This window comes from Neomonachus schauinslandi, chromosome 9 (genome assembly GCF_002201575.2).
Source record: "Neomonachus schauinslandi chromosome 9, ASM220157v2, whole genome shotgun sequence".
NCBI classification, from domain to species: domain Eukaryota; kingdom Metazoa; phylum Chordata; class Mammalia; order Carnivora; family Phocidae; genus Neomonachus; species Neomonachus schauinslandi.
The window spans coordinates 2,496,535-2,567,676 of record NC_058411.1 but is presented as its reverse complement, the minus strand read 5'-3'; the positions used below and the strand labels follow the sequence as shown (position 1 = coordinate 2,567,676).

At 45.3% G+C, this 71,142-nt stretch overlaps 1 protein-coding gene across 2 annotated transcripts; it reads left to right on the top strand.

The window, feature by feature from the left end:
- The first annotated feature begins 18,778 nt into the window (after positions 1-18,778).
- TRAF3 (TNF receptor associated factor 3) lies at positions 18,779-70,222 on the top strand. Of its 2 annotated transcripts, none has more exons than XM_044918072.1 (11): positions 18,779-18,869; positions 41,296-41,557; positions 43,613-43,664; positions 46,614-46,718; positions 47,567-47,727; positions 53,878-53,965; positions 56,698-56,772; positions 58,404-58,496; positions 62,498-62,638; positions 67,457-67,631; positions 68,537-70,222. In XM_044918072.1, the coding sequence occupies exons 2-11, from the start codon at positions 41,313-41,315 to the stop codon at positions 69,106-69,108; spliced, it is 1,707 nt and encodes a 568-aa protein (XP_044774007.1). In that variant the 5' UTR covers positions 18,779-18,869; positions 41,296-41,312; the 3' UTR covers positions 69,109-70,222. The 2 variants fall into 2 exon arrangements, with proteins under 2 accessions (XP_044774007.1, XP_044774006.1); XM_044918071.1 differs by having other exon boundaries at positions 47,567-47,731; positions 53,882-53,965.
- The last annotated feature ends 920 nt before the right edge of the window (positions 70,223-71,142 follow it).

Here is a 71,142-nt window from a genome sequence, read left to right as displayed (position 1 = left end):
TGGAATGAAAGTCATGGTTCATTCCCAGTAGCTTTTCAGTAGGGGCTTCAAAGCTTGTGTGAAGTGGCAGATGTGCAGGATTCTCACAGAGAGTACTTGAGCATAAAAGGTGGTGTGTATCATGCACATTTCATTAATTTCAGCATTCTTACCCAGCACAATAAATTGTCAAAACCATCCTCCAGTAAAAACCACAAACCAGTCAGCCTTTAGGAAACAGGTTGGAAATCTAGGAATGCCACCCCCCACTGAGGTATTTGCAACATTTTTTTTAAAGATCCTTATAAAATCTTTGTGATTCAAAAGGCATCTTTCCTGTGCCAGGGGAGTCTCTCTCCAGCGCTCTTGCTTCTGAGGTTTGTAGCTTTCAGAAAGACTGCAATGCAGCGGTCACCAAAGTCTCTGTTAATATGGAAACAACTGGTGGTGAGGTCTTTTGCTCCCTTTCCTACCACGGACTGTGGCCTGCAGTATGAAGGAGGAGGTAATGAAGGCCATATTCCCCTGGACTTAGCTGTTTAGGGACAGAGCGGGAGTGATTTTTGAGAACGTTGTGGCAGCCCAGGCATGTCCTGCAGCAGCTCTGTGAAGTTACTGATGCGGTGGGCTTCCTGGGATGTGAGATTCAAGATGCCTTTCCAGCTTGCACATGGTAATTCTGTCTTCTTCTCTGTGTTCAGATGGTGGATGATGAGAAGGTAAGGACTTTAGAAATCATGCATAATATGTATTTTAAATGTTAATGAATATCCCTATTGAAGGTGAAGAATTATAATTGAGTTGATCTTTTCTGAACCAAAGAAATAAAACTTTGATTTCTTATTAAAGGACAGTTTGAATGTTTGAACAGTCTTCTTATTTAGTGTTGACAAATGCCATCTAAATAAATTATTAAAGATGTTCTTTAAAGAGATCTGCTTGTTCTTTGACTTACTGAACATGGTTGAGTTCCAGAGATGTAGTCACGGATAGAATGGATTTGCTTTAACTTAAGCAATGACAGTGTCATTAATCTGGCATGGAACATTTTGTTTCACAAAATCTCAACCATATGGCAGTGGATGAGGAAATCTAAGTTCCTTAGTTCTTATTTGCCTTCAGATGAGCGTTTTCAGATGTGCGGAGCTCTGCTTATCCTGGGGCGAGTTGGAGACTACCTCCAGCTCTCCTCTTTGTTGATCTAAGAGGGAGGCTGAGAGTCAGAACTCAGGTTTATTTATTTGTCTATGAATTGGCCCCCAAACTGTATTAAATGCACTATGGGTGGTAATTTATATGTCCGATGCCAAGAAATACACTGTCAGGGTTACCATGGCAACTGCGTGCATTCTGAAAAGCTTATGAATGGGCACTGAACCTTCTGGTGTTTTAAGTGAGATGTTCCAGCTGAGAGCCTGCATTCATGATTAGTGTAAATAAATTCTGCTTTCTGTGTGTATCACATCCTTTTTCTTCGTTTACCACTTGTCTGTTCAGCTCAGTTCTTTCTCTGCTAACATCTGCCATGGTCTCTTGATGGTTTTCAGCTTCAGGCTGGGGAGCGAGCCTGGGTGTGCCGTGTCCCGACACCTCAGTCTGTGGGTGGTATAGAATGGGCTGGCACGTCTGTGCCTCCAGAGGGCTGGAAATCCTCGACAGCCCCAGAGCATAGCTGCAACCCCATGTGCTGGTGTGGTTCTGGCAGAGCCTTCTGTCTGTCTGGAGAGCTTCTCTCCAGTAACACAGCCCAGGGCTCTGAGAGAGCTGACTTCTAGGGAGGCCGCCCTGCCTAATTTCTATTTCTAGGATATCATGACGATTGGTTTTGGAGAGGGAGGCCCAGGTTAGAAAGACCTGCGTTCAAAATGCCAAACTTGACGAAGGCCTGTTCTCTTCATTACCAGAGGATTGTTTGCTGTTGGTTAGAAATCTGTGTCGCATAGTTTCTTTGAAAACTAGTTCCTCTTGTGCATTTAAACCATATTGATGCCTTGATTGCATGGCACTAGAATATCTGTTAGCAAATATTTTGCAAAAGGCAGCTGCACAGCTTGCCTAGGAAGTCCAAGGCAGCCCTGGGGATGGCCGTGGCTGCTGAGGCAGTCCCTCCCAGGAGGGGGCCCTGTCAGGCTCGGGGAGGACATTCACACTCGTGTGGAGTTCATGCTCTGTATTAAGGGTCATTCAGATCATATAGCTTAGATTTTAAACCTGAAAGTAAAGTCCGCTTTTCAGACTCCCATCAGCGGGCATTTTGTGGTAGCTCACCTGCAGGCCTTTGTTAAGAATCTTCATCTCATTCAGTCCCTGTATTTTACAGATGAGGAAACTGAGGCCCAAAGAAGGTGTGGTTAAGGTCCCACAGCAGGTCAGAACCAGATCTAGGGTTAGAAACCTGGCTCCTGGATTTCTTTCTTTCTTTTTTTTTTTTTTAAGATTTTATTTATTTGACAGAGATACAGGAAGAGCAGGAACACAAGCAGGGGGAGTGGGAGAGGGAGAAGCAGGCTTCCCGCTGAGCAGGGAGCCCCATGCGGGGCTCGATCCCAGGACCCTGGGACCATGACCTGAGCTGAAGGCAGACGCTTAACATCTGAGCCACCCAGGCGCCCCCTGGCTCCTGGCTTTCTGTTTTCCTAAAGATCGCTTTCCTGACAGAAGAGTTTTGTTCTCAGTAACTGTTTTTTGCTTTTCTTTTTATCAAAAAAAGGCCTACGTAATAACAGGAATAGAACTCTCTAATATATAAAAGTTCCTACTTTCCCTTTCTTCTTTATTCCGTCATTTACCCAGCTTCTATTCAGTGTGCCGGAGACTCGAGGGGCACATCCTCTGCCCCCCAGGCCTCATGCTGTGATGAGAGGTCATGCCCTGAGCACAAGAGCACTCAGCCTGTGTGTGGAGATGAGTCGTGGCTCTGCAGCTGCATTCTGCCTGTCTGTGGTATTCTGCAGAGAGGCTGGGTGCCCAGTGGTCTCGGTGGGGTGAACTGAATCATTAGCTATTAAATCAAGGTCGCAATGCTGTGTTCACTAAGGCAAAACAACATAGTAATATTAGGTGCAGCTTACACATTACACCTTACTTATTATAAATAATAAGAGGTTCAGCTTGTAAGGCTGCTTGTACTGAGGTTACAGGCAGCTAGGGCGTTCCAGGACTTGATTCCTGTACCCACCCCCCCACCCCCCCAACACTGAGCTTTGTTGAGGGTAGGAGGCACATTTCTCACTGTGGGATCTCAGGCTCAGTACATAACAGAAACCCATTAAGTGTCTGGATAACTTTGGAGCCCCTGAAAACTGGTAGGGCTGTTACAGATTTGGGGATGGTGGGCAAAGATGACAGAAGGAATAAGGCCAGGTGCGGGTCCAGCAGCATCTGGATCCTGTTGCTTAGGTGGCACGTGGTAAAATACGGGACAGTCTGAGACGGCAAGAACGCGATTGAAAATGCAGTCCTTAGAGGTTTCCGTTTGGTGATGTATAAAGCGCTCAGGACACGTGTGTTGTTACCCTCAGGTGAGAGAGAATTAAATGACCTCTCCCATAGAGAGCTGGATCAAAAGAGTCTTAGATGTAACCTTTCAGGTGGAGAAAGATTTCTGCTTTCAGATCTTAGGGGATACTGATTTTTCTTGATAGGTGAGGAATCCTGTAACCCAGATGCCCTGCCTAAGAGCCTGCCTTCATCAGGTCTCTAGAGAAAGTGCCCTACAGACAGCCTGGTGTTGCATTCCCCAGGCAGTTGAGATGCAGTAGAACCTAGGGGGAAGGCCAGCACACTCTTTGACTGCACACCGCCATTTAAGTCCAGATGCAGGCGCACACGTTAATTTATGGTAAATGAATCAGGTACTGCTATTAGAAGCCTGTGATACACTAAAAATAAATTCAACAGTATAATTTAAAATTGTTCTTTAGTGGGCGCCTGGGTGGCTCAGTCGTTAAGCGTCTGACTTCGGCTCAGGTCATGATCTCAGGGTCCTGGGATCGAGCCCCGCGTCGGGCTCCCTGCTTGGCGGGAAGCCTGTTTCTCCCTCTCCCACTCCACCTGCTTGTGTTCCCTCTCTCGCTATCTCTCTGTCAAATAAATAAATAAAATCTTTAAAATAAAATAAAATAGTTCTTTAGCTTAGAAGAATAAAAACATTATTAACATCAATTAAGAACAGTATCTTGACTTGTCAAAAAGGACATTCAATTAAAAATGACAACTTTTTCTTTCTTTTATTATGTTAATCACCATACATTACACCATTAGTGTTTTTTTAAAATTTTTTATTGTTATGTTAATCCCCATACAACATTACACCATTAGTTTTTGATGTGGTGTTCCATGATTCATTGTTTGCGTATAACACACAGTGCTCCATTCAGTACATGCCCTCTTTTTTTTTTTTTAAAGATTTTATTTACTTATTTGACAGAGAGAGACACAGCGAGAGAGGGAACACAAGCAGGGGGAGTGGGAGAGGGAGAAGCAGGCTTCCCGCCGAGCAGGGAGCCCGATGTGTGGGGCTCGATCCCAGGACCCCGGGACCATGACCTGAGCCAAAGGCAGACGCTTAACCATCTGAGCCACCCAGGTGCCCCCAATACATGCCCTCTTTAATACCCATCACCAGGCTAACCCATCCCCCCACCCCCTCCCCTCTAGAACCCTTAAAAATGACAAATTTTCACACTTAGAGAAGCCCTGCATATGTTACAAAATGGCATTTCTGAGGAGACTGGGTGGCTCAGTCGGTTGGGCGTCTGCCTTTGACTCAGGTCATGATCCCAGGGTCCTGGGATCGAGTCCCGCATCGGGTTCCTTGCTCAGCATGGAGCCTGCTTCTCCCTCTGCCTCTGCCCTTCCACTTGCTTGTGCTCTCTCTCTCTTTCTCAAATAAATAAGTAAAATATTTTTTTAAAATGGCATTTCTCAGGCAGGTTCATTAATTAGGATTATTTTGCAAGGGTCTTCAGACCCTCAGGTTGGAGTAAGCACCCCTTTTATGTGCAGCTTGTGCTCAGCCATAAGACATCTATGTAATCGGGTGACTTGTATTTTCTGAGTCACTCCCCTGTTGCACTGAGACTGTCTCTCTAGTAGCAGGTGGAGTTGAGACAGTCTGCAAAGACAGGGTCAGGGTGGAGCTCAGGTCTGCCGTCTACTCTGTGTTCTGGACTGTTGACCATCCAAACTGTGAAATGTTAAAACCTCCATACAGAGTCTTGTTCAGTCCTTCCTCATAGCCCCAGCCCCGTGTCACCGAAACCCAGCCCCAGGGCTCGGAGGGCAGTGTCAGAGCCCAGGTGGATGCGCTCCTGGCCAGCATTGCCTTCTTCCTCCAACCCCAGCCTGGAGTCTTGTTGCCCAGACTTTTTCTCAGCTTAGAGCCTTAACTCCCAGGCCACAGTTCCTAGCATATCGTTTCCCTTTTTATTCTGCCTGGGATTTCGAAAATGTCTAATAGTGCTGGGTGGTTTTATTCATCATTATGAGTGGTATTGTTTATTACAACTTGCAGCTACAACTCTGGTAAAACAAATTCATTTCCTGCGTTCAGATTGTGCTCATCTAAAAATTCTGTTTATAACATTTATTCAGAAGAAGGCTTCTATTATGAGTTGTTGAGAAACAGCTCTGTACCCCCTTTAATAAAGCTATTTTTGAAATGTAATTTAATGCCTGCAAGTAAATTGCTTGGAGGTTTAGTTCCTTGCTTGCAAAAGAAGTGTGAGAAAAAAAGTACCTTTTTTTTAACGCATTTTCTGAGCTCTGGCCAGAAACCGTTTCATTCGTTTAGTTCATTCATATTTATTAATCACCAATATTTATCAATATACCATGTGATTATATTTATGTTATATATATACTTATCTCCTTGTGTTTGATATATATTAGTGTGTATGTGTGCATATATGCGTGTATGTGCATTAGTTAATACTAATTAATATCAAGCAGAAGTATAGCAAAAAGATTGGTACCCTCAAATTATAAGGTGATTTTTTTTTCCTGTGTAACCTATAAAGTGAGGTATTGAATTGATACTCAGTACTGAGCCACTTCTTACACCCTTGATTTTTCTTATTGTATTTATCTTTGTTTATATTTTTAAAATCTGAGAATTACAGAAATAGTTAATCTCTAGTGATCCTTCAGATTATGGTTTAAATATCCTCTCCCCAGGGAGGCCTTCCCTGTACCCACTTAAATGGGTGTCGCTGGCATGCTCACCACATTCTTCCTTGATAGTTTTCATGTCACACGCATGTGCACACACAGTTACGTGTGCTGTGTCCCCTTCCCCGTAAACGGTCTTCAGGGCCCCTGTCTTTCTTGTCCCCTCCTGTCTGTACTGTGCTGGGCATCCTAGGCGCTGGAGTGTGTGTTGAAGGAGCACAGGACACCAGAGGCCCCTCCAGGGTGGTTGTGATGCTCTCTGTCCTTTACAGGACTGTCTTGGAAGTTTTCAACTATTTTCTTGATTCAACCAAGAAATCTTTTTTCCATTACTAATTTAATATCTTTTCTTTTTTTTTTTTTTAAAGATTTTATTTATTTATTTATTTGACAGAGAGAAAGATAGCGAGAGCAGGAACCACAAGCAGGGGGAGTCGGAGAGGGAGAAGCAGGCCTCCCGCCGAGCAGGGAGCCCGATGTGGGGACTCGATCCCAGGACCCTGGGATCATGACCTGAGCCGAAGGTAGACGCTTAACGACTGAGCCACCCAGGTGCCCCCTTAATATCTTTTCAAATTATTGAATACTTGTGTTTTCCCCTCCACCGAGGAGCCGGAAACAGCCAAGAGTAGAAGACTATTTATGTCCTAAATGGCCCTTTCCTCTTTTGCTCTCCGTGTTCTTTTTCTTATAAGTGAACAAATACATTGTGAGGCTAGCAGACTTTAATGCATCCTTTGAATTCAAGTGTAGAGATTTTTGAGGAAAATGAGGTAGTTTTGAGAAACTAGTAAAACCAGCCCCAGTGCTTTTGATATTTTATTTTATTTTATTTTAGATTTTGTTTATTTATTTGACAGACAGAGACACAGTGAGAGCGGGAACACAAGCAGGGGGAGTGGGAGAGGGAGAAGCAGACTTCCTGCGGAGCAGGGAGCCCGATGCGGGGCTCGATCCCAGGACCCTGGGATCATGACCTGAGCTGAAGGCAGATGTTTAATGACTGAGCCCAGGTGCCCCACTTTTTTTTTTTTTTTTTTTTTTTTTTTAGATTTTATTTATTTATTTATTAGAGAGCGAGCGAGACAGAAACAGCATGAGAGAGGAGAGGGTCAGAGGGAGAAGCAGGTTCCCCGCTGAGCTGGGAGCCCGATGTGGGACTCGATCCCAGGACCCTGGGATCATGACCTGAGCCGAAGGCAGTCGCTTAACCAACTGAGCCACCCAGGCACCCCCAGGTGCCCCACTTTTGATATTTTAATTTATAGGAAGTGCTCTTCCATTTTTCTCAGGACAGTGCCAGACTGGGGAAGGGTGCTGTCATTCAGAATTATTTATTGGGCACTTGTGAGAGTGGAAACAGGGGGACCTGGCAAGGCAAACTTTGGTCCCAACCGCTGGACCATTTGGGACAGCACCAGGGGCTGTGTGTAAGGCGTGGCGTGGCGCTATGGGGCCACAATGTGGCCAGGTGCTCCCTGCCCTCTGGGCACTTCTGGCTAATGAGTCAGTCCTGGAGTTTTTCAGCAGCACTGATCTAACCTACAAATTTAGATTTCTTTTCATATTATTCCAGTAGAAAATTTTATTAATGTGGCCTTTTTTTTTTTAATAAAAAGTGTTGACAGTAGAATATTTTATGTTCAAAATATTGATTAATTTTGGGGGAAACCTAAGAGATTTTATGTTGCATAACAAATCTCTGTTTAAATTCACCAAGTAAATTGCAGTGAATCGTAACTATATTAATTATGCAAAAGCAAACATTGCAGAATAGGGTTTATTTGAAAGACTGATCAGATGAAAATTTCTAGGTGACCTGAAAGATGTCACACTTTTCTACACCCTTGCATCAAAACAGTGTGATCAGTTGGATGTCATGTAGAAAACTTCGTACTGGTGGGTCCAGCAATTTTAGCAAATGGGATCACATTTGATTAGGAAGTCAATTTATTTTAGAGGATTTATGTAGCATGAAAATTATTAGATTCAGGGGCACCTGGGTGGCTCAGTCGTTAGGCGCCTGCCTTTGGCTCAGGTCATGATTCCAGGGTCCTGGGATCGAGCCCCGCATCGGGCTCCCTGCTCCGCGGAAGCCTGCTTCTCCCTCTCCCACTCCCCCTGCTTGTGTTCCCTCTCTCACTGTGTCTCTCTCCGTCAAATAAAATCTTTAAAAAAGAAAAAGAAAATATTAGATTCAAAAAGATCCTAGAAATATTACACTAGACATCTCAAATTTTCAACGTGACTCTATCTGTAACAATATATGTGACATTTCATATTTTAAGACTAAAGTAAGTATGCAGTGGTAATGGGTATTCGACCATGATTTCAGGTGAACAAGACTTCAGAGAAACCTATCATATTGCCAAAAACAAAACCAAACACTGCATTACAGTTCCAGAACATGGTTTTTTTCCACACAAGTGTAATTTTAACTATTACCCAGTAGCATGGGATAGTCGTTTCACTCTTAACTAGCATTTTTCCTCCTTGTTCAACTCCATTTGGATAATGCTTTTCAAAAGTAAGCTCAATAGTTGTAGTCCGTTCTCATATTTAAAGTAGCTAGAAACTAAGCAAATAATTAATTAAGTGATGCGAGAAATTTATTTTAGCCTCGCCAAGATCCCAGTATCTTCCTTGAAGTCAGAAACGGCCTTGGTTCAGCCAGAGGCCCTGTCTTTGGTGCATCTGGTCGTGAATGTCCTGTTAGTCCTAAGGGAATAAATAAACTTCAGGGATGTCAATGCTGACATTCAAACAATAAAAAAAGTGCTTGGTTTTCAAAAGTGACAAATGCATTAGTTAGGCATTATTGATGTTTTGGGAATTTTGAGGCATGTATTTTGCTTCCTCACCCAGGATTTGAATTTACAGGTGTCTGAGCTGTTGAGAACACCATTCACGTCACCGTGGAGGGAGCACTGGTCTTTGAGACCAGGGTTTCAGTCCTGCTGACTCTGACTTTGGGCAGGTTGCTAAGTATCATTATCTTAGTTCCTCAATAGTCCAAGGAGAGATTTGGAGCATTGGGTAATAACCTTTTAAAGATAATTTGAGAGGTGCAAGTGGCAAATTCGATTTTACAGCATAAATCTGTATTAATCCTTACAACATCATGAGTCAGTGAGCATGCCTTTGTTGATGTAGTCACTGTCTGTTACAGATGTTACGAATGTTACTCAAGAGGCAGACCACTCTGTCGCTTGCTGATGTGTAATATTGGGAAATTGCTGAATCTTTCTGTTCCAGTTTCCTCATCTCTGTAATGGAGGGGGCGGTAAAGGAGGATATTTACAGAGTTGTGAAGAATAAATGAGTGATTACAGGAATAATATAATAACTACTAATATATATTGAATGTTTATTGTGTGGTAGATAATTTCTAAGTGCTGAGGATACAAACCTAAGAAAAGCACTTTTCTGTCTTCAGAAAGCTCACAGTCAGGTGGGAGAGAGAGAAGGAAGCAGAGCCAGTGTAGGCTTGTCTTATGATGGGTGTCCTTATAGTATAGATCAGGGCTTGAGGAAGGGAAGGTTCTCGGAAAGATGCATAGAGACGTTTAACGTCGTAGAAAACAGGTGCCTGCCAAGTGTGCCTGGCATCTTGCTAGGTGCTGGGGGTGGAGGGAGGCTACAGATAAAAATTTAGCATGATCTCTGCCCTAAAGTTTCATGACAAACTGTGAGTTGAGTGTAAATGGTAGGTGTCAAAATACTTGACTGGAGTCTTGAGGATGAAGTGTCTAGTAGGACACTGTGACGCAGAGGCAGGGTCTTGGCAGGGGAGGGCAGGCCTGCTGCACCGGGCTGGGTGGGGCAGACTCATACCCAAGGCCAGGTCAGAAGGAGCAGATGGAAGAGGGAATTTGGGGGTGAGGGGATGCTTTATGAACTCGAACAGTGTCTGACTGTTAATTAGTTTCATGAGTTTTGACTGTCTCTTCATAAAAATTACAAATTTTAATTTCATAGTCTTTGTTTCTCCACTAAACTTAATACCATATAAGGGAAAAGCTTTTTTAGGTCATTACATTTGAAAACATTTTCCTGCACTTGTGCTTTTAGAAAATGAAGTAAACGCAGAATACGTAAAAGTTGGCTTATGGTGGAGGTTCTTTATTCTCGCAACCATGACAGTCCTTTTGCTTGTGCTTGCCTAGTGCTTTCCTGCTGCATTTACTAGAGAGGAGCACCAGCAGGGTGGTAATCCTGCAGAATCTGGAATGATAGTTTGTTGCTTGATTTGCTTTGAATTGAACTGATATATTGAGAACCTTGGCACCTACTTTCACCAGTTAGTAAATTGACTTTGTAGCAGTTGCTGCTGATGGCTGTTTTTCATATACCCCATAATATAAATATGTCAACCTGACATTGTATAAATTACAGTATTGTTTTACAGTGATAGTATTTTTGTGTGCATGTATTTAGTAATTATACAAAAGTTTTTATTTTTTTAATTAATTTATTTTTAAAATTTCTTTAAGTAGGCTCCACACCCAACATGGGGCTTGAACTCATAACCCTGAGATTAAGAGCCGCATGCTCTACCAGCTGAGCCAGCCAGGCGCCGCAATTTTAGGAAAGTTTTTATATTCTTGTAGTATTTCCCTGCCTACAAAGTGGGTATGTGTGGGAATATGTACATATAAGACTTTAGTTGCAAATTGGGATACCTGGGTGGCTCAGTCAGTTAAGCATCTGTCTTGGGCTCAGGTCATGGCGAGTCCTTCATCGGGCTTCTCCCTCTGTGTGCTGCTCCCCCTGCTTGTGCACGCTCTCTCGCTGACAAATAAATAAAATATTTTTTAAAAAGACTTTAGGGGCACCTGGCTGGCTCAGTCGGTTAAGCGTCTGCCTTCGGCTCAGGTCACGATCCCAGGGTCCTGGGATCGAGCCCTGCATCGGGGCTCCCTGCTCAGTGGGAAGCCTGCTTCTCCCTCTCCCTCTACTGCTCCGCCTGCTCGTGCTCTCTCGCTCTGTCAAATAAATAAATAAAATCTTAAAAAAAAAAAAAAAAAACTTTCGTTGCAAATAGAAGGAATTTGAGCATAGCATTTCATATTGAAGCATTTTCTGTTTTAAGATATCTCTGAGAAAGAAAACAATTTTCTAGTTCTGATAAATTCTTGTAGTTATATTAGTGGGATGTGCTTAGTAAGAAAGTTACTCGTGAGTCTTGCATTTCTGCCATGACTGAATAACAGGGACCAGACTTACTCTCCACCAGGACCAGGTAAGGCAAGTGAGGCACTTGCCTCAGGTGCAGAATTGAAGGGGGCACCAGAAAGCTCAATAATTGAGATTAATATTTTAGGGGTACCTTGCTGGCACAGTAAGTAGAGCATGTGATTCGATCTCGGGGTTGTAATTTTGAGCCCCATGTTAGGTGTAGAGATTACTTAAAATATTTAAAAACATTTTTTTTTTTACTTATTTAAAGATTTTATTTATTTTAGTGGAAGGAGGGGCAGGGGGAGAGTCCTCAAGCAGACTCCCTGCTGAGTGCAGAGCCCAAAGTGGGGCTCAATCTCATGACCTGAGCCGAATCAAAAATCAGAAGCCCAACTGAGCCACCCAGGTGCCCTCAGAATAAACATTTTAATGCAGTGCTTTGAGAAAATCAAATTTGATACAAATAGATCCATAATGAAAAAAATCAAATATTAAATATAGATAGGATTAGAATTAATGATTTTTCCTTTTGCCTCAGTTCCAATATGGCTCAGTTCAGCACTGTTACTGGTACTATCTTTATTTAAAATTTTAATATTTTTGTTTCTCGTGGATTTTTTTCATTAATTTTGATTTTTATCTGTTACTGAGTGTTTTTTGTTCCTCCCTAAAATTTGTATCTGAGGCAAGTATCTCACTCACCTTACCCTAGTTCCAAACCTGACTGCCATCTTAAACAACTTGAAAACCAGACAAAATATATGAAACAACAGTTCTAGACATTGCTCAGCAGACAGGTTAGGACTGTGTTCCCTGAAATAAATGAGCCCTACGGTTATTCCAGCTTATTCTCTAGATCAGGGTCCCTGAAATTTTTATCTAAAGGGCCAGACAGTAAATATCTCAGGCTTTTCAGACCATATGATCTCTGTCACAACTACGAACTCAACTCTGTGTCTGCTTTCATACCAAGTATGTGAATGAATGGGTATAGATGTATTCCAATAAAACTTTATTTGTTTAAAAAAACTGGTGGTAGGTTAGATTTGGTCCCAGGCCATAGTTTGCCAATCTTGGCCTAGAGACAGTTTCCACACTGCAGGGCAGGGAGAGAGAATCCAGAGCCCACAGGCTTACTGAAGTGACAAACATTCAGTGTTTGGGAGGACAAGGCAGCTAGAATTTGGGTTGGGGGGTAAAGCATAGGAGAGGAAAGGGGCTACTTAGAGAACTCCAGAGATCTGCAAAAGGACCCCCTTGAGATTTTGACTGAATACTGACCAACAAATACAGGAGGAAAAAACCTCAAAGCCAGGAAAAGAACCACCAGAAAGGAGTAGACTGGACAATTTGTGGATATCACACAGGGTTGAGATAGTTTGTGTTCCCACCACCTAGGGTAATAGCAGTTAGGTCCTTTTAAGGCTTGTTTTTAAATCTTCGTTAGGGTGTTTCAGAGCAGCTTTTCCAATTAGGGCATCAGGTAGACTCCCCTCACCTCAGTAGTGGGGCTGGATTAGCTCTAGAAGGGCTGCTGCGGACCTGCCGAACTGGTTCCAAGTAAGTTCCCAGAACAAAGTCCCACCTGTATTTATTTATTTTTAAAGATTTATTTATTTATTTATTTGACAGAGTAAAAGAGTGTGTGTGTGTGTGTGTGCATGGGGGTGGGAGGACAGAGGAAGAAGGAGAGAGAAGCAGACTCCCCACTGAGTGCGGAACCCGATGCCAGGCTTGATCCCAAGACCCTGAGATCATCACCTGAACCAAAATCAAGAGTCACCCACTTAAGTGACTGAGCCACCCAGGTGCCCCAAGTCCCAATTATATTTAAAAGGATATGATAAAATCCAGTTGCCAGCAGCATAAAAAAATTTCAGTGTCCAGCATCTTATAAAAATTACCAGGCATACAAAGAAGCAAGAAAATATGATACTAACCAGGAGAAAAGTCAACCAATAGAAACAGACCCAAAATAACAGATAAGGACCTTAAAATAACTGTTACAAATAAGTTGCACATATCAAAAATGTAGAGAAAAATGAACATAATTAGCAAAATGAAAAATACAAAAAAAAGGCTGAAATAAAAGTTCGAGATGAAAAATAAAATATCTGAAATGAAAAATGCAATAGAGAGATGAACATCAGTTTGGCATTACAGAAGAATGGCTCAGTGAACTTCAAGACGATCCAAAATACAGCAAAAAGAATAGAGAAGACTGGGGCACCTGGGTGGCTCAGTTGGTTAACCGTCTGCTTCAGCTCAGGTCATGATCCCAGGGTCCTGAGATTGGGCTTCGCGTCGGGCTCCCTGCTCAGCGGGGAGCCTGCTTCTCCCTCTTCCTCTACCTGCTACTCTGCCTACTTGTGCTCTCTATCTCTCTGTCAGATAAATAAGTAAATAATCTTTAAAAAACAAATAAAAAGAAAAGACTGAAGAGAGAATAACAATATTTAGGAACCTGTGAGACAAAATAAGCTGTTCTCAGATACGTGTAACTAGACTTCCAAAAGAGGAGGGAATGCAAACAGCATTTGAAGAAATAATGGCTGAAAAACAAAATCCAAATTTGATGAAAACTACAAACCACAGAGCTCAAAAACCCCAAATAGAATAAACAAAGAAAACCATACCAATGTACTGCATAATGATATTGCTGAAAAACCAGTGCTAAAGAGGAAAAAAAAAAGGCAAGAAGAAAAGACATTACAGAGGAACAAGACAGAAATGACAGCTGACATCTGGTCCTAGCCTGTGCTAGCCAGAAGACAACACAGTGACATGTTTAAAGCACCGAAAGAAAAACCTGTTAGTTTAGAATTCTGTACCCAGAGAAAATATCTTTCAGAAATAAAAGTGAAATCACAATTTCTAGGCCAAGAAAAGCTGACAATTTATTGCCAGCAGACCTGCACTACACAGAATTTTTATTTTTTAATTTTTAATTTTTTTTATTTTTTTATTTTTTTTTTAAGATTTTATTTATTTGAGAGAGAGAGAATGAGAGACAGAGAGCATGAGAGGGAGGAGGGTCAGAGGGAGAAGCAGACTCCCTGCCGAGCAGGGAGCCCGATGCGGGACTTGATCCCGGGACTCCAGGATCATGACCTGAGCCGAAGGCAGTCGCTCAACCAACTGAGCCACCCAGGCGCCCCTACACAGAATTTTTAAAGGAAGTTCAGGTAGAAGCAAATGACACCAGATGGAAATTTTTTCAGAGAGGAGTGAAAAGAACCAGAAATGGTCAATAGGTGGATAAATATTCTCACTTTTAATTGCTTTTTTAAAAAAACTGGCTATTTAAGGCAAAAATAACAGTATATGATGGGCCTTATAATACTTGTAGAGGTAAATAAATGAAAACAGTAGTACAAAGGATGGGAGGGGAGAAATGGAAATATGGTATCACTATACTTAAAGTGGCATAATAGTATTTGCAGGTAAATTGTGATAAGTTAAAGATAACCATCATATCCAGAAAAATCTGTCATCGGCGAAAGAAGGAAACATTAATGCCAATAACAGGATGTAAAATAGGGTACCACTACAGGCCCTACAGACATTGAAAGGGTAGTAAGAGTAAAATTGCAAATAATTTTATGCCAATAGATTTGATAACTTAAATAAAATGAAAACATTCCTCGACAAACACAAACTATCAAAGCTCACTCAAAGAAATATATAACTTTCATTACTCTATGTTTATAAAAGAAATTGAATTGGTAATGAAAATCCTTGGGGCGCCTGGGTGGCTCAGTCAGTTAAGCTTCTGCCTTCGGCTTGGGTCATGATCTCAGTGTCCTGGGATCGAGCCCCGCATTGGGTTCCCTGCTCAGCTGGGAGTCTGCTTCTCCCTCTCTCTCTCTGTCCACCCCTCCCACCTGCTCATGCTCTCTCTCGTGCTCTCTCAAATAAATAAAATCCTAAAAAAAAAAATCCTTGCCTCAAAGAAAACTCCAGACCCAAATGACTTCACTGGTAAATTGTATTAAACACTTAAATAAGAAGGAATACTAATCTGACAAAAACTTTTCTAGAAAATAGAAGAGGAGGGAATATTTCCTATCTCATTCTGTGAACCAGCACTGCCTTGAAAGCAAGACTAGACAAAAACATTACAATAAAGGAAAACCACCAAGTACATTTGTCTTACACACAGGTCTTCCATGCATTATAGCAAATAGAATCCATAGAGAAACATATAGGGGCGCCTGGGTGGCTCAGTCATTAAGTGTCTGCCTTTGGCTCAGGTCATGGTCCCAGGGTCCTGGGATCAAGCCCCGCATCAGGCTCCCTGCTCGGCGGGAAGCCTGCTGCTCCCTCTCCCACTCCCCCTGCTTGTGTTCCCTCTCTCGCTCTGTGTCTCTGTCAAATAAATTAAAAAAAAGAAAGAAAGAAAGAAACACATAAAAAGGATATTACGTAATGATCAAGTGAGGTTTATCTCAGGAATGAAAAATTGGTTTAACACTGGAAAATCAATCCATGTAATCCACCGTCTTAATAGATCAAACAGAAAAATGAGAAGCAAAGAGATGGAAATGCAGGAAGCACAAAGGGAAGGCAGGAGACACAGGAAGTAGTGATTGGGTTCTGAGAGGAGAGGGGCAGTGCAGAAGCAGTGTTTGAAAAGATAATGGCTGAAATTTTTCTGGAAAGTTAAAAGAAGCCAAACTGCAGTGTTAAGATGTTCAACAAATGGCTTGACAAGATATCCTAAGTAAAAAATCCACACCCAAACACAGGGCAGTGAAGCACATGACTATCTACAAAGGGACAGCGGGCAGCTTCTCAACACCAGCAATGAGAGCCACACAGCACTGGGAGTGATACCTTCAGTACGAGAAAGGAAAGGATTCTCTCTCTAACCAAAATGATTGAATGTTACATAAAACGTTAATGGTGACAAAAATTTGTGCACATGTGTAAATACACAACAGTAGGACATAAACTGGAAATACGAATGGAGATAATATTTTAAAGTCTTTGCTATCTGGGAGAAGGGTAAAGATACAGTGGCCTTTGAGAAGAACCTGCACATTGTAATTTCTAAAGTTACCATTAAAAGAATAAAAACAGAACCTCTAGCTTCTAGATTACTGGGAAGCGGGGATTAGAATGATAACAATCCTGAAGGAGGCAGATAACCCCTGGTAAAATAGTAGAAATAAATCTACATATTCGGAATGGCTTCCAATGTAAATAGAGTAAATTTTCCGTTTAAAAGGCAAAGATACCAAGGTTTTTTTAAAATAAGATTTAAAAAAAAAATTCCAAGTGTATACTGTTTACAAGAGATTCATCTAAAAGGATTCAGAAATGTTGAAAGTAAAATGATGGCAAAAATAAACTATGCAAACACCAAGAGCAAGATTGTGTAATGTTAGACAAAATATATTTTAAGGCAAAAAGCAGGACTAGAGTGCCATTTCACATAACATGGTGGGCAACTCTAGGCCCTATAACAAAATAAATAGATTATAAACAAGTTCATTTCTTGCTCACACAAAGTTCAGGATAGGTAGTCCTAGTTGGCAGGCTGCTTTCCACATGTTCGAGTTCTTTGGGAAAGAGAATCTCTTGTAGTCCCCGAGGAGGAAGAAAAGACTTCATTAATTTTGACTTGTATGTTCACAGGGGAAAACCAGCTCTGACCAGGGAATAGGATGCTCTCACTGGCCAGGCCTGACTGATACACGGCCGCCTGTGCCTGGGGGTTAGAGTCAGTGTCTCTGGAAGCTGGTGGACTGAGACTGGGGAGTTCATTAAATCTGGTGAGAAATCGTAGCACAGTAACCATTAGAAAAATGAACAGGTGCTTGCTGCAGAATTGCAGCAGGGGTGCCTGGGTGGCTGAGTTGGTTAAGCGTCTGACTCTTTTTTTTTTTTTTTTAAGATTTTATTTATTTATTTGACAGAGAGAGACACACACAGCAAGAGAGGGAACACAAGCAGGGGGAGTGGGAGAGGGAGAAGCAGGCTTCCCACGGAGCAGGGAGCCCGATGCGGGGCTCGATTCCAGGACCCTGGGATCATGACCTGAGCCGAAGGCAGACGCTTAATGACTGAGCCACCCAGGCGCCCCAAGCGTCTGACTCTTGACCTCAGCTCGGGTGTTGATTCAGGGCCCTGAGTTCAGGCCCTGTTTTGGGCTCCACACGGGCTTGGAGCCTACTTTTAAAAAAATTGCATTGCAGCAATTGTCAGATGTAAAATTCTTACAGATGTAAGAAATGTAAAAAATTCTTTTTTTTTTTTTTTTAAAGATAGAGACCGAGAGAGTGGGGCACAGAGGGAGAGGGAGAGTGAGAATCTTGAGCAGGCTCCATGCCCAGCACATAGCTCAAAGCAGAGCTCCATCTCAGGGTCATAACCTGAACCAAAATCAAGCATCAGATGCTTAATGGACTGAGCCACCCAGGCACCCCTATTCAAAATAATTGTAAAATTCTTTGTAACAAAGAATTCTTAGGATACCACTACACAGCCATTCAGTTAGCAAGAATTAAAAAGCCTGACAAATCTTATTGAAGAAGTTGAGCACCAGGAACTCTCTTACATGCTTCTGGTGGGAGTATAATTGTAACAACTGATCTGGGAAATAGTCTGGCTTTTATGTAGCAAGGGTGAATTGATACCCAGTAACCAGAAGTCCCATTTCTGGGTCTGCACGGGAGAAATACATGCTCATGTGCTTGAGGTAGCTGCACCAGGAAGATCTACTATCAGTAGTGTGTGTTTGCTCCAAAGCAGGAATTACCGAGGGGACAGGGGAATGGATAAGTAAATTATGGTATATTTACACAGTGAAATACTACACAGCAATGAAAATAAATGGCAGGTACAGCAGCAGAGGCGGAGTAAAAAAAAAAAAAAAGCAAGATGAAAGAATACATACAATATAATTCTGTGTATATAAAATTCAGATTTTGGCAAAAGGAAGCTATAAGTGCTGCATGCCTAGATGGTACATCTAAAAAGTAAAGTGATAACCGTAAAGGCTAGGGTAGTTGCTGCTCACAGGGGGAGGAAGGGGTTTGGGGTGGGAAAGAGGCACCCAGAGTTTTCGGGGTTTCAGCAGTGTTATCTTCCTTCCTTGGCCTGGATGGTAGTTGGACTAGTGTTTGTGTACCGAACGTACGTGTTGCCTTTGCTTTTTATGTGTGCAATACTTAAGATAAAAGTTATTTTAAAATTAAAGTAGTCTGAACATATTCAGACTTTGTAATTTGTGTCCCACTAAAAAAATGTGGAATATCCAAAGCACATGTTTCTGTAGAGTGGTTAAAATGTTTTCTTTAAACTTCTTTCTTGATCATTTTTTTTAATTTACATTTTTGGATTTCTGTTTTTAAAATCTGGAAAAATGTTCCCGGTGGAGTTGACCAAGTATTATTCTTACTCCCCAGGTAAGAGACTCCACTACATTCTTTGAAGAAGGATAAGATTGGCACTGCTTTGCTTCTTTCTTTACCGAAGTCTCTTCCTCCCGGACTGAGCTTTGCTGTATCTTCCTTACAGCATATGACACACGGGTATGTCACTGGAAAATTTTAATTTGTATAGATTTCTTTTTGCAGCTGGAACTAGTTTGCTTTTCATAAAAACAAAGTGATTAAAACACATCTTGAACTTACTCATTTTTGGCTTTAGCAGTTGCACTCTGTGACAGATGTATTTGAGTATCTTCCACACACATGGCACCATATTTGGTGTGTGTCTAACTTATTTTTATTTCTCATTTTTTTAAACCAGCATTACACTTGGAGAATAGGTGACATTACACCTGATGGCCCACTAATGATGAATGTGTTTGAAACCCAGGGCAGGGGAGAGGTTTCTGCCTCCTAGGCCTGCCCTCCAAAAGCCCAAGGCCCGCCCTTCCCAGCAGGACACCCACTGCCATGAAGTTGCCAGTGGCCCAGGCTGGAGGCCTACTCAGCTCAGGATTGCATCTTTTGATGCTTGGACTGTTTGCTCTGTAACCATGGTTCTCTAGGAGTTTGAAAGGAAACAAAATACCCTGTGTTTTAGTCTCTAATTTGTGATTTGAGTGGCACTTTATACTTGAAATTAAGAACTCTTTAATATGTTAGAACAGTAAAATAAATATAAAATGGGTTTGAAATATTTGCATCCAAAGTGAGATTTAATATATAGCTATTTTTGATAAATTGTTAAGTATCAAGAAAACTGCTATTTAAAAATCATTCATAATCACAGGACTACTCAGTTTTTCTCAGCTGTCTTGAGTTTTTTAGTTTGTGTCGAGCAGGGTTCAAACAGTGGCAGCTAGCGGATGCGGCCCTTCAGTCTGTTCCATCACTCGACAACCCCTCCCTGTCCCTTTTCCTCTGTGCGTTTTCTTGGTTGCTTGTTTGTAGTCAGAGGTTTCCCTGTGTTGACTTTTGCCCTTTCCACTGAGCGCGTTCTTCTGCCCGCTGCATCTGCTGTGACGTGGTGGGTAGATCCAGCGGCTTGCCCGCGGCCCGGCGCGGCCTTGGAGGGCAGGCCCTGCAGAGGCGGTGCTGTGTGCCCTCAGCAGGTCTTCCAGGCTCGGGCCAGTCTGGCCTCAGTCACTGGAAGTCATGAAGTGATGGTGTTACACGCTTCGTCATCTACTTTGCCTGGAGTAACTGAAATACTTCGACAGATAGAAACTTCCCCTCCTTAAGTATTTGGTTGCCCTAAAGGGCAGTTCAAATAGAAAAGGGAGGATCAGTGCTGGTTCTTTCTCTTTATCAGATCTCAAAACAGTGCGATGGTTCTCCGGCCACTCCCAAAGTGACCAGTGACTGTTTTAAGTAGTGTGACAAACTCATGAAATTAGTCCTCTGTGGTATGTTTAAATCCCTCGCAATTAGGATTCTTATAGATGCTAACATTGAGCCACTATGGCCAGCGGAGCCTCGTTGAGTGGGCTCCTTTGTCCTTTGATGGGCCCCACACTCTTCCTTCCCTTGCTTTCTGTGCTGGTAACATGTTTCAGATTCCTTCTAAACGTCTTTGCCACAGACCTGGCATTGCCTCTTTCTCTGAGCAGCTCTGGTTCCCTTTTGTAGAAAATCTTGAGACCACACTCTGGGCACTGGGGAGACTCACTGCTACCGGGCTGTAATTGTTTCCAGGCCTTTTGGACAGACAGCCTAGCAAATATGCTTTTTAAGTGAAAATATCATGAGTTCATACTGTTGTTTGTTTCAAATTTAGTATTATTTGGTTTTTACTTCTTTGTGTTTATATTGATATATCTTTTCTCTAATGCTGAAAACCTTGGTTTCTAACAACATTAGCATCATTACTTGTTTTATCCTATAAAATCTATGTGATACTTTAGAATAACAATACCAATATATTACCAACAGTATGATTCCTGAAAACAGTTTAGGGTTTCCTGCAGGTTTTTTTGTCTTTAGAGTATACATCCCTAGGGATATTTTGCCAAATTAAGCTTTAAAGTCACTGAGCCAGCCCCTTAGTGTGCCAGCAAGTTGTTTACATAGTCATATCCGTTTTTTTATTTGAATTTGAAGGAATAGCTTCTTTTAAAATTTTGTTGTAAGTTTATAAAACATTTTCATTTTTCCAAATCAAAATAAAATATTTTCAGAAATCAGGCTTTTGTTCCTAATCTTTATACCCTGTTTCTTCCTTCCTTCATAGGTAACAGATCTATTTTTAATGTATGTATGTGCACACAGCCCTCTTTCTTAGAAATTGGTAGCATACAATACAGCTTTTCTCCATCTTGTTTTTGTTTTTTAAACTTAAACAGCATGTTGTGAGGCCCACACTGTAGTATACATGGATCCTCCTCATCCTTTTTTGTGTAGCTGTGTAGTATTCCATCATGCTGGATGTATTACAGAAAACTTATTTTTCAAAATATGTTGGCTTTAGTCCGTATGTGTTTCTCCTGTGTGTGAATGTCATCAGTTTTGCTCTTTAATCAGTTGCTGATTTCTTAGTAATTTGGGGACCTTATAAGCCCATTGCTTGTCTGTGCCTGGTTTTCCTTATGTATAAAATGTAAGGTTTGGACTAGAAGCTCAAGATGGGTTATTTTAGCTGAAAGACTGCAGATAAGTAAACTGAATCTGAGAGCATCTCCCTAGCAACAGAATGTACACCGTGGGGTGCCTGGCTGGCTCAGTTGGTGGAGCATGCGACACTTGATCTCGAGCCCCATAGTGCGTGTGGAGATAACTTAAAAAAATAAAATAAAATCTTCAAAAAAAATGTACACCCTATATCCACAGAGGTGGTGGTGACAGGGAGTTAGATCAGGCGTGCTGAAACCAACAGGTCTTAAGAGGTCAGTAAATGGTTGTCAGAATCAGGGAGGCTAGGACGGTTCTGCTGGGGCGGCTGGCTCAGTGCTGGTGGTGCTTCCTGAGGTGGGAGCAGGTTGTTGTGGCGGAGGCAGAGATGTGTCAACTAGGGATGGGAAGCACCGAGAACGGCAAATTGCATGTTGGCTGCATTAAATACGAGGGACCTGTGTAGCAGGACAGACTGAGCGAGGTGGTCTGGGAGCTCGGGAAGGGTGGTGCTGCGGTGCTCAGAGGAGAAGCTCATGGGTACAGGTCTGCCGGATGAGGTCTTGGGAGGGGGTGCGATTGGCCAGCGTGAGTGTGCGGAGGAGAGAAGAGTGTCCGCACCAGCACCCGAACAGCCCCTGCCTTTAGACCACAGTCAGAAAGAGGGGAGTCTGCTGGAGAGATTTGGGGAGGGAGGCATTGACATAAGAGCCAGTGCTTTGTGGAATCTCATGCTTTATTCTAAAAGTCGATTTAAATATTGTAATCCAGTCCTTCATGTGGCCACGCGATATGTTTTTCACTCATATTTTCAAGTAAAGTTGATGCTCCAGGGAAATGAACCTTATCACACGTGTGCAGCTGCTTCTGCCTCCTGTCCAGGCTCAGCCTCAGGGCCACGTCCACCTGGATGTGAGTCTTTGTGGCTTGCCGAATGCCCTGGGCCTCAGCCTGTCTCCCTCCCAGACGGTAAGACTCTGGCCCTGGGCCAGGAGAGGCGCAGCTTCTTTGCACAGCCAGGGTTGAAGGAGTGCTTTACAAAGAATCCCTAAATCAAGGAATATTGGCAGTGCTGGGCCTCACATAGCTGTTGTTTTTCTAAAGGATTTAAGACCAAGTTTTATACTGGGGTTTAATCTGGTTCTTCTCCAGCTGTGAGCCTGTGGCCAGCCGTCTGTCCTGTCCTCATCGCCCCTCCCCCCCCAGTCTCTTTCTCTCTCTCAAGTGGGGCTTTTCATACATGATTATGATCTGCCTGTTTGTTTGGAGAAGAATGGGTCTCCTCTCTTCTTTACTTTGTCAGTGCGTCATCCATAGGCCCTCTCTCCTAGCCGAGCATTTGGCATCAGGTATCGTGAAAAGAGCCTGTGCTGAAATGTTTGCATAAACACGTATTGCCAGAAAACTTTTTTTTTATCAACAGAGCACACCTGTCTGTTTATGGTTTTCTCTCATCTTTTATTGGCATTACTTAAATGATATTTTTAATTCCCCTGCTGGGCTTGATGTCGAGCTCATTTTCCTACATCCATGTTATGTTTAGTACTTTCTTGCTGGCAGGAGCCATTTTCTTTGTTTATCTGATGCTTCCCTTTTTTGGTTTTCCCCGGGCTTTCCAGTTCTTGGAACACCCTTTTGTCAGCAGATGTGTTTTGGTTTCCAATTTCCAATCTCCAAGTAAGATGTAGCTCAACTTAAATCACAAGTAGGGAAGATAAATCGTTAGAGTAATGAAGGCGCAGAGGAATCCAGTCCAGCTCTTTGCTGTATCCCTAAGTACGGATATGCCTCAGCTGAGAGAGGGGGGCTTCCTGCGGAGCTGACTAGAAACCAAAATTTTGTGAATTTTCTCAAATAGAAGTTTTTGCATTTGGGTAAAAATATGGCCTCAGAATGTAATAAATTCATGCCTAAACATGTAGCAAAAGTAAATAATGTAATAATAGAGTAGTAATTCTACTCAGAGGACACGGCAGAGTGGGAGTTCTAGAACTACGAAGGTCAGGCCCTGGGCAGGCCCTGGTCCTTGGGGCAGCCCCGGCCACCACCTCCAAGGCTGCTGCTTCTTCCCGGTGGTTTCTGCTCTTGGCTTCTCTTTTCCCCAGAGTGCACAGACCCCCGGAGTCATTTCTCAGTCACATCCCTTCCCTACCTTATAGTTTCCACTGTGCTCTCTTTGCTTCGTGTATCTATTGTTTCTGTTCGGCAGAACATTTCTCTTTCTCTTTTTTTTTTTAAGATTTTATTTATTCATTTGAGACACAGAGAGAGAGAGGGAGAGAGCATGAGCAGGGGGAGAGGCAGAGGGAGAGGGAGAAGCAGGTTCCCCACTGAAACAGGAGCCTGACGCGGGGCTCGATGCCAGGACCCCCGGGATGCTGACCTGAGCCGAAGGCAGACGCTTAACCATCTGAGCCCCCCAGGCGCCCCAGGAGAACATTTTTCTTGATGTGTGTGGAAGCAAACATCTTCTTCCCACACTTGATGCTGAACAGGTGAGGTGTTGGCAGAAGCTTCAGGTTCTCATCACTTGCGTGGCCCGGCGCTCTGACCGGAGGCACGTGTGTCCACTCTGGGTGTGGTAACCCCCAGGCTGCTTGCCCAGACTGGCCTGTCAGATATTAATCCACTTGTGCCCAAGAGTCGCCTTTCCTCTACCACCTCTTTAATATATCGGATTGAGTGTGCATTAGTTTTCTTCAACACAGTTATTGTAAATATTATAGGATTTAATTAACCTATAATTGTCGCATCTAAACTTTAGAAATTAAGGCAGAATTTAACTGTTTTTATACCCATGTATAAGCAAGTGAAATAAAATATGTATATTTAAATCAAGAAACCTAGTCAGAGGTTTTCACGATCACATATTTTGGAAAGTTCCAAAGATGTGACTTTTCTAACGTTGCTACTTCTCGTGCTTAGCCTACATGTGGAGCACACGATGGGATTTTTGGCCTCTCTATAGCTTGGTGTGGATGTCCAGATGCAGTTGCAGGTTAGAAATTGCCATCACAGATGGAAAAGTTTAGCATTTTCAGTAAATATGTTTGCAGGAACTTTCTTTTTACAGTGGTTTTTAGTTTGGGGGCCTTTGAACACGCTATCAGCTTTTGAACTATACTTACACTAGATAGTGTTATTCCGATCTGGCCAGCTCCAGTGGATACCCATTTACCATGTGCGTGGGCACTCAGCAGGGTATGTGTTGATGTTGGCACTCGTCCCTTGGCCACTTACTTTTCTCTATTTGATTTATTTTTATTTTTTTAAAAGATTTTATTTATTTATTTGACAGAGAGAGACACAGCGAGAGAGGGAACACAAGCAGGGGGAGTGGGAGAGGGAGAAGCAGGCTTCCCCCGGAGCAGGGAGCCCGATGTGGGGCTCGATCCCAGGACCCCGGGATCATGACCTGAGCCAAAGGCAGATGCTTAATGACTGAGCCACCCAGGCGCCCCTCTCTATTTGATTTAAAACATTATTACCTCGAGTTTTTCAGTGCCTTCTAGTATCTTTTCCCCTCTCAACTTTTAAGATTTATTTTATTTTAAAGAGAGAAAGAGAGGGCACACAAGCAGGGGTAGGGGCAGAGGGAGAGAGAGAATCTCAAGCAGACTCCGCACGAAGTGCAGAGTCAAACACGGCCCTCGATCCCAGGACCCTGAGATCATGACCTGAGCCAAAATCAAGAGTCAGATGCTTAACTGACTGAGCCACCCAGGCACTCCTCAACTTTTAATTTTTTTATTAAAATACAATAATATGAAATTCTTTGGATCTAAATATGGACAGAATTTTATTACATCAGGTTCACATATGCTAGCCATTTTTTTATGTTGTTACTGCCATTATTATTTTTCTCCTTGGGGTTGTTGAAGAGTGGTTTTTATATTATACTACGTTACATTTTTTTTTTTTACGTTACATTTTTTAATAAGAAAAAATTTATCATTTAAAGTATAGTTCAGGGGCGCCTGGGTGGCTCAGTCGTTAAGCATCTGCCTTTGGCTCAGGTCATGATCCCGGGGTCCTGGGATCGAGCCCCACATCAGGCTCCCTGCTTGGCAGGAAGCCTGCTTCTCCCTCTCCCACTCCCGTTGCTTATGTTCCCTCTCTCACTGTGTCTCTCTCTGTCAAAGAAATCAATAAAATCTTCAAAAATAATATAGTTCAATGGTTTTGAGTATATTCACAATATTTTAAAATATCAGCACTAATTCCAGAATATTTTCATTCATCCCAAAAAGAAACTCTGTAACCATTAAAAGTTACTGTCCATTATTTTCCCTTTGCCCCAGCCACTGGTAACCACTAATCTCCCTTCTGACTCTGGATTTGCCTATTCTGAATATTTCATATAAACGAGATCATATAGTATGTGGCCTTTTGTTTCTGACTTCTCTTATTTAGCACAGTGTTTTTAGGGTTCATTCACGTTGTAGCACGTCTCAGTATTTCATTCCTTTTTATGGTGCAATAATAGTATATTGTGTGGATGGACCACATTTTGTTTATCTGGTCATCTCTTTCTGGGGCCCCTTGGGCTATTCTTTTTGTTTATTATGAATGTTGCTGCTTTGAGCATATGTGTACAAGTCTTTGTGTAAACATGTGTTTTCGATTCTCTTGGGTATATACCTAGGAGTAGAATTTCTGGGTCAAATGGTAACTGTTTAACTTTTTGAGGAACTGACAAACTTTGCCACAGTGCAGGCACCATGTTGCATTCCCTCCAGCAGGTGTATGAAGGTTCCAGTTTCTTTTATGTCCTCACCAACACTTGGAATTTTCCATTTTCTTTTTTTTTTTTTTAATTTATTCATTTGAGACACAGAGATAGAGAGAGAGAGAGCATGAACAGGTAGAGAGGGAAAGGGAGAAGCAGGCTCCCCGCTGAGCCGGGAGCCCGATGCGGGACTCGACCCCAGGACCCTGGGATCATGACCTGAGCCGAAGGCAGACGCTTAACCATCTGAGCCACCCAGGCGCCCTGAAATTTTCCATTTTCTTTTATTATAGCCATCCTAGTGGCCAGTTTCTTTTATGTCCTCACCAACACTTGGAATTTTCCATTTTCTTCTATTATAGCCATCCTAGTGGCTGTGAAGTAATATCTCATGATGGTCAGCTTTTTTTAAACATTAATGTTTTTAATTGACATAAAATTCACACAACATAAACTTAGCCATTTTAAAGTAAACCATTCATGCCATTTAGTACATTCACAGTGTTGTATAACCACAACCTATGTGTGGTTCCAAAACATTTTCATTACCCCAAAAGGAAACACCATACCCATTAAGCAGTTAGTCCTCATTGCTCTTCCCCTCAACCCCTGGCAATGACCAGTCTGCTATGTGTCTCTAGGGATTCACCTATTCTGTGTATTCTTAGAAATGGATCACGTGGGCGCCTGGGTGGCTCAGTTGGTTGGGCGACTGCCTTCGGCTCAGGTCATGATCCTGGAGTCCCTGGATCGAGTCCTGCATCGGGCTCCCTGCTCGGCAGGGAGTCTGCTTCTCCCTCTGACCCTCCCCCCTCTCATGTGCTCTCTCTCTCATTCTTTTTCTCAAATAAATAAATAAAATCTTTAAAAAAAAAAAAAAGAAACGGATCACGCTGTATGTGATCTTTTGTTTCTGGTATCTTCCATTGAACATAACGTTTTCCAGGTTCATCCATGTTACAGCCTGCACTATTGCTTCATTTCGTTTTATGGCTGAATAATAATCTATTGGAGATCCCACCTTTTGTTTATCCATTCATCTGTTGATGGACATTTTGGTTGTTTGCGCCTTCTGGGTATTGTGAAGAGTGCTGCTGTGAGCATGTGTGTACATATGTCTGAGTACCTGTTTTCAGTTCTTTTGGGTTTGTACCTAAGAGCGGAATCACTGGGTCATATGGGAATTCTATGTCTAACTGTTTGAGGAACCACCAGGTTGTTTTCCACGGCAGCTGAACCATCTTATGTTTCCACCAGCAGTGTATGAAGGTTCCAATTTCTCCCATCCTCATCAATGCTAGTTATTTTACCTTTTTAGAAGAATTACAGCCATCCTGGTTGGTATGAAGTGGTAACTCATCGTGGTTCTTACTTGTATTTCCCTAGTGACTAATGATGTTGAACATCTTTTCGTGTGCTTGTGGGCATTTCTGTATCTTCCTTGGAGAAATGTTTATTCATATATTTTGCCCATTTTTAAATTGGGTTGTTTGTCTTTTTGTTGTTGAGTTGTAAGGGCTCTTTATGTATTTAGGATAGTAGACCCTTATCAGATATGTGGTTAGCGGGTATGTTCTCCCATTTTGTGTCTTTTCACATTCTTTTTTTTTTTTTTTTAAGATTTTATTCATTTATTTGAGAGAGAGAGAGCACCTGTCATGAGTGGGGGGGTTGCAGAGGGGGAAGCAGACTCCCTGCTGAGCAGGGAGCCTGATGCCTGCTTGATCCCAGCACCCAGAGACCATGACCTGAGCCAAAGGCAGCCGCTTAACCTCTTGAGCCACCCAGGCGCCCTGTCTTTTCATATTCTTGGTAACACCCTTCTATGTACAGAGGTTTTCAAATTTGGTGAAGTCCAGTTTATCTATTTTTTGTTTTGTTGCTTGTGCTTTTGGTGTCATATCTAAGAATTCTTTGCCAAATCCAGGGTTATGAATATTTGCCCCAGTGTTTTCTTCTAGAGTTTTTTATGTTACCTCTTACATTTTAGTTGGTAATCTCATTTGATCCTAGTTTGTATATAGAGAGTGATGTAAGGGTCCAGGTTCATCCTTCATCCTGTGGTTACCCAGTTGTCCCAGAGACTGGTTTTGGTATCCTTATCAGAAATCATTTAGCCATAGCTATATGGGTTTATTTCTGGACTCTCAGTTGTATTTCATTGGTCTGTATGTCTGTCCTTATGCTGGTATATTACACTGTTACAATTACTGTAGTTTTGTAGTAGGTTTTGAAGTAGTAAGTTTGAGAAGTGTGAGTCTTCCAACTTCATTTTTGTTTTTCTTTTTTTTTTTTTAAGATTTTATTTATTTATTAGAGAGAGCACATGAGAGGGGGGAGGGTCAGAGGAAGAAGCAGGCTCCTCGCTGAGCAGGGAGCCCGATGCGGGACTCGATCCCGGGACTCCAGGATCATGACCTGAGCCGAAGGCAGACGCTTCACCGACTGAGCCACCCAGACGCCCCTCTTTGGTGTTTTTTAAACATCTGTTATTGTTACTTATTTCTAATTTAATTCTTTTGTGGTCAAAGAACATACTTAGTATAACTTCTTCTTTTGTTTTTCCTGGTAGTCTTTCCATCCTTTAAAATTTATGGAGACTTGTTTAATGGCCCAGCATGTAGTTTATCTTGGTGAATGTACCGTGTGCACCAGGACGTGTGTGCTAAATTTGGGTATGGTGTTCTAAAAATGTCAGTTAGGTCAACTGTTGTTCAGATCTAAGTCCTTACTGGTTTACTGATTCGTTTTGTCCTATTGTTCTTTTTTTTTTTAAAGATTTATTTATTTATTTATTTGAGAGAGAGAGACTGAGAGAGAGAGCACATGAGAGGGGGGAGGGTCAGAGGGAGAAGCAGACTCCCCGCTGAGCAGGGAGCCTGATGTGGGACTCGATCCTGGGACTCCAGGATCATGACCTGAGCCGAAGGCAGTCGCTTAACCGACTGAGCCACCCAGGCGCCCCTGTTTTGTTTTTAATCTTATTATTGGAAAAATAAGGGAGGTCCCTGTGGTTTGCCTTAGATTTGGGATATTAACAAAGGGGAGAGTGGTTTGTGTTGATATTAGCAAAGGGGAGAGAGGTTGGTGATTTAGGTAGGGATCAGATTGTGAGAGGTCTCTATGACATGCTAGGCCTTAGGATTTTTTTTTTTAATTTTATTTATTTATTTGACAGAGAGATAGCACAAGTAGGCAGAGTGGCAGGCAGAGGGAGAGGAAGAAGCAGGCTCTCCGCTGAGCAGGGAGTCGGACGTGGGGCTCGATCCCAGGACCCCAGGATCATGACCTGAGCCGAAGGCCGTCGCTCAACCAACTGAGCCACCCAGGCGCCCCATTTTTGTTTTTCAATGTTGTCTTGGCTCTTTGCAGTCCCTTGCAATTCCATATGAATTTGAGGCTCAGATTTTTCGTTTCTGTCGAAGAAAGGCCATTAGAGCTTTGATAGGGATTGCATTGCATCTGTGGATCACTTTGGGTAGAGTATTAGGGTTCTCCAGAGAAACAGAACCCATGTGTGCGTGCACACGTGTGCATGCACATGCTTGTTTAGAAAGACATATTTATTATAAGGAGTTGGCTCTCACTGTTAAGGAGGCAAGCAAGTCCCAAGATCTGCAGGTAAGTTGGCAAGCTGGAGAACCAGGAGAGCCAATGGCCTAGTTCCAGCCTGAATCTGAAGACCTGAAGCAATAAGAGCCAATGGTATAGTTCCTGTCTAAAGGCCAGCAGGCTCAAAATCCAGAAGAGCTGATATTTCAGTTCAAATCCAAAGGTAAGAAAAAAGCCAATGTCTAAAGTTTGAAGGCAGATAGAAAGAATCCTCCTTACTTGGAGGTGAGTCAGCCTTTTTGTTCTATTCAGGCCTTTGATTGGATGATGCCCATCCATATTGGGGAGGACAGTGTGCTTTACTCAGTTTACCAATTTTAATGTTAATCTCATCCAGCGCTCTTACAGAAACACCTAGAAATAGTGTTTGACCAAATATCTAGGCACCCTATGGTCCATTCACGTTAACACATAAATTAACCAACAAGTAGTATTGCCGTTATAACAATATTTACTCTGCTAATCCATGTACATAGACTCGTTTTGGAGCTAACAAATGTCTTGCTGCTTAATTGTGTCTTCTTTAATCTCAGCAGTTGTTTTGTAGTTTTCAGTGAACAAATCTTTTACCTCCTTGGTTAAATTTATTCCTAGGTATTTTATTCTTTTGAATGCTATTGTAAATGGAATTGCTTTTTTAATATACTTTTTAGATTGTTTATTACTGTTGTATAGAAACACAACTGATGTTCCTGTCTTAATCCTGTACCCCACAACTTTGATGAATTTCTTTATTAGCTCTAGTTGTTTTTCTTGTGAATTCTTTGGGATTTTCTATATGTAGGACCATGTCATCTGCAAATAGAAATAATTTTACTTCCTTCTTTCTTATTTGGGTGCTTTTTACTTCTTTTTCTTGCTCTGGCTAGAGCTTCCAGTATAATGTTGAATAGCAGTGGTGAAAGCATACATCCTTCCCTTTCTAGCTGTTCTTAGGGTGAGAGCTCTCAGTCTTTTGCCATGAAGTGTGAGTTTTTCATAGATATCCTTTATCTTGTTGAGGTAGTTCCCTTTTATTCCTAGTTCTCTGAGGGTCTTTATAATGAAAGGGTGTTAGATTTTGTCAGCTATTTTTTTTCTACATCAATTGAGATTATTGTGTGGTTTTTTTTCTCCCTTGTTCTAGTAATGTGGTACATTACATTGATTGATTTTCTTACACTGAACCACTCTTGCCTTCCTGGGATAAATCCCACTAGGTCATGGTATATAATACCTTTAATATGCTGTTGGATTCAGTTTTCTATTTTTTTTTGTTGAGAGTCTCCTTCATTTTTGAAGAATAGTTTTTGCTAGATACAGGATTCTTAGTTAATTTTTTTCATTCAGTCCTTTGAACATGTCACGCCATTGTCTTCTGTCCTCTATGACTTCTGATGAGATGTCAGCTGTTACTCTTTTTTTTTTTTTTTTTAAGATTTTATTTATTTATTTGACAGAGACACAGCGAGAGAGGGAACACAAGCAGGGGGAGTGGGAGAGGGAGAAGCAGGCTTCCCGCCAAGCAGGGAGCCTTACGTGGGCCTCAATCCCAGGACCCTGGGATCATGACCTGGGCTGAAGGCAGACGCTTAACAACTGAGCCACCCAGGTGCCCAGCTGTTACTCTTATTAAGGAAATCCTTGTATGTATGGAATAGCTTCTCTCTCGCTGCTTTCAGAATTTTCTCTTTGTTTTTCCACAGTTTGATTATAATGTATATTAGTGTGGATTTCTTTGAGTTTAGCCTATATGGTGTTGAGCTTCTTGGATGTGCAGATTAATATTTTTCATCAACTATGGGAAGTATTTGTCCACTATTTCTTCAGATATTCTTTCCAACCCTTTCTCTCCCTCCTGTCCTTTGTGGAACTCCCCTAATATATATGTTGGTGTGATGATGATGCCCCACAGGTCTTTGAGGCTCTGTTCATTTTTCTTTGTTGTATTTTCCCTTCTGTAACTTACACTGGATAAACTCAGTTGACTCATCTTTAGGTTCTCCAATTCTTTCTTCTGCCTGCTAAGTTCTGCTCTTTAGCCTCTATTGTATTTCATTCCAGTTATTGTGCTTTCCAACTCCAGAGTTTCTATTTTGTACCTTTAAAAAATTTCTCTTTATTGATATTCTGTTTTGTGAGCCTTTGTTCTGATGGTTCCTTTTAGTCTTTGGACATGGCTTCCTTTATCTTTTTGAATACATGTAAAATAGCTGATTTAAAGTGTTTATAAGTCCAGTGTCTGGGTTTCCTCCTGGACAGTTTCTATTTTTTGCTTTTTCCCCTGTGTATGGGCCATGCTTCCATGTTTCTTTGCATGCTTTGTAGTTTTTTTTTTTTAATTGGACATTTTTAATATTATAATGTGGCAAATCTGGAAATGAGATTCTCCCTTCTCCCCAGGATTTGTTGTTATAATTGTTGTTTGTGTAATGAATTCTTGAGCTAAGTTTGTAAAGTTTATATTCTTTATCTTGTGGTCACTGAAGTCCCTGTTCGATTAGCGTAGTAGTAAGCTAGTGATTGGACACAGATTTCCTTAAGTGCCTACAACCAAAATGATCTCCCAGTCTTTTCAGATGGAGTCTTTATGAGTGTTGGAGTATGCTTTCAACACTCAGCTGGGCAGTCAACAACTCTTACTTACCATTCACTTTCTCTGTACAGAACCTGAAGGTCAGCCAGAGGCTTAAGGTCTTCTCAGGTCTTTCCTAAGCATGCACACAGCCCTGGGCATTTGTGTGGCCTTCTAGATTCCCAGAAACACATTGGAGCTGTCAGAGCCCTTTTCCCCCAGCTTTTCTTCTCAACATTTTGGTTAATCTATTATTTCCCTCAGTTGTTACTGATTGCTCCAGGCAATGGTGACTAATAGATTTGCCCCTAAATGTTTTCAGTAACCACTCCGCCTACCACCATCACCAGTAGCCACCTCAGCATTGGGAGAATTCTGAGTCTATTAAGGTAAAGCTAAGTGCTTTGAGTTGGTCAAAACAAACCACCGAAATTCTTTGCAAATGAGGTCTGTTCTTCTCCACTACCCCTCCACCTCCTGCCAAATACCTGTCCCAGGATCACAGACTGTTATCCTCCAGGCCACTATCCTGGCACACGGGTTCAGGATTGGGTAAAATGCCACTGAGCTCACTGTTCTTACCAAGATTCAGCTGGTTTCTCATGATTAAGTGTGCCTCTGATTGCTGCAAGCTTTTAGTTAGTTTCCAAGGTCCCAAAGAAGTTGTATCTATCTGATGGATTTTGCCAGGATTTTTTTCCTGCTTTTATTGAAGGATAAACTTCTGGAGTTTCTTACTCAGCCATTTTCACTGATACCACTCATTAGTCTGTTGTGACTAATTGTGACTAACTTTGAGTTTGCCTAATTTAAGTAACTGCACCTGATTTCAGAAAGGATTTAAGATGGCTTAGGGAGGTGAACAAGATAAAAGATAAAATATTTTTCGTATTTGTTTTGTGCCTGTTGGTTAGAGGGCATTCTGGTCAAAACTGTGCCCTCCCATGTTGCTACTGAAAACTTGGTCCTGCAGATTGAAGTTTTGCTTCCTTTGGTGATCTTGAGGTTTCTATCCTCCCTCTTACATAGATTGAAGGGAGCCTGAAGCAGATTCACCTCCGTGGTTTCTCCATCTGCGTGACTTTGTAGATGGTCTCAAGGTGATCACCACATTACTGTCCAACTTTAGGAAAGCTCATGATTGTCAGCCTCTGAGTTGATTATGAAAAATTTGCCTCCAGTGGTGGTTTTTCCAAATCCAAACTTCCTTTTCCTTGGGACAGAATAGGTGAGTATTTGTCTTATTTTAAGACTTAAAGACATCGTTCCTGTTATCCTAGTTGTTTTAGGAAGTGATTAGATGATTCTCGCACTTTAAATCAGAACTGACTTTTCATAGTGACAGTTGATGGCTGGTAGAATCTGGGATGATCAGTACACCTGAGAGTATTCATCTATCCACCTGTCCTGGCACCTGCTGAGGTGTCTAGCTCCTGTTTTCCCTGGGTCAGCTAAGGCCCACATCTGCCATCTCACTGATGCAGAAGGTCATGGGCCTACCCCCAGGGTCCGTTCAGGGTTCATGTCATTTCTGACTTGAACAGCTCTTGTATAGGAAGAATGTTTTCCTTGAGCAGTGTGAGTCTATTTGACATAGTGGCTTATTTGCTAGTTTTATTTGAACATAATATTCTTCTTTTGAAAACGATTTTGTAATAGAGTTGGAGCTGCTTTCTATTTTAGTTTCATATTTGCTTGTTGTTCCTTTTTCATCAGCACCACCTGTAAGATAATCTGAATATTTTTAAAAGGCCAAGATCTGGATAAATTTGACTACATTAAAATTAAGAACTTCTCTTCATTAAAAGACATAAATAAAGTTAAAGCCATCCACAGACTGGGGGGAAGACATATTACAGGTGTACGTTTAACAGTCAGAATATGTAGGTCACCCCCACAAATCAGTATTGTAAAAGATAATAGCCCAATTAAAACATGGCAGAGTGACACAGTCGGGCATTTCACGGAAGGAAAAGCATAAGTGGCCCATGAGCCCATGAATGTATGAAAAGATGCTAAACCTTTTTAATCATCAGAGTAAGAAAACAGAAACCATTGTACTTGCTAGGTTGGCAGAACCTAAGATGTCCGATTCCCAGTGTTGGTGAGGATGTGGATTAAGAGAAACATTTATGCTGCTTTGCTTTGGAGAGCAGTTTGGCCCTAGCTTGTAAATTGGCTGTGCATACAACCTGCAGATCAGCAGTTCCTCTGGACTCTAGATGCAGAGTCCCTGGCAGGGATTGGCAGACTTTTTCTGTAAAAGGCAAGATGGTAAATAATTCTAGGCTTTGTGGACCACATACAGTCTTGTCATATAGTTGCCATTGTTTCATTTGTTTGTTCAACCCTTTAAAAATCTAAAATGCATTCTTGGCTCAAGGAAATAGGCAATAGGTAACCATAACCTAACAAAAATCGGCTACTGGCTAGATTTGACCCACACACTTCAGTTTGCTAAACCCTGATCCCCTGATCTAGAGTACAGACACCCTAGAGAAACTTACACAAGGGCCCCAGAACAGATGTGCCAGAATGTTCAGAGCACACTTTTCATAATAGCAAGGACTGGCAGCTGTGATCAGAAAATGGCTAGGTCACTTGTGGAATATTACGCAGCAGTGAGAATGCATGAAGTAGAACTACTGCACACAGCAAACATGGGTGAAAACTTACAATGCTGATGGCAGAGGGCTACATATGGTGTGACAGCGTTCTATGAAATTAAAAACAGGTGAAAGTATATTTTTTAAGAAGAAAAATATATATGCTAGAATTACAGATGCAAAGTTCAGGCTGACATTTGCTTCTGGAGAGAGGCAGGACGACAGCTGAGGAAGAAGCACACGGGTAGGTGGTGACCGTTAAGCACGTGGTGGATTCTGGGGCTCTTTTTTTGTTGTATTCTTGCCTTTCCTGTGTATTGTACATAATCTTTATTTCGTTTTATTTTTTAAGTAGGCTCTACCCCCCCCAACTTGAGGCTTGAACTCACAACTCTGAGATTAAGAGTCACATGCACTACTGACTGAGTCAGCCAGGCGCCCCCTGCACGTAATCACCTTTTTTATGTGTCGGATATCACCTAATGCATTTTTTTGAAGGAAGGGAGGATACCAGACAGGGAGGTCTTAGAACCCACCCAGCTGTCCTCCCTGAAACAGTACTTTGTTTGCCAGAGGTATGCTGAGTGGCTCACCTGGGAGGTTTGAAAGACATGGCTATAAGCCGCTCTTGGGTGGTAACCACCAGTACAGCCCTTGAAGAGCTGTAAAGAGAACACCCAGAAGGAGGGCCTTCTTTGTTCAAAAACAATAGTGAGGTTGCTGGCACTGAGTGTGTGCTGTTCCTTCCCCATTGAAAAGACCTTGGCACTCGTGTCAGAAATCAGTTGACCATAAACATGAGGGTTTATTTCTGGACTCTCAGTTCTCTTTAATCGATCTGTATGTCTAACGCCAGTACCACAGTGTCCTGAATAATTTGTAGTAAGTTTTAGAGCAAGAAAGTGTGAGTCTTCCAGCTCTGTTCTTTGTTGAGATTGTTTTGTCTATTCTGGGTCCCCTGAATTTCCATCTGACTTTTAGGTTCTCCTTATTAACTTCTGCAAAAAGAACCAGCAAGGACTGTAATAGGGGTTGAGACGCATCTGATCAGTTTGAGTAGTGTGGCCACCTCATCAGGTGTCGAGTCTTCCAACCCATGAACATGGGATGGCTTCCAGTTTATTTACATCTTTGATGTCTTTCAACAGTGTTTTGTAATGTTCAGTATACATATGTTGCCCTCCTTTGGTTATGTGTATTCCTGGATATTTTATTCTTTCTGATGCTACTACAAATGGATTGTTTTCTTAATTTCATTTTTGGATCGCTCATTGCTAGTATATAGAAATACAATTGATTTTTATAGATTGATCTCTTATTCTGCAACTTTGTTGAATAAGTTTATTAGTTCAACTCCTTTTTAGTTGATTCCTTTGTGAGTTGTATATGCAGGATGATGTCATCTGAAAACAAATAGTTTTACTTCTTCCTTTCCAATCTGGATGGCTTTATTTCTTTTTCTTGTCCTATTGCTGAGAAGGGGCTTTTAAAACAAGGCTTGGGGCTAAGTAAGATGGGGAAACAGCCCAATCCTTGTCAGACCTCCTGACCACTGTTGGCGGGAGGACGTGTCTTCTCTGTATGCAGTGCTGCAGAGTCTGCAGATGGATTCAGCATAAAATATTACAGTGACGCCTGATAGTGCTAGGACAGTTAGGGGTAGTATCTGCTTTTCAGGTGAAGAGAAGTGAGGCCCTGAGGATCAATGCTGTGCCCAAGGATCCACCTCAGGGAAGGACACTGGGGCAGCCTTATCACCCAGGCCACTAAGTGCCAGATGTCCTGCCTGGCTGGTTCCTCCCCCGGAACCCCTAACACCAGGTTCCCCGACCGCCTAACAATGCTGTGTCTGCTGCTACTCCTTCTTGTCCTTCTCTGTTGGAATTGAAATGATACCACCAGTCCCAACTCACAAAGCCGCCCCGATCTCCCCAAAACCAATGTGATATCTTTCTCTTTTGAAGATCTGCAGCCCTTTATAACTCCCGTTCTTACATCCTCTGCTTGTTGATCCTGGAGTGCTCACCTCCTCTCCTCATGACTCCCTCAAAGCTCTCTAAGGATGGGGACAGTCTCCTCTATCCCTGTGTCCCTGATATGTGAGGTACAGAGCTGTGTATGTTGTAGGTGCCCAGTTGTATTTGTTGAAATAAAATGTGTTTGGTTTGGCAAACCTTTGCAGAGTCACTCTTGTGGAGAAAGGTGCTCCTGCCCATGTAGAAGGGTGGTGGGCATGCCCCCCACCCCGGCATTCCCAGGCTGAGGGCCGTGATGTTTGCACAACAGTGTAGCCAGCAACACTCTTCAGGAAACACCGTCGAGGCCGAAATAAAGTGGGAAGTGCAGTGAAATGGGGTGTTGTCCTCTAAAATAATATTTGTTTAATAGTTTAGTAAATATTGGAGAAATATGTAATTTACAACCTTTTAGAAGTGTTCAGCAGTGATTACAGTACTGTAAAATGCACATCACCTTTGACCCAGCAGTTCTGTTGCTGTATGGTTGCCTAAATGTGCGAAGATAGGTGTTCAGGAATGTTCACTGCAGATGGTCATAACAGCAAAACATCGGGGCGCCTGGGTGGCTCAGTCAGTTAAGCGTCATGATCTTAGTGTTGTGAGATGGAGCTCTACGTTGGGCTCCAGTGGGGAGTCTGCTTGGGATTCTCCCTCTCCCTCTGCCCCTCTCCCTCCCCGCCCCCCCCATTCGTGCTCTCGCGCACTCTCTCTCTCTCTCTAAAAAAAATAAAATCTTTTTTAAAAAAAATAGCAAAACTTCAGAACCAGCCTAAGTCTCTTAATGGAACTGGTTATATAAATTATGGTAAACCATCCAGTAGAGTGCTATATGCAGCCCTTCAAAATAATAAAGTAGATCTGTATATGCTGATACAGAAAATGGCCAGAATACAGCGTTGGTTTAAAAGGAAGCTGTTGATTAATTTGCATGTGCGACACAGTTTGTGTGGAGGGAGAAAGAAGACACGTTTTCTTTACATGCATTTGCCATTTCTGGATGTCTCTATGCTCTCACAGAATGCCAGAAAGAGAGCATCTGCCTCTGGGTATCTGCAGTCGGGGGATCTGGTCCTTATTCTTTGCACTTTACACCCCCATATTTTAGTTGTTTGTTGTCTTCTCTGAGGGCACATACTATTATAAATGAAAGTCTTTCTGTGCTCCCGCATATGTCCGTCACTGACCACAGCATTGGGCAGATACAGATTTAGTGTTAGAGTCTCATACTTTAGAGTATATGCCGCTATATATAAATGTCACAAATTAACCAAACCCAAATGGAGCCATTTTGAACAGTTATTTTGTAATATTTTTTGTTTAGATTTTAAATTGAAATATAATTCTCGTACTATAGAATTCACCGCTTTAAAATGTCTGGTTCAGCAATGGGTTGTAGTGTATTCACAGAGCTATGAACCCATCCCCATTATCCAGTTCCCGAACACCTCCATCACCTCAGCAGGAAACCCTGCATGCATTAGTACACACGCTCCCCATCCCCCAACCCTGGCAACCATGAATCTGCTTTCTGTCTCTGTAGATCTGCCTGTTCTGGACATTTCATGTTTAGACCATTTTCTTATGCTTCTTTTTCCTCCCTTGTGGATATAAGGTAGAGGAGGTCTGGTGTTTCTCTGGTTCCTGCAGCCCAAGCACTGTAGGGCGTCTTTCCCTCCTTCCCCAAAGGCTCATTCTCCAGCCTGCAGCCTAGATCGGGAATGGGCCATGCGTGGGACGAAATGCAGGGATGCTGGGTAGGATTGTCAGAGGCTCCCAGTGGCCCATTGCAGAGATGCCCACGTTGGCACCCTGCATTACAGGTGAGTCCTGACACACCTGCTGGCCATGGGCTGTCCTCTGCCCTTTAGGACGGGGCTGCTGTGATGTTTTCTTTGATGTGCCTGGGATACCTTTTGCATCTGTTCACTTAAGTAATGTACAAAAACAGAAGATCCCAAACTGTATTCTTTACTTGTTTATACAGAGTATGACATGTTGTAGGTAAATGAACATTTATTATTTATCATTAGTTTGATCCAAAGCTAATTGTCTCTCAGGTTTGAAATAGGAATTACCTTTAAAGAATCAAATATTTCTCTCTTTTTTTGAAGATTCTATTTATTGGAGAGAGGGAGCACGAATGGTGGGGAGGGGCAGAGGGAGAAGCAGACTCCCGGCTGAGTGGGGAGCCCGACATGGGGTTTGATCCTGGGACTCCAGGATTGTGACCTGAGCTGAAGGCAGACCCTTAACTGACCAAGCCACCCAGGCACCCTGAGAATCAAGTATTTCTCCTTAAAAACTGTTTATTGAACACATAGCTTCCTACATACCATGGGCTAAGATACTAAACCAAAGTCATAAGTAGCTTATAATCTAAGGAGTTTTCAAGGCTGGAAGCTCCAAGATCAGATCTAAAAGCTGAAGAGTTTTCTTTTCCTGGAAGAGTCGGTTGTCATAGAAACACGGCTTGGTACTAGTGGCCCAGACCTCACCTTTACCTCTGTTAGCTCAGCTGTGTACTGGGTACCTTCTGCCCATCAGGCACTGTGGTTTGTGAACAAAACTCGTGTCTCCAGGGAGCTTACGTTCTGCCTGAGAAGAGAGACAATTCACACGAGGCACGCAGAGTTAGAGGGTGGGAAGTGCCATGGAAAAAGCACAGCAGGGCAAAGGGGGTCGGGTGAGTGGGGTTGGCCCGGGTGAGCCTCCTTGAGAAGGTGGGGAGGTGCATTCCGGGGGGTGGGGGAACCCAGAGCATCTGCAGAAGCAAGGGCCTGACATGGAGAGTGGGAGAGGGTCACACATTGCCAGAGCTGACATGGCCACTTGGCAGCAGATCGGCTCCTGGTCACCCGTTCTCTCTGACGGGCAAAGTAAGCACCAGGCACCTTCCCGCTTAGCATCTTAATGAAAAGGATTCTGGTCAACAAATTGGTGAGCAAAGGGCTGCTGGCCTTTTGAGGTCATTTTGAAAGCTTTTTTTGTTTTCATAAATGGATTTCACAGGAGGCTCCCACTCTTTGCCACAGCGATGTTCTATTTTATTAAAACCAGCCTGAGTGTGGCTAGAACACCAGTTCATTTATTTTTCAGATGTTAGGCTGCTGGCGTTCTGTACAGCCCTAGTCGTGAAACGTTCATTCTTTCAGCCTCAAAAAGAGGCAGAACAAGGCAGTGCGAGGAACAAGGCTCTAGAGAGTGGACTGTGCACCCAGCAGGCCGTGGCCTGGGCTAAGGGTCTGCCTCCCGTTCCAGCAAACCCGAGGCACGCTGCCAGGCCCCCGTACCAGCTCCCGGCAGCCTTGCACTGACGAGAGAAGGGAAGGGGATGAGGCACAGACACCCGCAGCCTTGTGAGTAGAAGGGATTTGGCCCTTATTTTTATAGTTAGCAGAAATAGATGGATTGAGCAAGAACACAGTGTAGTTTGGAGAGACCTGGTGAGCTTTGCAAAAAATTCCTCTGCAGGTTCACCAGATGTGCTGCCGTGCACTTCAGCTGGAGGCCTGCGCAGGCTGAGATCTCTGTGGCTCGTGTCTAGGGGCTGCTCATTTTGCCTGTCGATGGGAACTTGCAGGTGGGACCCAGCCATGTGTGCACTTGTCACCATGTGCGGTAGGACAGCCTGCCCACATGGACAGGAGACCCGCTCAGTCGTTCAGTCGCGGTGTGCCCTCCACCCGCTCCATCCCCGCACGACAGCGGCTGTAGCTCCTCACCGGGTGCACCCTGAGGCTCTGTGGTGCATGGCGTGGGCTTGTGGTGAGGCGAGGCGGGGCCAGGCCGGCCGCCTGGGCAGAAGCGGGTGACAGTCACAGCGTGCCCAGACTGGAGCCTTGTGGGCACACTCATGGGGTCCGTGGGGGGGGCAAAAGTCGCATGAGGAGTCTGCAGACACCATCCAGCAGTGCCTGCTGTGGTTGGAGTGAATGACGCTGTTCTGGGCACGGGCTCCACAGCGATGCCGTCGCTGTGTGCTCGGCCACCCCTGAGGCACGTCACGGGACTGCCATCGGCAGTGAGGAGAACCAAGAAATAAAACTGGCTGAGAACGACTTGCTTTGGCCAAAATATCAAAATGATGCATAGAATTTTTAGGTTACAGTCAAGTATTACCTGTATTTCCACGACCCTTAATGACACAATCAGTACCTTTTAGAGGTCTTCTGCACAGTAATGGTAACAGTCATGTTTGGCTGACGTCGAAAGGAAAGATGCACGCTTGCTCCTGTCTTGTTCCCATCACGTATTAAAGTCAGGAGGGTTCTTGAGCGTTACTTAAACTGAAAAAACCCCACAGCTCTCAGGCACTTTTCCATCCCCAAACCTGTGTTTCTTCTCCTTGCACGGGAGGACGCGATAGCATTTTACTCATTACTGTTACTTTCTCCCCCCACAGAATTTCCCTTTCCTAAAATGGAGCCAAGTAAAAAGATGGACTCCGCCGGCACCCTGCAGACTAACCCACCGCTAAAGCTGCACCCTGAGCGCGGCGCCGGGACATCCGTCTTCGTCCCTGAACAAGGAGGCTACAAAGAAAGGTTTGTGAAGACCGTGGAGGACAAGTACAAGTGTGAGAAGTGCCGCCTGGTGCTGTGTAACCCGAAGCAGACGGAGTGCGGACACCGGTTCTGCGAGACCTGCATGGCTGCCTTGCTGAGGTAGGCCCCGCTGCCCAGCTTCTCCAGTCTCTCTCCCGCCCGCGCCATCACTTCTCCAAACAGTACGTTCGGAAGGTTAAAAGCTCTGAAGAAACTCAAAGTTCTCTGAGCCTCGCCTGTGAATCATTTAGGGAACCTCAGTAGAACCTCATGCCTGAATTTTCCAGGGTGTCTGTGACTCGCAGCCTGGACTGCCCAGCCCTGTCCCACAGATTCCTGTCTCCTCCCCACCAAGCACCTCCCGAAAGTCACTCCTGCACCTGCCACTTCCCAATGGTGCTCGCCACTCTGGCCCTGTGCCCCCGTGTCCCCTCCCTGTGTTGCTCTAGAGGCTTCCGGTTCCATGGAGAGACACGCCCATTAGCAAGTGACAAAGGAGCCCTGAAGGTGCAGGTGCTCTTGGGGGGCAGAGGCTGAGGAGGACAGGGTCAGCGGGGAGGACTGAGTATGTCCCAGCCTGGGTAGGAATCGAGCGTTTGTGTGCTTACCCAGCAGTCAACAAAGCACGCACGAAGCCTTTGGAAGCCCTTGGCAGCTAAGTATCATTGACAGTTTAGAATCACGGAGGGAGTCTGGGAGGCAGGCTGGAGTTTGACAGCACAAACAACATTGTCCAAGTGAGCATCTTGGTTCATCCCCCAGGTATTTTCTGGGCATGGTGCTGGGCACTGGGGGTTATGGCAGGATGCTCTCAGACTTGGTCCCCAAGGTCAGGGCACAGGGGCCTGGGAGGGCTGCCCACTTCTCCTCCTGATTCACCGCTGAGTGCACGGCCCTTGATAACCACACTGCAGGCAGCCTTCCTCCTTGTCATCCTCCCCCTGGGTACTTCTGGCTGTGGTCTTACCCACTTATCCCAAACAATGAGCTCAGCTTCCCCTGCTTTGTGGCTAAAATGACTCTTGAGTCAAGCTTAGTGATGGCAGAGCAGACTCAGAGCACCAGGTTTTTCTCACCATGCAAACCTGGACAGAGCGCTGGGCCAGGGTAGGGCTGCTGGCTGTGGGGCTCGGGGTGGGGGGCGGTCCCTAGAGCTAGGGATCCAGAGGGCTGTTCCTCTTCTGGTTTCCCTCCTTTTTCTGTCCCTGGCTCTCCTCCTGCTCCATGTTTTTGCAGGTGTCAGGGGATCCCACTCAGATGCTACTCAGCCCTAGGGTCTAAGGATGTAAAAAGATTTGTATGATTAAAGCAATTTAGCAGAGGCTTCATGTTAGTATAGTTTAAATGAAAGCTTTTATTTAAAAACACATTAATTTTGTCTCTCATCATCCCTCAGTTCTCCTGCCTAGCTTCCCAGGCTTTTGGAGCCTCCCCACTGTGCCCAGGGCCCCGGTGTATACATGTCCAGCCCTGCGCCCTCCTTCCCAAAGCCTCTGCTGACGCTCCCTGTCCTGGATTCTGGGAGCCCTTGGCTGTCTAGGGCAGGGGCCACGGAAGTAGAGAGGGCTCAAACTTCATTTTATTTTTAATCTTAGGAGATGGTTTCCAGGCACAAGATGGGGTTAGAATCAAGTCCAAAAAAGGGCAGCTTGGGAGCAGGGGCTCTTGTCCTGCGTTTGGGGACAAGAATGATATAGTGGACGAGTGGTTTCCTTAGACAAGGTCAGTGTTAAATTCCCCTGTTAACTGTGGAATTGCATTGGCGTTTCAGTATATTGTGAAGGAGAATAGCTTATGGAGTAAGTACTGACTGTTTTTATAAAGCAAGACCATTTGTAGGCCCTCCTAATAAGCTATGGACGCTCACACCACAGAGCTTCTCCACAGAGAGCTAGTTTTGGTTTCTGAAATAAAATTTCACTTTTAATTGAAAGGGGCTTTCCAAGTGGGACTGATCTAAGCTGTGCTGCTTAAAAACTTCCTTATGAAAAATTACCATTAAAAAATTGAGCCCTTTTCTCCTGTGGCTTCATATTTGAACCCGGTTCGCCGTGGCATCCTGGGGCTCTGGTCGCTGCCGTGAGCTTCGCACAGCGGGTTGACCATCCATACTGGTTCAAGTGAGAATAGGACTTCCGCTCTGTCTAATGTCTTCATGGTGTGTTTTCCCTTCAGCTCCTCAAGCCCAAAATGTACTGCGTGTCAAGAAGGCATCATTAAAGATAAGGTATTCTTGGGATTTTAATAAACGACCTTGTCAAATGCTTCGGTCATACTTGGCCTGCGGCTTGCACCCAGTGCTCTGGACATGCTCGGATTGCGTCTGGGGCTTGACCGCGGGTGCTGCAGGGTCGAGGCAGCAGAGCTGCCCAGCTGGGGGACCTTGGCCAGGTACCTCACCCACCTATGTCCTTGCCGGTGACGGCAGTGGCCCCACCTCCAGAGACCCCGGGATGGCCTGCCCGCCACACAGCTGGGATTCGGCTGGTCTCCGGAGTGCAGCGGGATTTGCTCTCCGCCTGCCCCTGTGCGCCACTCCCAGTTGTTAGACGGATGTGGGGTTTCCACCCTCCCCCGCCGCATGGTTGTGTGTGCCGGTGAAAACTCTCTGTCAGAGCGGGCTCTCGGGGCCTCTGGGGGGCGCCCACCAGCTTCCCTCCTGGGGCTCTGACCCCCCCCCCCCCCGCGCCCCCCCCCCCCCCCCCCCCCGCCCCGGGGCTCCTCTGGTCATCTATGCATTGCCAGGGCCCGCTAGGCTTGCTTTTAGTTTGAAAGGACTCATTCTTAAAGTACTTAAAATATCAATAAAAATGTATGGTACTAATATTTTGATTGATGAACCTAACAATTTTTTAAATGTAGGTCATTAAATTGTACAATAAAATTCCTGCTCTGGGGTTTTGTGTCCAGAGCACTTTGCAGATTAGGTTTGTGGTCAGGGCCGCCCAGATGAGTACGAGGATTTGAGGATCCAGGCAGTAGGGGCCCCTCCGCAGGCAGAACAGGGGCGCCTGGTGTAACTCCTCTGGGCAGCTTAGAGACGGAACTGGCACCATGACCACATCCCTTGTCTCCCTCAGCGTTTCCCTGCTGCTGCAGGCTGCGCTGCATCGAAGGGAAGGGGTTGTTTCCAAGAAAACAAGTCACTCAGCTACCCCTTATCTTAGCACGGCCGCTAGCTTGTTAACATGTGTTCGACCCATGTGATCGAGGTAGAGGTTCAAACACCAGACCTTGTCTGTCTCATTGTTCAGAATTATTATCCCTATTTTTTTTCTTTTAAGATTTTATTTATTTGCGAGAGAGAGAATGAGAGACAGAGAGCATGAGAGGGAGGAGGGTCAGAGGGAGAAGCAGACTCCCCACTGAGTGGGGAGCCGGATGTGGGGCTCAATCCCGGGACTCCAGGATCATGACCTGAGCCGAAGGCAGTCACTTAACCAACTGAGCCACCCAGGTGCCCTATCCCTATTTTTCAATGGCATTAGTAACTGAAGAAGAATTACTAGTTTTGTTGGAGCATCATGAATGACACTGACGAATGCCTTGGATCCTCATGGGAAAATGGGGCTTGGAGACTGAGATCTGCCCTCTGCAGGTAACTGTGGGGCCTCAGGTTCCTCCTCTATACAATGGGAAAGTTGCAGTAAATCATCTCGGCTCTCAGATGCTATACTTTCAATATTTTGATATTGCCAGTCTTTGTTTTGTATCCGTAAAGTTAAACTCAAATGACTTAAGAAACTTAATGCCACAAAAAGGAAGCTTATTTCCTACTGGCTAAAAATACCTGTTTGGTGACTTTAGTGTGTTTTTGAAAAGGTCATGTTTATGAAGGATTAGATTTGACTCCAAATTATTTTTAACTCTTAACAGCTGTTGATTCTATTTCTTTGCCTGTGGAGTTGAGAAAGGCATATTAAGGTCCTGTCTGTTTTTTTCACTGTTACAGAGTGTTAACATATAGGAGTTTCTTAGAAACGCCTGAAGATGAAGACGGTCTAGACTCTTGCTAGAAGGAATGAACCTGCTTGTTTTCTAAGGGAAAAATACAATTAAAGAAAGAAATGTTTTCATTTTCAAAGGGAAACATTTTTTTTTTAATTTTTAAAAAATTTTTTGAAAAAGATTTTATTTATTTATTTGACGGAGAGAGAGAGACACAGCGAGAGAGGGAACACAAGCAGGGGGAGTGGGAGAGGGAGAAGCAGGCTTCCTGCGGAGCAGGGAGCCCGATGCGGGGCTCGATTCCAGAACCCTGGGATCATGACCTGAGCCACAGGCAGACACTTAACGGACTGAGCCATCCAGGTGCCCCCAAAACGGAAAGATTTTCATTATTGGATTAACTTAAGTCATTGCAAGATTTATTAAAAAGAGGTTTTTTTGGGAGGGTTGCCTGGGTGGCTCAGTTGTTAAGCGTCTGCCTTCAGCTCAGGTCATGATCCTAGGGTCCTGGAATCGAGCCCTACATCGGGCTCCCTGCTCGGTGGGAAGCCTGCTTCTCCCTCTCCCACTCCCCCTGCTTGTGTTCCCTCTCTCGCTGTGTCTCTCTCTGTCAGATGAATAAATAAAAATAAAATCTTAAAAAAAAAAAAAGAGGGTTTTTTTTAGTAGCAGGCTAATACTGCCTCCTTTTTGGTGAAAAATGAGTTACGAGGGACCAAACCTTAGGAGAAAGAACTAAAATGTTTTACAAACCATCTGCAAGATATGATCTTTTACAGTAGTCTTGGTGTTTCTTTAGCAAGCGACCTAAAGAGGCATTGAGTGATAGTGGGTTCTGCCCTTGTCCCTTGATAGGATGTTCCACCCATGGACAGCGCCACAGAGCTGGCTCCTGGAAGTCTCCAGAGTCCAAATACGAACCTGGCCCTGGTGCATCCCCACCTTGAGATTATGTCAGAGTTAATTATTTGGTGTAACTTGTTTTCATTTGGCTTATCTAATAAAAGACGGTAGTTAAGATTGTATTATTTAAATTGTGACTCTTAGTGGGGACATCTCCTTCATTCTATTCTAGAAATTAGAAATTAAGTTGGTCCTTAATGCTTTCTGAGGTCCACTTAAGAGATGCACTCATGACTTTTTTAAAGTGGTTTTGCCTTCTCTGAAGTAGCAGCATGTGGAGATTAAGAAATATTAATCCTCTGAAATAACTATCTTCCCATTTCAGGTGTTTAAGGATAATTGCTGCAAGAGAGAGATCCTCGCTCTTCAGATCTACTGCAGGAATGAAGGTGGAGGTTGCACAGAGCAGTTGGCACTGGGACACCTGCTGGTAAGTCCTAGGGGGCCGTGCTCCATGCTCACAGTAAGAAATAGAACATCTTGGGGCCCTGGGGGGCTCAGTTGCTTTAGCGTCTTGATTTCGGCTCAGGTCATGGTCTCAGGGTGGTGAGATGGAACACCCGCCCGCCACCCCGGTTGGCTTCGTGCTCAGCAGGGAGTTTGCTTGAGGTTCTCCTTCTCCCTCTCCCTCTGCCCCTCCCCCGACTCACACACACTTTCTCACACTCTCTCTCTGTCAAATAAATAAATCTTAAAAAAAAAAAAGAAAGAAATATAACTCCCTGATCAGTACAATGTGGTACCCTGAGACCATGGTTACATTGATTTTCAAAACACAGCCAAACATAATAGCAGTCCAAACCACTGAGGTACAAAATGTTATTTTTATGACATCATTGGCAGAATTGCCAACTGGTTTTTAAACACCCCCACCCTATTTAGAATGGAAAGAAATCTGAACTGGTTTTTAATTTTGGAAGGCCCGTTAAAACCTTCTCTCTCTTTTTTTTTTAACCATGAAATTCCACATAACTTTTTTTTTTTTTAATCAGCATCTCATTTCATCCTGGAAAGATACTCGAACTGGAATAAAACGAAGTCCTTAGCAGTTAACCATTCATTTACCCAGGAAGAAGAGTTGGCTTACTCCTTCAAAAGCAGTATAGTTGGGGTAATCACTAAATAGAATACAAAATTCATTGTTTCTCGATACATTTGTCACTCTTCTCTGTGAAAAACGGGTCTAGCAGCAGGCAGAAACATTTCTGGAGGCTAGAATTCAGTATTTCAGGTTGAATTTCTTTGCCAATTAAGAACCTTGAAGTGTTTGTTTTACAGGTGCATTTAAAGAACGATTGCCAGTTTGAAGAGCTTTCGTGCATCCGTGCTGACTGCAAAGAAAAAGTGTTGCGAAGAGACCTGCGTGACCACGTGGAAAAGGCCTGCAAGTACCGGGAGGCCACGTGCAGCCACTGCAAAAGTCAGGTCCCAATGATCACACTGCGGGGGCGCGCCCCCCCCCCCCCCCGCAGCTCCATCCAAGTGTAATTTGTCACAGAATAGCATTTTAAAGCACTATTCTAACAGGAATAAAGAGAAAAGAGAGGAGGAAATGGCAGTTTTCATCTGGCTTTAATTCAGAGTTAAGCTTTATTTGTTTTGCCCATTTTGATTTGTATAATTAACATTTTCCCATTGCCTTGATTGACTGTCATTTGGGATGCCAAAAAAAAAAAATGAAGACTAATTATCAAAAAAAGGTAGAATTTTTTCTCTTGTCCCAGGGAATGTCCTCAAAATCTTATTGGATTGCTTAATCTTTTAAGCAGCTCTGGGACATAATCATCACTTCAACAGGGTAAATAATCCTGCAGCATCGAAGTGCAGCTGTCTGTCTTGGGAGAGAGATGAGAATTTCACATTTTTCACACCTTGATTATTTTGGCACAGTTCTGTATTGTGCATGTGTTAGAAATCAGATCCCTTATCTGTAAATTAAAGAGAAATGTTGGGAGTGGAGGACAGACTTTAAAAACAATCAGTAGTAGGGGTGCCTGGGTGGCTCAGTCGTTAAGCGTCTGCCTTCGGCTCAGGTCATGGTCCCAGGGTCCTGGGATCGAGCCCCGCGTCGGGCTCCCTGCTTGGCGGGAAGCCTGCTTCTCCCTCTCCCACTCCCCCTGCTTGTGTTCCCTCTCTCCATGTCTGTCTCTCTGTCAAATAAATAAATAAAATCTTAAAAAAAAAAAAAAGCAAAAACAAAAAAACAGTAGTACAGTAGCCCTCAAATATTTGTCCATTTCTTGCACAAATATTCACTGAGTACCTACTATGTGCTGGGCACTGTGCTGGGAGCTGGGGGTTCAGTGGTGACACTCACCTTCTAGTGGGAAGAGGTAATTAATAGGCAAACATAATGTGTGGTAGTGATTTGTACTATGAAGAAAGATGCACTAGCATCATGGGCAAAGGGGTGATCAGGGCTGGCCTCTCCAAGACAGTCAGGCAGGTAGTGTGGGAAGAGTGCCCCGAGCAAAGGCAACAGCAAGGGGTGCGCAGGCTCTGTGATGGAACTGACTTGGCAGGTGGATTTCAGGAGCTGTGAGAGGCCAGCATGGCTCCCATGCCTGGTGCAGAGGTGATGGGTAGCAGGGCAGAGGGAAGGGGCAGGCAGGCACTGGGCAGCCTTGAGCAAGGGGGTGATGTCAGAGCTCCCCATCAGGTGCAGCACTCTGGCAGGTGTGACAGGTAGATGTAGGGTAAAAGGACAACATGGAGGCAAGGCAGTGTTGGCCTGTGCAGGAAGGAGAAGGGAGGTGCACTGGGATACATCGGGAAGGTAGAGGCAGTGGTTTTGGTTCATGGCTTGAATGTGGAGTATGTGTTAAGGATGATGTCTGTAACTAGAGCAGCTGGATGAAGCCGAGTGTTCTGTTGAGGTGGGGCTCGGTGGAGCATAGCAGGCTGGAGGGGAGAATAGGGCAGTGGTCTGGGCTACTGGTACATCTTAATTAGGTGGTCCCTGGAGCCTTGGGGACAGAGGCCTGGGGCACATGAATGCTTACAGACTGCTAAGAGGGGAGGTCATCTAGCAAAGGAGTGGCCAGTATGGAAAGGTCAGCAGAATGGTGCCCCGGAGGCAGAGAGAGCTGGAGGAGGGGTGGGCAGGAGGGGCAGACATTGCTGAGAAGCTGGGGGCTGCTGGGGATGACCTCTGGACTTGGCAGGACCGTGACTGATGGGACCAAGATGGGAGAGGACCAGAGATTTGCAGCCAGGGTGTGGGGGCCCAGGTGGTTCCTGGTGGATATTCTAGAGCATTTATTGACCAAAATTTAGGGAAAGTTTTTGTTTTTCTGTATGAAATGAAATGTACTCTACTTCATAATCTACATGTTTACCTTCCTTTGTACAACTTTCCTGTGCCTGTGCTTTTCTTCTCTTGTGAAGTCCTTTTCCTGTACGATTTTTGTAGACATTTCCAGTTATTAAGGACTTTTAAGAACTGTAGAAAATAGGAATAGTGTTTGGCTTAATTGAATCATTCTTTCTTTTTTTTTTTTTTTTTAAGATTTTTTATTTATTTATCTGAGAGAGAATGGGAGACAGAGAGCATGAGAGGGGGAGGGTCAGAGGGAGAAGCAGACTCCCCGCCGAGCAGGGAGTCCGATGCAGGACTGAATCGTTCTTTCAATAACTCCGTTCAGACCAGTGAGACCTATAGTTAGTGAGCAGTATTGCAGCCCTTACAATGTTGGTGTGTTGCTATCAAAGTTATACTTCGCTTCTTGCAAAAACCAGTTATCTTTACTTGCAGAATAGAATTCAGGAGTTAACTTCGTTCGAGAAAGAATTGTAGAGTGTGTCAGTTAGACAGTATGTAAGTAACTGACTCTGAACTCCGACTAGGCAGAACAGAGACTGGTTTTAAGGTAACAAGGTAGGGGTACGCCTGCCCCAGGTCACCATGGTGACCCCCTCCCGGACCACAGCAGGACAGCTACATGCTGGGAGGGCTCCTGTCCTGTCGGGCCTGGGATGGGGCTCCCGGGTCTCCTTCTGTCAGCTAGGAGCACGCTTAGTCTCATCCTGCCCTGCTGTGGGCTTATTTTTAGAAAGAGCAGACATCTCAGAGGCACATCTCCAGCCCAGGTCACCCTGACATCCCCACGTCTCCTGTGTTTTATGAAGGGCATCAGGTACGCTGGGTGTTGATGAGATCCAGACTGATAAAGCACTGAGCTCGTTTCAGCTCGTATGAAAGTTCCTTTCCTACGTTTAAACCATGCTATTGACATTACATTGCTGTTTTCAAGTTGTTTTTTCTTAATCTATACATCAGCATAATTTAAAGTGCCAGGAGAGAATCCCCTCTGTCACATCTAGTCTAGAAACTGTCGAATGTGATCTCTAAACAGTTCTGTTAACTTGTGGAAAGTCAGAATTGTAGAGATCTCCTTTTCTGGGAAAATGTGTATCTTGTAACGGGAATATATCCTATAAGTGCAGCCACTGTGGAAGGCAGTTTGGCGATGTTTTATTAGGTTGAACATTCCTGTACTTGGCTAATTAGCAGTCCCTCTCCTAGCTGTGTGAGAGAAACTGTCACACATACACACCAGGAGACAGGGCCCAGCATAACCGAGCTGCAGAACTCTGGGAGCAACCCCACACATCCATCAGCTGGGGCAGGGACATGTCAGTTGTGGTGGACCCAGCAGACTGCATGTGACGGACGTGGCAGGAGAATTTTAGGACTGAGGACCCCCAGCTACACATGACACGAGCGTTAGCCTGAGAAACACCATACTCACCCGGGTCTCAGAAGACTCAGGGTAGAGTTCCATTTTAATAAAATTCAAAAGCAATCAAAACAGTATTTTGTCTGGCCCACATTTATGTGTAATGTAACTTTTTTAAGCAAAGGAAGTAGAAATGCAAAATTCAGATTTTTGGGTTAGGGGTTCCTCCCTGGGGGAAGGTGGAGGACACACAGGTAAACGGGAAGTCATCAGTTCTGTTCTTGTCCTTGGTGGGTGTCCACCGTATGGTTACATCTATTCTGTGCCTGTCAGAGTTACATTTAATTTGGTAGACAGGACTAACTTCTTAGTATGGAGAGGATTCGTATGCATCAAAAGGTTATCCGTTTTTTTAAGTGGGCATGTTGTTTTCCTGGGGCTGCTCTAACAAAGTACCACAAAGCTGGTGGCTTAAAACAACAGAAGTGTAGTCTCTCACAGTTCTGGAGGCGAGAAATCCAAACCCAAGGTGTTGCCTGGGCTCCCTCTGAGGGCTCCAGGAAAGACCCTTTCCTGCCCCTTCTAGCTCCTAGAGGCTGTGGTCCGTGGCATTCCTTGGCTGGCAGCTGTCTGCCTCCCTGCTCAGACGCCTTTTTCTGGGGCATGTCCTCTCCTGTCATAAGGGCACCCATGGTTGGATTCAGGGCCCACCCTAATCCTAATCCACCAGGGCCTCATCTTCACTGATTACATCTGCAAAGATCTGATTTCCAAATAAGGTCATATTCTGAGGTTCTAGAGAGACATGAATTTTGGGGGTCACTATTCAGCCCACTACTGTGGGCAAAAGCCTTAAAAAGGCAAGTCACAGGAACTATAAATGATTAATAAATATCAAAATATACCTTCCCACACATTATTAAATAATTGCAAATCACACTCACTGCCTTTTCCACCTGTCATGTCAGAGATTGAAAAGTGATGGAATTGACAAGGGTATAAGCCCATGTTCCTGTGATGACGGGAGTGCGTTTGTGTAGGGTATTGGAGAGCAGTTTGACAATATCTATCAAAATCCATTTAAAATACCTGTACCCTTTGATACCCAACAAAGCCTACTTCTAGAAATTTATTTTCTGGTATGTTTGCACAGATCTGCAGAGACAGACGTTGGAAGATACTGATGGGTCTGGCCCCAGCCTCTTGTCCCACCATCTCCTGCCCCACCCTCCTAGAACACTGCCCCCACCCACTGCCAGTCCTCCTCAGAGCTCCCTTCCCAGAGCCCCCTGCCCCGTGTTCCCTCCTGGTCTCTGCTCGCCGCAGCGGTGCTTACCTGTATGCGAGCTGTCTTCAACGGGCCGGCTGCAGCACCTGGTGCATGCCGGGCCTGGGGAATGGAGGTGGGTTCAAGGGTAGGTGCAGGGAGGAGGCCTGGCATCTGTGGAACGTTCACCATGTTACCCCTCCAGGCCCATGACTGATCAGGCCCTCACGGCCCCCCTATGAGGGAAGTGCAGACACTCCTCCCACTTCTAGATGAGGCAGGGAGGTGTTAGCCATTTGTCCAGGGTTTTCCACTGAAAGACAAAGCCTTGACTTGATGGCACCTGGGAACTCTCAGGGATCCGAGCACAGCCAGGCAGAATAGAAAGCCAGGGCCCCCCGCCCCCCGCACCCCCGCCCCATGTGGTGCCTCTTGTGGGAGGCCAGCTGGTCAGGCTCAGTCCAGTCAGGTGCTTTCTGTTGAGCTCTGAGCAGTTGTGGACTTGCCCTCTGGGGCCTTTGCAGGCCTCTGAGGCCCAAGCCCAGGAGCAGAGCCATCTCTGCTCTACAGACCATACCCCAGCACGCTCAGAGAGACACCGGACTTCAAACCATGCCGAAGAGAGTGCAGTGCCTGGCGCCTCACCTGGGCCCCCACTGCCCTTGGTCCACACTGTGCCTTCCTAGTTGGACTGAGGCTCTCGACTGTGCCTCCCACTCTCCCCCACCCCCGTCGTTCAGCATCCCAGCATAACTGTAGAGGCCCTAATCTGAAAAACCAGATGAGGAGAATCACAGTATCGAGGGTAACGAGGAAAACAACACCAAGATTCCTTCTTGCTTGGTGATGCGGCCTCCAGGAGCCTGTCCAACCGGTTGTGTTGTGTGGCCTGCAGTTACAGCTCTGATTCTGCCTGCATTAGTCTCTCTCGAGTGGCCCTTGGTCATGTGTCTGGCGGTGCTCTCCAGGGCTTTTCAATTTGATGTCCTGGTGGGCAGCTCTTGCCGTAACTTTGCTACTGAACAGATGCCCAGCAGGTGCCCTTGGCATGGGTTGAACAGTTGTCATCCAGGCTCTGCAGAGTTGAAATTCCTACCATCCAAAGAAGGGCTAAATCAAAATTTGTCCATATTTTCCATGCACTATAGATAACCTAGTAAAATTCCAGGGTGGTAATTTAAATACCCAGCGGCTCATGCTGTTTGAAGGTGTCGGAGAAGCATCATTTACAGACCCCAACCTGAGAGGCCAAAAGAAAACCACCCTTCTCTCCAGCGAACGAAGTCTGGACCCTGGGCTGCAGTGTGAGTGGCAGCAAGGGCCAAGTCTGCCTGTGTGCGCCCGCACAAATGGGTGCTGTCTGGTGGAGGCTGCTGTGGGGACACCACCTCCGGCTCCCCCCACACCACTGTGCTCCCACAGATGGCCCTCACCTGTCAGGTTTGGGTAGATCTCCTGAGACACCTTATCTTTTTTTGGCTCTCAAACTGAGCATGAGGACTCCTCCAAATGTGTCAAAACTCAAGGAAACCGGGCCAGTGAGCAGAGTGTCCTTTGGGTCTTCATGGTGACATTGGAGATACCAATGGGGTCTGAAGGGAGGCGGGTTGTATGTCTCAAAGTTGATGATGCTTTCTTTTTTTCCTCCAGAAACACGAAGACACTGAGTGTCCCTGTGTGGTGGTGTCCTGCCCCCATAAGTGCAGTGTCCAGACCCTTCTGAGGAGTGAGGTAAGGGGCATGGCCAGGCCTGTTGAGGAGTTGGTGACATCTTCGAGACTAGCGTGCCAGAGACTCCATCCTAACCCAGTAGCTGAAATCGAAGGTTTCACAGATCACGATAGTGATGCATACGGTAGAAAGACAACAGAGAACCTCACGCTATTTGGGGGCATCAGAAATTTCAGAAGCAAGCAAATAAACGCTACGGAGTGGTTAAATTCAGAGCAAAATATTGTTAGGAACTGAGAAAATGGAATTACTTTACAAAAGTGCAAGCAAAAGTATTAACTTTTTAGGTTCTAAAAAAAGCTATTTTTAAAATCTGTAAAATAGGAGTTACTTTAAGATTATCTCAAAATAAATGACTTTATAGACACTCCAAACCCATTTGGCCACATATGCTGTTCAGGGTTGGTGCTGGGGAGCAAGTGGGCCTGGAGGTGGCCTCCACATTTCAGGGGCCAGTGAGAAGGGCCCTGTGTAGCCTCCCCCAGAGGTCATGTGTCTCACACTGCCCTTGGGCACACTTTTTTTAAGACAGGTAGATTTTACATTAACTTAATTTGATCAGGGCATATCCAGTTGGAAAAATTCCAAGGATTCTTAAATGTTTTGGCATCTGGTCCTGATCTGGAGCCCCTTTGGTTGCTGTTTTGGGAGCATCTGGGCCTCCTGTGCCCCCTGGTCCCCTGGCAGGTCCCTCGGGCCCGGGTGCTCTGATCTGAGGAGGCTGCTCACCTCAGCCTTTTTCAGCTGCCTGGAATTTTACCAGTGGATATTGAGGAGGTGTGAGGGTCACTGTCTTCTCACATCCCCACTGAGCAAGAGGACCTATGTGGGCCTGGAGCCAGGAACACGGGGTACAGAGAGGACCCCCCCGGAACCACTCTCACCCAGAGTGTGTCCTCCCAGGAAGGTGACTCTGCTAGGCCAGGGCAGGGTCTTGCCGGGTGGCCATGGTCCCTAGGCCTGGAATGTGCCTCTGGGAGTGGCAGGGAGATGCATATAGATTTCCACTACTAGAAGTCCCTCTGCTAAAGCGAATGGATGAAGCGTCTGCAATGTTGAAGTGATTACCAGGGTTTTATACGCTTTCCAGAGTTTTCACTCAGGGCTACCTGAATTAGGGACAGACGCTAACTCCATTTGCCTCCAAGTTATTTTTCTTTTAAAAATCTTTAAACCTGCATTTATCTTGGGTTTCTGGTGAACAATGCTATTGGTCTATAAATTATTCTTGCCTCTATTCCAAAGCTCCTGTGAGAAATGATGATAAAGACTCTGAGAGGATGATAATGAGCCAGTTTAAGAGAAAGTGTGACCCTGAATTTATAGTGCCCCACTGAAAATGACATCAGACCCCTGTGTCCCTGACTTTGATACCAGAAGCGTTGGCTGGATAGGTTCACGATTATAGCGCTGGCACTGTAAGAGTAGATCTTAAAACTTTGAAGCTGTTGTTACTACACACAGTCTCACGCTTCGTCTCTCTGCCAGTCACCTGTGATCTACCTTTTGGGCTCTTTCCTCCAGGTGCAGGCCAGAGCTTCCTGGCCTGGTTCAGAGGAACATCAAGTGTGCTAGGCTGCTAGATCTGTAACCACCATGACTCTGCCCCGGCTCAGAGACCTTCCGCAGAGATTGGCCCATAGGCTCCCCGTGACATTGGCCCTTCTCTGCAGCTCTCGCCACAGACCCACGCTCCTCCCTGTCCTAAATACTGACCTAAAGGGGAAGGACTCAAGGACTCTCTGTCCTGGTGACAGAGGACGGGCCCAGGAGCCTCTGGAAGCCTGTGTGCACACAGAAAAACCCAGGGCCAGCTCTGCAGTGCGCTCAGACACCCCCTTTCCTAATTCAGGGTCTAATTGTTCTCTATAAAGAAGATCTGTCCCTAGAGTTTCCTGATGAGAATTTCTTCAATAAAAGAAGAAGCTGTCCTTAAATTGTATTAGCCTAATGAATAGCACTATGTCTTTAAAATGTAGACATTTCAATTCCCTTTTCTCTTGAGGGGGCATCATAAGTGGTTTTTATTTGACGATTTGCCAACATTTGAGCTGAACCAAAGGGGTTTTTCCTTGTATGAAGAGCTATCCTCTCCCAATCTCTCTTAATTTTCTTTTACCAGTTAGAGGTGACAGTATTAAGATTCATGTTGTTAGAATGACCTTAGCGATCTGTGAGAAGTTACATGAATTTATGGACACTCAGAGGGAAAAAAAAGTCTTTTCAGAAGAAGGAAAAACTCGTCTCATTATCTTGAGTATTGAGAGTAATGGTACATCGTGTAAGCTTGCTTCAAAAATATATTTATTTTTGTGTACTGTATATTAGATGTGTGACCCGGTGACATCCTGAATGCTTTCTCTTTTTTGTGTTTCATGCAATTTTTGTTTATAGTCTTTAAATGTTCATTTCAGTTTACGTTTTTTTCCTTCTTTTTTAAATTCTGGCACTGCAGACGGCATGTTACATTTTGAACAATTTGTTCTCAGGAAACTGCAGCTTTAAGAAATGTTACAGTAACTGTATTTATGTATATTGGCGTACCTATGTGCGTACACGTGGCGGTACTGTATATTTACTGCGTCTAAGTCTAGGAAGCGGATGGTGTACACACCTTAGCTGATAAGCCCCGTTCGTGACCATACGAACCAGATGCTCTCTGTGCCCTTAATGTGTTTGAACATTTTCGTGCGGACGCTTGTGCCACAACTCACGTCTCTTTCCCGTTGCAGTTGAGTGCACACTTGTCAGAGTGTGTCAATGCCCCCAGCACCTGTAGTTTTAAGCGCTATGGCTGCGTTTTTCAGGTCAGTATCCAACATTTGTGCTTCCCAGTCACTGACATTCTGCCATGAGAGACAGTTTATCTTAGCATCTTAACATGCAAGTTCTGGACTGTAGTCTTTGTCATGGAACCGAGTCACCATGCTGCATGGGTGGTGAAAGCCCCATGCAGCCGACGTGGGCGCTCGCTCTCCGTGCCCATGGTGTTCTGAGACTTCAGGTGGACCCCTGTGCTGAGAAGGGAGTCAGGACGTGAGCAGAACAACTCCATCTAAAACCAGCGAGGACATGGGACAAAGAGGGCTGACAGTCGGGAGGGTTTCTAGAGAGATGGTTATGGGACTTTGGCCGGTACTTGACCATAAGTGGAAACCAAACCAGACACGGTTTGGGCGCTGTGCACATCAGTACACAGCCGTGAGGACCACATGCGTGTGTCCATAAACGCATCTCACAGTATCTGTGCCGCCCTCCCAGAACAGCCGTGCGGAGAGGGCTTCTCCGCCACCACGCTCGTGCTGCGAGAATCCTGTGTCTGGGGGTTTTTGGTCTTTTAACACGTCTGAGACTGCTAGTGAATTTGAACTGAGTTTCATTGAAACGTATATCTCAGTCTCAAAACTAATCAGAGGGCAGTATGTATTACAATTAAAGTATTTTATATTTAATGTTGTGTATTATCAATACATTATTATGAAATCAGTACAGAGATACTGGCATCTCAGTATTTTCTTAGAAAGTAAAGAACCCCAGGACTAAGAATGACTGTAGCCTTCCCTTTGTCTCCGTCTCTTAACGAGACGGAGCGCTCGCCACTGTTACGTCATATGTAGTACCATTCATTCTGTGTATGTATATATATATATGTTTATATATAGCAATACTTCTATCAACATATATATATGAATATTCTATGTACAGAGTATATGTTTTGGAGATCATTAAAATGCTTTCTGTGGCTTCTTAATTCTCTAATATCAAAACAAATTATATTTTCATACCAATTATTTCCTTAAATATATGATGTGCTATTTCATGTGCTTATTACTGACTCTAAAATGGTCTCCATCTTATGTACTCTGTAGATTGTTTATGTTTTGTATGTAACTTTCCAAGTATACTTAGAACAGTGAGGAGCAATACGTTTTCTAATACAGTGTATTTCCCTAATAAGTTAATACTCTAGAAAATTATTTAGAATCCCACTTTGATTACCTGTTCGTTCACTAGATTATTGTAGCACTGTCTAGCTGTAACTGCAGGTGCCTAAACATTTCCCATTTGTATTTTTAATGAAAAAAGTTATAAAAGAACAAAAATGAGAGGTCTAAGATTTAATTTCTTGATCTTACAAATACGAAATGCAGATGAGAAGGCTCTTGGTAAGAAGCTTGAGGAGCGACGAGCATGACGAACTTGAGATTGCTGTACAATTACAGGATGTCTGCTCTTCTTGCCTGCCTCCCCACCTGCACTCGGTAGAGTGGGGGGTTGCTGAGCATGGCCCTTCGAAGGCTTAGAGACCGCCCAATAGCTGTACAGGAATAGGGCTCCCCTCTTCGTGTTTAGTGCTGGGTTTAGGTCATGTGTTAGTCTTGCTGCACTCTGGGATGGAGTGAGGTCAGCTTAATGCACTGCATCTCTGTTCTCGCAGGGGACAAACCAGCAGATTAAGGCCCATGAGGCCAGCTCCGCGGTGCAGCATGTCAACTTACTGAAAGAGTGGAGTAACTCTCTAGAGAAAAAGGTACGCCAGACTGCTTCCCGCTTTTGTTGGCTTTTAATCATTTATTCAAATTATTTAAAGAAGAAAATCTTTTTTATAGTTACTAATGGTTTTGGATAAAAGAAACAGTATCAAGAGAATGTCAAAAAAGTAAATTTCTTTTCACATGACCTTGAGCTCCTAAATGAAGGCATTTGTGTGTGTGTGTTCTTTGTTTGTTAATTGCCAAGCAAGCATGCAGTGCCCTTTTTTTTTTTTTTTAATCACATTGTGGTTACCTTAGCATTGACCTAGAACGGGGGTTCTCAGACTGCTAAACCTCCCTTTCTCTTCCCATCAGCCTCATCTTTTTGTAAATAAAGTTTTATTGGAATGCAGCCATGCTCATTCATCTCCCTGTTGTCCATGGCTGCTTTTGCAGAGTTTAGGAGTGAGACAGAAACTGTACAGACCTCACAGCCCAAAATGTTTACACTCTGGCTCTTTACAGAAAAAGTCTGCCAACACCCAATCTGGAAGGTGATGAGGGTTAAATGCTTCACCGTTCTTTGTCTTTTCTGAGCAACAGTCCCCCCCCCTCTCCCCCCCCCCCCCCCCCCGGGGTTACTGTTTACCTCCCCACCCGACCCTTTTTGGAAGGTTTTTGCGGAAAGCCCTTGTTCTCCATCTGGGCTTCTTTTCAGGAGGCCTCAGTTGTGGGGGCTGTGGGCTCCTTAGCAGGCACCTTCCCCATGTAATACTTCTTCCCAGGGGAGTTCTCGGTCCGCGGTGTTCACCTGGGCCGGGCCCTCTATTCATGAGAAAAACATGAAGACCTCCAAGAATTGATAGAGAAGAAATTATAACAGGATCTCTCATTGTGGTTTCTATACAAAAATAAAAACTTATTTCAATATTCGGGAAACATTTATAGAAAATTTGGAGTAGGAAGGTACCGAGATGAATTAGAGAAACCAGTGGAATTGATGTTTATTTTCTAAAGATTTGTAGAGATCTGAAGACCTTGTTTCCAGTATGAAATCCAACCAATTTAAAATGTGAATGTATTTGAAAAAGTCTAAAATTCTTAATCAAAAGACTTATATGAACTGACATAGTTTTTTAATACAAATGTTTATGCTGAAGATGAGAAGCGACAGAACGGTTGACTTGTCACACGTACACACACAAGTACGGCAGAGGGGGGTCCTCGTCAACAGGGACATAAAATGTGTGTGAGAAGAGTCCTTGTGAACTCCCCATGAACACATAGTAGTCACTCTGAGTTAATGATGGTTTACGTGAGTCTTTTTTCCCCTCTGCTTGAAGAATGTGTTCTGTTTCTGCTTTTTAAAAAATTATAGGCATAGATGCCAGGGCTCTCTGTCTCTCGTCGGCACTCTGCTTCTCACTTAGGAAAAAGGTTCTTTCTTTCGTTTAAAATGCATTGGTTCTGTTCCAGCTGTACTAGTTAGCTAAGAGTTCGCGGTTCTGAGGGGTGTGGCTGTCCAGCGGGACAGTCGTAGAAGGCGCCTTCGCCAAGTCTGCTCCCAGAGCTGAGCCCCCGCGAATGCACGCAGAGGGTGATCCCTCGGTTGTGTTCTTCTCCCCACCCTGCTTCATCATGCGTGCTCCACTCCACGTGAGTGGTTTGTGTCCGTGGAAATGCCGGGACCCAGCACGGTGGCTGCCTGTGCACGGCCCACAGCGGTTTCTCGCCCTGCAAACACCTCATGTGTTGGAACCATCGCTGGCCACGCCGAGCACCTGCAAGAGCAGGATGCGTCGCCGTGCACTGCAGCTGACAGATTCGAAATCTTTGCCCTCTTGGTCTCTTCCTGACTCTGCCCAGCAGAATGGACCCCTGCCCAGGCGTTCAGGTCAGCCAAGCCTGGGCTGTGCAGTGTTGTGTGTGTGCACGCGAAGGTGCCTGTCTCTTCACTGGGCCCAGAGGCAGAGGCTAGACAAAGAATGGAGATACTCATCTTTTTTAAAATGGGAATTTATTTCTCATTATAGAATTACTCAGTTGGAATCTCTCAGGTTATTTTGTTCATGTGTAGTGGAAAATAGGATGTTTGACTTGGTTCAAAAACTCTGATCCATCACGTTCATGTCAAATTAAGGAAAAACTATTTTGTAAAATGTGGACTTAAAAACACCCATCTTCTGTATTAGGGAAGCTTACAGGGAAATATGGAGTGCCCCACCAAAATAGGCTGGAGTAAATGTTGTTCTCACTGAGGAGGGTCTCAGGAAAGGACAGGGGGACTCCTGCTTTCATCTGCCGTGGGGATGTTCTGCTGTTTTCTTGGAAACACCCCTACCAGGTAGATTTTCCCATGCATGTCATGTCTACCTGATAGACGGGTGAAAGCTGGGATCTGCAGGCGCTTGGGAGGTGGATTTTTTCATTAAAATAAATAAGTAAATAAAAGAAAATTTAAACTAGGGTGGCCCCTAAATTAATAAATTAAGAGTTTAATATGGCATGATGTGTGTTCATTAATGTGAAATGCTTCTGCTCATCCTCAGGTCGCTTGTTCTGTTATAGAAAAAAATTGCCATTGTTTTTGGAGATATTACTGAGATTTTTTATCAAAAGGGTTGGCATGCATGCAGGCTTTTTCTTTTTTTTGGGTGTGAGACTGAAGAGTCTGGGAATCATGTCCAGCTTGAGAGATGGGAATGAGTGAGCCATAACTTTGGAAAAGGCAGACCTGCCCGCAGGATACGCACATGGCCCGTCTGCATCACTTGTAGGAGTCCGGGGGCATGAGAGTGTATTTTAGAGAGGAAAGTCCACAGGTGCTGAGTAAAATCCTAGGAAAGTGAAGTGTTCTTTTGCCCATGAGACGTTGCAGGTTCCTTAGTAAATACGCATTTGTTCTAAGACGAAACAGACTGTATCCAAAGGCGCTGCTTGGTTGCCTGTCTTAAGGCAGGTGGTTCTTTGCAGGGACATCAGGAATCCGTGCTTTACACACCCAGGTCTGTCCTGGGGTGCCCTTGGGCACCCCAGGGGTTAGGTGTTGGCTGGTATTCGGGGCACAGCGTCCCTCATGGAGCCTGCTGTCTTCGGGGGCGGCAGCCGCGCCCGCGCACAGACACATCTTCCCAGGGGCCTTTCCAAGGGCCAGAGTGCCCCATGGAGAAGTTTTGTGAGAAGGCAGCCTTGTCAGACTTGCCCTCGGACTCCTCACCCGAGGGCTTTTAAGACCAGTGTAAGTGTGTTCTTGGGAGCTAGTTAGTTTTCAGAAAGATATTTTGAAAAGGTCAGTGGTGAGCTTAGAACTGCCCCCCCAGCAGGCCCTTCCTGGGGCTGACGTAGCATTGCAGGTGAATATGTTGAGTTTTGTGGAGGGTCTTCTCAGGCCACAGGCCGCACGCACGGACTCTGCAGCTCCGTGTCTCTGTTGCAGGGCTAGTTGTCGGCCCTAAGGATTAAGTGGGCACATACATAGCTGTTTTATTCTCACTGTGCTTTCCCCTTGTGTTGGGAGAGCTTTTCAGAATGCGCGATGTGGCCCACTGGTGGAAGTGAAGTAATTTAGTGGGTTGCAACTAGTACTTTCTAGAGTAAATTAGAATAAAAGATAAAGTACCAGGTCGCATGGAAATGACTAGGGCAAGGATGGTTTTGCGATCCCTATTTCTTAGGTGCGCGCGTGCGCGCGCGCGCGCACACACGCACACACACACACGTCTGTACACGGGTGAGATGTGAGAATGTGTTTCCTGGTCAAGTTTGAAAGCCACTCTGGTAAGAGGTTTATTGCTTTTCAGCAAAAACTTTAGAAAGTGTGTCCCATTCATTCTGAAATACTTTGCCTCATCTTAGTTAATTACTGGGAGGCAATGTGTAAGATTTCCTGTTAAGTTACCAGGACTTCAGTTTCCTGTATGAAGGGATTTTTTTTCTCCTGGAACGTCTTCCAGTTAGCTAGTAGAAGGCCTATATTGTGGAAATGTAAGTACTATCATTATAATTGTGATTAATTAATAAAACCACTTTTTGCTTAATTGAAGAATTTCTTTTTCAGGTTTCCTTGTTACAGAATGAAAGTGTAGAGAAAAACAAGAGCATACAAAGTTTGCACAATCAGATATGTAGCTTTGAAATTGAAATTGAGAGACAAAAGGAAATGCTCCGAAATAATGAATCCAAAATACTTCATTTACAGGTAAGAAGCTTAAGACTGTGGCTGGATCAAAGGGTAGAGGAGCATGTCTGTGTTCTCCTTCCAGACTTTCTCAGTAAGATGTTTGAGCAAAAGCCCCGACTTTTGTCAAACAGACGACCTGTTTCTCTTGCTTAAGTGAAGACTTGAGAAAGACCCAGGCGGCTGTTTCTTCCCTGCTTTTCCCTGGAAAGCAAGCCCACTGCCTCTCTTATGTGTCTTTGATTCACTGTTGGTGAATTAAGACTTAAAGCCTGTGTTTTAAAAAAAACTAGCTGTTTTTATTATTATTTAAGATTTCATATTGTTCAAGAGTAGTTATGTGTAAAGTTTCACTTCCTGAAGTGAAGTGAAGCCAATCTGTTTGTTCTGGATTTTCTAGTGACACACACCCTGCGCTTTATCTCACCATAGTGATCAGATGTGCCTCAAACGAGCATGCAAACCTTTGCTGTTCTGTAAGGGGCTTCATTAGATGTCGCTTCTCGTTTGTTATCTACACAGGTACCTGTTAGTGTGTGATTCCTGTAGATCTTCCCTGCACGTTAGCTTCCTCATGGTGTGTGTCTGTACACTGATTCCCACGTGTATCTCACACACCCATGGAAGAATCATTAACATGTTTCCAAAATGCCTTTGCTGTGCTTTTACTTAGGTGCGTTTCCTTAAATTATCTGGAAGTTAAAAAATTATTTCCAAGAGCTCAGAGTCACAGCGTCTCTGAGAATGCCTTTCCTCCCATTTTAACGTCAGAGATTAGTCCTAGTGGCTTGAATTGCATAGAGATGTATGAAATTAATTTCATTTGTGTTAAAACTTTGTGGTTGTCCAGAGACGAGGAAAAACACAATGAAATTATAATAGATTGTATTAGAAAAGGTACAAGTCATTGGTATTGAATCAAGCCAGGAAAAGTACATCCCATAAAACATCAGCAAGCCCCCTGCTGGCGAGTGCCCGTGGGAATGTAGTTCGGGATGCCCCACTCGGCTCCGAGCTACCAGCAACATACTGCTGGCCTGGGGCTCTGAGAGGTGCGTGGAAAGGACACAGAAATTAAAGCAATGCTAGAAAACCACCTGTTAAAAATAACAACCGAAGGGTTCATTTATGCATTGTCATTTGTAACCAGAAAAATTAGGATCTCCATAATGAGGTCATTGGGGTATTTGTCTGAAAGCTCTGATGTCATTACATGCATCCTCCACATCCCCTTCTCCCAGGGTGAAAAATTTGAATTTACTTTAGTTTTTTTTAAAGATTTTATTTATTTATTTATTTGACAGAGACACAGCAAGAGAGGGAACACAAGCAGGGGGAGTGGGAGAGGGAGAAGCAGGCCTCCCACTGAGCAGGGAGCCCAATGCGGGGCTCGATCCCAGGACCCTGGGATCATGACCTGAGCCGAAGGCAGACGCTTAATGACTGAGCCACCCAGGCGCCCCTAATTTACTTTTTAGTAGAGTTCAATCGTTGCACCGTGTGTGATGTATGTTTGAACACTTCAGTGAGGGACTAAACCGCCGAGCTCTAAGTCAGAAAGAAAGGGGGAAACCGGGTTGCTGGCGCCCAGCGCGGCGGAGGCTGAGCAGCCACACAGTTCATGCCCCTGTTGGGTCCTAAGTAGGAGGGCAGCCACTTGCCATCGCTCTTCTCCACGGAGAGAAAAGCATGGAGGGAAACAGACTATGTGGAAAGAAAGAGACTCCGATTACACTGGACGTGCAACGCCTGATCTTACTGAGTGCGTCGGGATGGCACACTGCTCCCCTGCAGGGGCATCTGTAGACTGAACCCGTCTGGGTGACTGTGTGATGGGAAAGGTGGCAGCTCACCTGTGCTTCACTGTGGGGCTGGCCCGACCGACAGAGTTGGGGCTCTCAGTCTTTGGGGAGCGTGGGTGGAAGACCTCTGTGGCTGGCCCCCGGAGGCCTTGGCTATCTGTGAAGCACGCTTGGCCCCGGGGCACTTCTCCCTGGTCCCTCAGAGCCTTTTCCACCCTGAGCCTGGCTCACCTGTGCCCCTCATTATTCCTTCCTCATCCCAAACCCTTCCCGTCACCTTCCCCTCCCGTGCTCCCCCAGCCCTGTGCATCGGACTACCACGGTGACAACAGACATGTTACTCTCTGTATCATCTCCTTCCTTGTCAGATCCTCTAGGAGACCCTAAAATCCCAGAGACGTTGGCAACACATAAAGTGTAGAGTCCCTTAGGGCCCCAGATGTACACGGTGGACAGGGATGCGATCAGAGTTGGCCAGAGGGAGTGGAATTTAAGAGAGTATTTGCTTTTGCTGACCCAGGAAGGGCAGTTTCTTAATATTATACTTTTTAAACAACCTGTTTTTCTTCATGAAAAAAAGACCACTTTTTTTAGTGTCCGCTTACTCCCCGTGTCCCTGTTGTTGGCAGAGACGAGAGGAGCTGGTCATTCCTGCAGTCAGGAGTGTAGGACTGAAGCCGTGCGGGCCACCCGGCCCCTGCATCACCCCCACACGGTCTTGTTGGCACGGTGTTTGGTACAGAGGTCCCAGTCACCCGAGTGGTGCAAGGGACAGGAAGAGAGGCGGTAGTTGAAGCCCTCGGGTGCACTGTGCATGACATTGATGAATTGATGCTCTGGCAGCTAATCTTTTGATTAGGATTTATTTACCTCGCCTGCAGTCTGTACCGTCTCTCAGCTCCTGGGTTCTTTTTCTACACCTGCATTTAAGATCTATTTTTATAGAAAGATGACAGCAGCTGAGTGTAGACCGCTCTTGAGGAAGGAGATCATGTTTACTGCATTCTGCAGAGAAAGTTTGATTGAGATCAGTGCTCTGCTTGACTCTGTGCCATTTATACAAAGGACACGAGTGTTTAAAACTACACATTGTCCCTTGCTATGGGGGGGGAGGGCTCCTTTTAAGTGATTTGGTGGAGCCTTGTCTGTGTGCATGTGTCCCCCCCCGCCCCCACGTGCCGACTCTGTGTCACTGAGCTGGCGCCCGGGGCCCCCACGGCAGTCCTCCTCTCACACCCACAGTTCTGTTCCTGAGATCTCCATGTGCCTTTGCGCCCATCGCCCCATGCACAGCACCGGTCTTGGGGAGGAGGCACCTCTTTGTCACCCCCACTTTATCTCGGGGGCATGAGCCTGAGGGGTGATGCGTGGCTTGTCCCGGGCCACCGTGCGGTTCACTCGATGTGGGCCAGGCCCCAGAACGGCATCTCTCAGAGCCACCACTGATGACCTAGGTTTCCGTTAACCCCCCTCCTAAACGCACTAGTATCCACGTTAGCTCAGCCGGTTGCTTGAGCAGGTGGAGTAGCAGATGCTCCTCAGAAATACATTATGGGCTTGGGGGTTTGGTAAGGCCAGTAGTGCTGTCCCCAGAACCCGGACTTTGCGAACTAATTAAATACGCCTCCAGACACGTGGATCTAAACAAATTGACATCAGTGTGGGAAGAGGTATTCTTTACAGAAACCATTTTGCTTTTTCAGTGTTAGCTAATACCAGGTTTTCTTGGAAAGAAGAGGAAGAGTAACACTGTACTTCTCCCCCCAAAAAGTAACCCAAACCTACGATGTTTGTTCCTTGGTGGTTATTAACAGCCAGCAAAGGTGCTGAAACTGAATGTTTAAAAATAGGCTTCTGAAAGGAGAAGTGAACTCAGCAGGCCCTGGGGCTCTCCCCTGTGTGGCCTGAAGCTTCAGAGGCGGCCCAGTTACTCACGGCTTCACTGGTGGCCAGACCACCCAGCCTTCATGAGCTTCACTTCAAAAGATGCAAATCCTTTTTAGGAGTGAAAACCCTGGGATGCCTGGGGGTGGCTCAGTCGGTTAAGCGTCTGCCTCCGGCTCAGGTCATGATCCCGGGGTCCCGGGATCGAGCCCCGCGTCGGGCTCCCTGCTCGGCGGGGAGCCTGCTTCTCCCTCTGCCTCTGCCGCCCCCCCCCCCCCCCGCCCTCAGGTAAATGAATAGAACCTTTAAAAAGAAGTGAAAACCCTTTAGGTTCCAGCTTCTTCCAACAGGTGGGCGTGCCAGTCCTTAAAAACAGGCTGGAGTGTGAGTCTTACCCTTTGCTTATTGTTGTAAATGGTCTGCGTGTTTCTGCAAAAAAAAGGCTTTCTGAATTACTTAAATTAAGATAGCATGAAATGCAGCCTTGCTGTCAACAGCCACATGTTTGTCAGTAGTATTTCTGTGCCCAGTGGGCACAGGGCACTGAGCATCGTGTGGATGGGGGAAGCAAGCCCCACTCCTAGGCATCGGCCTCTCGGTTTCAGCCAGGGTCTGAAGAGGCGCTGTCCGGGCTCTTCCTGCAGCCAGCCGTGTGCAGATGCCGGGTCTCTGGAGCGGGGGGCCGGGTGGTGGCTGCTGTCTCTCAGGACCCAGCAGGGTCCTGGGGCGCTGCCTGCAGCCACAGAGAGAGGGTGACCCCTCCAGCCCTGGGTCAGGCAGCCTCGTGGGAGACCCACATTGTTTGGCCCCTGGAGATGGCTTGGCCCTTTAGGAAACGGAGACCTTCCGGCGGCTGATGGGTGTGGCTCCAGGGTCCTGCACCTGAGGCTTGGGACAGAGTGGTGTGGGCCCCGTGCCCTGCAGCTGGCGGGTGAGGCTTCTCTCTGCCTTGGCCCCCTCCTCTGGGCTAGGGACCTGTGGCCCCTGCGTCCCCTGAGATGTGTTTGGGCGACCGGTGAGATGCCCGTGTGGGAGCTGGTGTGGGGCTGGCTCTGGACCGGCTGTCCTTCCTAACCAGCTGGTGTCTGGGGCGGTAGCACGGTCTGCGGAGTTCTAACTGTGTTTTACCTTTCTGATGCCTTTGATTTGGAAGCGAGTGATAGACAGCCAGGCGGAGAAACTGAAAGAGCTGGACAAAGAGATCCGTCCCTTCCGGCAGAACTGGGAAGAAGCAGACAGCATGAAGAGCAGCGTGGAATCCCTCCAGAACCGAGTGACAGAGCTGGAGAGCGTGGACAAGAGTGCAGGACAGGCGGCGCGGAACACAGGTGGGGGTGGCAGGGGCAGGTGCAGGGAGGTCAGGGAGGGGTCTGGAGCGGGCAGCATGCCTCCTGGTCTGTTCTGGGGAGCCTGGCCAGCCCGGCCAGGTCTGGGGGCTTGAGCTGGCGGGTAGGTGGTACGTTGGGCACACACCACCTTAAGCAGTGATTTCTAGTGAGAGATTACTCGTTCAGAGGTGTGATGACTTTCCAGCCAGAGATGCCTTTGAGAGAGAAACGTCTCCCACCTAGACACTCCCCCTCCGTGTGACGCCAGCAGGGTAGAGAGGAGGTGTAGGGTGGACACCAGGCAGAGGGCAGGGCTTCCGGGAGGGTGGGGGGAGGTGAGGGAGAGGCCCAAGGGACAGAAGTGACAAGCAGGTGAGCACAAGACCCTGCAGTGTGCTCAGCCAGTGTGTTTCTGATATCTAGAAGCTGCTTTGGGGACTGAGTGAATATTCTGAATGTTTGCATGACAAGGATTAATGGTGCAGAAGAACTGAGGTTATGGCAACACCCACCGCCCGCACCCCCCATCGGGTTAGGCCGAGGACGGGAATGGTGCGAGGCTGTGCGGGACACAGGTGACTGAGCATCAGGCTGGAAGACAGGGGCGTGTGAGCAGGAAGCTGGCCTTCCCCTGCCCCCAGTGGGGCTCTGAGAGCGCCCTGTGGGAGAGAGGGCCCTGCGGTGATGTGCCCTGGGTCCCCCAGGTGTTGCCTCCCAGCAGGCAGTGGCCGTGGGTGTGGGGGGCCAACGAGGCAGGGATCTGAGGCCCGTTTTTCGGGACACGTACAGGTGCTTGTCTTCTACCCAGAAGCCCATTTCGTTAGTGCCGGTGCTAGGAATGGGCTCCTCCCGCCTTCCTGACACTCACTGGCCTCCTTCACCCCGTCTCTCCTCACCCACGGCAGGCTTGCTGGAGTCCCAGCTGAGCCGGCACGACCAGATGCTGAGCGTCCACGACATCCGCCTGGCCGACATGGACCTGCGCTTCCAGGTCCTGGAGACGGCCAGCTACAATGGCGTGCTGATTTGGAAGATCCGAGATTATAAGCGGCGGAAGCAGGAAGCTGTCATGGGGAAGACCCTGTCTCTTTACAGCCAGCCTTTCTACACGGGCTATTTTGGCTATAAGATGTGTGCCAGGGTCTACCTGAACGGGGATGGCATGGGGAAGGGGACGCATTTGTCGCTGTTTTTTGTCATCATGCGTGGAGAGTACGATGCTCTGCTTCCTTGGCCGTTCAAGCAAAAAGTGACGCTCATGCTGATGGATCAGGGGTCGTCTCGGCGTCACCTGGGAGATGCGTTCAAGCCGGACCCCAACAGCAGCAGCTTCAAGAAGCCCACCGGGGAGATGAATATTGCCTCTGGCTGCCCAGTGTTTGTGGCCCAAACTGTGCTAGAAAACGGGACATATATTAAAGATGATACCATTTTTATTAAAGTCATAGTGGATACTTCGGATCTGCCGGACCCCTGACAAGTCACTGGGGAGGTGGATTGAGCAGAAGGCAACTCCTCTGGGGGGTTTGAACCGGCTGTCTCCATCGAGGTCCTCGTGCTCAGAAAAGGACCTTGTGGAAAGGAGGAAGCAGCAGAAGGTGGCCGCGGGCCAGCGGGAGGAGCGCGCGTGAGGACACACCGGACATGTTTTCTAATAGACTAGCAACACTCCGCTCTGAAGAATTATTTATCCTTCGATGTGATAAATACTGCTGTCAGAGAAGGTTTTCATTTTCATTTTTAAAGATCTAGTTAATTAAGGTGGAAAACATATATGCTAAACAAAAGAACCATGATTTTTCTTCCTTAAACTTGAACACCAAAAAAACCCACATGCACACACATGTACACACACGCACACGCACACACACACACCTGGGAATAGCTGGACATGTCAGCATGTTAAGTAAAAGAAGAATTTATGAAATAATAATGCGATTCTGATATATTCTAAAATTCAAGAGTGCAATCTTGTTTCAAATATAGTATATTGTCTATTTTTAAGGCCTCATCTGGTCTCTGTTTTAATAATTTGTTTGTCAGAAGACCCTGAAGTACAACTAGGTCTTTTTTGAAAGTCTAAATTCAGAATCATTTTTTAATTTAAAGTTCTAAGATAATTGTTATTGCAAACATTTTATTTTAAAACGTTGATAGACTGATATTTCTTGGAAGAAAATGTAAAATATCAAACACTGGTTATCACTTGTGATAGGAAAGAAACTATTCAATCTGCTGTTATTTCTCGTTAGAAATGTAAACCTTCAATATCTGTCGTAGTTAATGACACTACTTCAAAATTACTATGAAAGGGAAACTGCTCATGGATGCTGTGCATCATTTTCAGATTTATAATTGTTTTCACCCTAAAATAGGGCATTTGTTGAACTTTGGAGTTCTAAACAAAATCCTGTAGGCTTTTAAAATTCTGCCCCCTGTGTTCAGACACGCTCTCTATTGCTGACAACTCTGACCTTCAGTGTCCAGTGCCCCGGGGGTGGGCAGGTGGCTCGTGCTGGAGGAGGCCACAGCAGGTGTGTTTCTTCATCTTGTCACATTGCTGCGTTTTGTTAACGATCTCCAAAGGCAACATTGCGTAGAGGTGGGGCATACTGTACATGTGCCTTAGACGTGACCTGCTGCTTCTCGACCCTGGCTTTGTGTTCACTGTAACTCTAGAAGGTGATCGCTTAACCTGACTTTTCTCTCGACCACTAGATCTCTGCCTCTTCAAGGGCCCTCAGACAGCCCGGTTCCTGCTGAGGAAGCCAGGCTCATCTTCAGCTTCTGGAGCCTCCACTGCTCAATTATCACAGATTCTGAATCTCTGGGCCCCCCGAACTGAGCCGCCCGGCCCCAGCGCGGGCGTGCTCCCACCCCCGGGGCAGGAGGAGGGTAGCCACGGCACCTCTCCGGGTCCCCCCCCGGGTCGTGGGAGTCCACCCCCCACGGAGCAGAACCCTCTGAGCATTCCAGAGACCGCCGCTCTTGGGGGGCCCGCCCAGGCTCACTGACAGGATCCCGGAACCACTGTTCTCTCGGGAAGGGTGGTCTCGGGACCGTCCCGGTCTGCGCCTGCCCAGACGGCATTTCCTCAGCTCACCGTTTACCTTCTCTCAATGGTCCAACTGTGATTAGAAGCCGGAGCCCTGCCTCCCTGTGCCCCTCTGCTATGCACCGTGCTCCATGGGTGCTCTTACCACTGATGGGTGCTACACGTGACAGGTGCTTCTTGGGCAAAACCAGTGTGTGTGAACCACCGCATCTGTGCCGCTCAGCCAAAAGGCGCGCCCGTGGTTGGCCAGCTGGGCCGCGCACTCAGACTGCCTGCCTCTGGGCTCCCCCGTGGTCGCGCGGGGACGGTTGGGCTGGTGCCCGGTGGCCCGCCGTGTCTCTGGTGCTGCCATCTGCCCTGGGCGTGCCTCCGCCCCAGTGCCTGCTGGAAGTGCCCTCCTGGCGCACACCGTCCCCTTCCATAAGTGACCTCCTTGGTTCCCAGCACCTGCCACGC

Coding starts and splice junctions, on each gene's coding strand:
- TRAF3 (XM_044918072.1), top strand. CDS start 41,313: ATGGAGCCAAGTAAAAAGATGGACTCCGCCGGCACCCTGCAGACTAAC. Junction 46,719..47,566: donor TGGCACTGGGACACCTGCTG/GTAAGTCCTAGG, acceptor TTTGTTTTACAG/GTGCATTTAAAGAACGATTG. Junction 67,632..68,536: donor ACAGGCGGCGCGGAACACAG/GTGGGGGTGGCA, acceptor CACCCACGGCAG/GCTTGCTGGAGTCCCAGCTG.